This window comes from Musca vetustissima, unplaced genomic scaffold (genome assembly GCF_032173495.1).
Source record: "Musca vetustissima isolate MV318-11 ecotype Yass unplaced genomic scaffold, APGP_CSIRO_Mvet_v1 utg8222, whole genome shotgun sequence".
Lineage (NCBI taxonomy): Eukaryota > Metazoa > Arthropoda > Insecta > Diptera > Muscidae > Musca > Musca vetustissima.
In genome coordinates this window covers 433447-505535 of record NW_026887855.1, presented here as the reverse complement: position 1 = coordinate 505535, position 72089 = coordinate 433447, and the positions used below count along the sequence as shown (strand labels likewise).

Below are 72089 nucleotides of genomic sequence, written 5' to 3'. Positions count from 1 at the left end.
TATAATTTTATACCCTGCTGGGGCTTTGCAAGTTGTAACATAAAACTTAATTCCCTCCCAGCCAACAGTTGTTATTCTGCATTTGGCGCAAGCAATCTGGCAACCCGGCAATGCCGTTTCCACCGCAGGGTATGGGCACGCATTTTATGCGACGTGGTAGTTGTAATAGAACGAATAACCAACCATGCAGCTACATTTTAAACCCTTTCGTTGTTTATTCCCTCATGGAAATGCGTATTTACTTTAGCAACTGTCGCGTGTACCCCGGCTTTATTTAATAAATGCGTACGTGTGTATGTGTATGTATGTACATAACGACGTCTCTCCATGTATTGGCGGATATCAGTTCTAGTGCTCGTTAAGGGGAAATGTCGCCAATGTATACGATGTACATAAAAAGGGGTAAATGTGTAACTGTAATTAGATTTCTTGAAAATGTGTCCGAGAGACTACATTCCACGTTTCAATGGCGAATGTTCTTCAAATTTAACGTAGACGTCCAATATTGTAGTTATGAATGTTGTTTTTTTGAATCTCAAAAAATAATGTATTTAATGGTGTATTCTATTGTACTAAGAAAATTTCCATGTATTTCCTTCTGGAATGCAAAATAATATTGTAAAATATTTTTGTTATTTTTTTTATTTATTTATTTATTTTTTTTTTTTTTTTTTTGATAATTGCGAATAGTTTCTTTCATTTGTATATTATAACTTAAACATATCTATCACAAATAGTATAATTCCTTGTCTCTCATCTCTGCGACAAAGGCTAAGACCCAAGCTACACTGAGAACACCTTGTGTTAAATACCAATATTATTTAATCAATCTAAATTAAAAGACACCAACTGATACAAAAAGGACTAGAAAAGTGTAGAATTAAAGCCAAAGGTTATTTAAATGGAAATATAATAACTGCTAAAAAGAATACGTCCGACGTCCGATACAAATGTATTAAGGGGACCACCCCCATTCACGGGGTCAAAAAAATTTTTTTTTTATTTAATTCGAATCTACAATAATTCAAGAATGTCTCTACAAAATTTCAAGTGAAAATCTCAAGAACTCTTGGAGATATAGCCGATTTATTGTGTCAGCATCAAGTGACGGCTGAAGGGCTTCTCAAACTTTAAACGCGTTTTTCTCCTTTGCGAATGGCGGGCACGATAACTCAAAAACTAATAACCCAATCGATTCCAAATTTTTACACGTTTCTCTGTGAGTGTATAGCTATCGTATGAACTAGGATAAAGCCAATCGGTGAAGATCTTCCTTATTTTTTAACTTGGTTTTTTGGTAAAAAATCGGCGATTTTCCAAAAATATTTTTTCAAAGGTCCGCAATTTTGTTAATTTTAGAGCGAAGTCAATAATCCTAGTTCATACGAGAGCCAGATATGTACTCTTTCTAACACCGTTGGAATTTTCGGATTCCGATGTTCCAGTGAGGAGTTATTATTAAGGACTTTTCTTTAATTACAAAAAAACAACAACAAAGCAATAACAAAATTTTTTTGTAAATTATTTTTCTTCTTTTTTAAGTCTTCAATTATATATGTGCAAAGTTACAAACCTTAACAAGCATTGATATTGATTTACCAGCCCATTGAAAATCTTGAAAAGTTAAAATCGAGAATGGGTGGGATTCCCTTAAAGCATAAATAAACGATACATATCCGACTTCTGAGTTATGCCGCATACATTTTAAAAGATCTGTGAGGTCTGTGTGTCACAAACATAACTGTTAACCCTGAAGACAAATCATATGAGAAAAGCGTTGCTAGGAAGCACTGAAACACAAATGTTATGGATTATTTCAACTTTTAGTACTAATTTTTGATTTTTTAAAGAAAAGTACCCCCAGTCCAATTGAAAACAGTACTATAATAGAATTCGTATCTTTGAATATTCTATAACAATATCGGGCTGCTACCATTCTGTGTTTTGTCAAAAAAAGTAATCGAATTTATGGTCAAAAAAGGAGAACACGTTTTAAAATATACAATAATTTCAACATAAAAAAATATTATAAATTAAAAAAAAACTATGAAATGCAAATTTGCCTTATCATGCATTTTAGTATATAAATAATATTTGTTTTATTTGGTAGTAATAAACAATATTTTCCGTATTTTTTATATATAAATAAAAGTGTCCATAATATAATGTTTTTATTTTGAATGATAATTAACAACGATTTTTTCAAAGACGCTAATTAATTCCCCATTAAATTCAAGAAATTGAGAAATATCAACAACATCAGTTTATATAACATTTGCAGGTGGATGAGCTGGAGCTGCATATATATATATATATATATATATATTTTAATTGCTAGAAACATCTGCAAATTGCTTATTCTCAATATATTCTCTATGAATTAACAAAATTATTTCATATTGTATAAAACGTTTCTTTATGTTAGGATATAAGTACTGTATGGTGATGTAAAATTCAAGCATTTTCAAATAACATGATCAGTCGTCATATTAAAATTGTTCATCTCAAGAAAATCAATTATAATAAAAAATACAACAACGAATTCGTATGTTTATTGCACTTCCTACTAACAGCGAAATGTGAACTTCAACCTGGATTTACTGAAATAAATGTTTGCAGCTTTCTAAATCTATCCAATCTCTATGATATTTGAAACAAAAAAATTAGTGAGAATTGACAGAACAATTCAGATTTAGACCATTAAATCAACACTATCCCTTCTATATCATATATAGATTTTTTGGTCAGATAAAGATAATCCTTAGCCAAATTTATAAAATATTTATGGTAAAGAAATTTGGCACAGAATCAGTCTGTATTTATTAGTATATATTGTCGGCGTACCAATAGTTAAAAACTAAAAACGAATTGTAGATAATAGTAGATTTGTTGTCTAAATATATTTCAGGTCAAACATTATATATATTTAAAATGTATAAAAATAAAAATGTTATTGCATTCTATTTAAAAAATCTCAAAACTGCGAATAAAATAACTTGGCGGGCAATGTGGACCAGTATGTACGGGTAATGTGGACCAGTAAGTTACAAGGTCGGGTGTGGATTGGTTGTGTATGTATGCAAAGATGATATATGGGTTCATGTTTGGTAATAGCACCATTTAAGGGTACCGTCCCATTTCCGGTATCATCCCAGCCGAAGCAGCTGTAATTTCGCATATCGAATTTTCGTAGAAACGGTTTTAATATGGGTCCATGTTTCGAAATAGTCCCCATGAAAATGTTCTGTTTTTTTATAGTGGTCCACATTACCCGACTTAAATTTTTTTATTTAAAACTAATTTTTGGCTTTAAAATAAATAAAAAATAAAACTCACCGATTGTAATTACAGCTAAACGCGCATATTTATTGTGGAACATAAAGAACTATATAACTTCTTTATATTTAAGACAAACAAATTGTTTGACTCTTTTGCTAAAAAATTTTTCAAATTACTAATTTTAATAAGAGCTTAACTAATTTTTCAACATTGAAATTATAATATTTTCCTATCCAATTAGCAAACGGAGCCGGATTTCTGCCGGAGTACTGACAAAGCCGTTACTTTTAGTAATGACAAAATCCAGAAAAAGGGTTAAAGCAGCCGAAGAAATAAAGTTCCATGATCCAAGTTTCTGAAAGTGAGTCAATGTATAAATAAACAATTCATTACGCAAACACTTTCCCAATATTTCTGTTTCGCAACCATGTTACTATCAAAATTAAATTTAAAATAGATTTATCGTTTCACCCACTGCCAACCCTCGATAATTCATTTGTGTTATTTTCCTACTTCACGAACTATCCTAGACAAATCTAATAAAAAAGGGTTGTGTCTGAAGGGATGTTTTTATATGTTGTTCTAATCGCTATTTACTTTATACCACATGCCTAATAACAACTCTATGTACATGTATATATATATACATGTACATAGCAAGCACATACACATGTACACATACAAATTGTGCAACCATGAGGGGGTTTATCACATCGCCCACATTGTGGTAATGTTAATAGGGTTCATCGCAACTTCGTCCCGTTGTGTTTATTAGAATAGGAAAATATATGAATTGACTTTCAACCACTTTTCCCAAAATAAACGATAGACATCGAAATACGCCATTTTCCACACGCAGAAGAGTGAATCGAATTGCTTCCAATTCCTTTTTTGGAAAAAAACTCCCCATTTTTTCATTTTTTTTAAAGATTTGTAGCAATTGTCCTAAATAAACCATACGAAGTGAGATTCTGAAAGTACCCATACAAAATCACCACCATGTTCATGAATTTTGTATGTCTACTCTGGTTTCAGTAAATCTGAATCGAGTTGCATGCATCATGTTCATTGGCATAATATTCGACATCTCAGAGGTTTTTTATATCTCGAAGTTTTTTTTTTTAACTGTACCAACTCGAAAATATGACAATATATGCTAGATTACGAGCAAATGCACTATTATCTATTCTGATTACTACGCCAATTATAAAATCTATGTTGTCGCAATTGAAATATGTTGCTATACAATGGAAAACATAGGCAATGAAAATCCAAATGATATTTTATAATTCGTATTTGCACTAGGGGTCGCTGCTGAATGGAGTCAATTACTTCAGGTTCATTTTCATTCGAAAATACCAATAAATTTAAAATTGTACACTCAGGCTATGGTCACTGCAAAAGTTACCTCCAACCCCTATCAGATGGGAAGAATCAGCTTAACAAAATCATCCAATTGTGAAGAAAAACATAAATGGAAAAAACGGAACATGAATTGAATCAAAAAGAAACCCAATAAAAGTCACCCGAATTCAATCTAATGCTATCAGCTAAAAATTTACTTAAAAAAGCTTAAATCCTGTGGCAACCGAGTATGCCAGAAAACCAACCACCCTCCAGCCTCCTCCACAAACAAACGGCAGTTCATGTACATGTTTCACATTTTTGGCCGAATTCGTGAATGGTCTTTCGAGTGAAAAGCCTTAAAAATCATGAAATCGTAGATGGAAACAGCAGTCGTTAAAGCAGGACGCCATTGAACAATAATTCAAGTTATCACCGGCGGATATTAAAAATGTAAAGGACATCACATCCGTCCGTGGCAGTAAGGCCATAGATATATACACGGTATTGGATGTACGTCTGTTTGTATATTTATACATACAAATGTCGCCATGAGAAAACAAAAACGACAAACAGCATTTGGCCATCATTGCCAACGCCATCTCCCCCACTTCATCAGTATTTGAAACACGCGTAATTTCGCCTTTCAAAATCAATAAAAGCACATTTGAATGTCCTGTCAGATCTGGAATGCTGTTGTGCCAACCAACAAAACTCTTACCCACACACACACACACACACACGAACAAAAACAAATAATCTTAAAAGTAAACCAAACACGAAGAAAGTAAATAAGAAGTTCCGGAAAAATACGATGTACCCTACGACAGGCCGTATAATGTGCCCACAATTGTAACCAGGAACGTCAACTACTGCGAACGACTTCTTTCAGAAGTCTCGAAAATATTGACAACTGCATGCAAGAGTTATGGTTCTTTTATTGCATCCATGTCAGATAAAGCTACCAGATCCATAGCATTGATGATATTTCAAGTTTTTGAAGTCAAAAAAAAATAGTAACACTTCATTTACAAATAAACCGGAAAATGTCACCAAAGACTCTGATTAAAATTGAACGTTTTCCCAACGATGATTTGTATTTTTTTATTTCCATTTCAGGGGGACACTGAAGTCGGTCTACTCCTGTATTAATGTTTAAAGTCGTAGAAATAAAAACAACTATTTCGAGGAGACGCTTCCACTCACCTTTAACAAATCCCAAACACCCTTATCGGAAAATATTTACGAAATGTCCATCGCAGTTTATCTAACTTTCAACAATTTCTGCTTGATTTTTCCAGCATTTAAGTGTCCTTTCGGACACGTTTGCCAACGACTCTCGATGTGGAAATGCCCCGTCATTTGCATAGATGGTTGGCGGAAACATCTGTAACACTTAATGTTCCTCCGTTGAAAGGTGCGTGGCATAAAACATTAACGACAACACAATTTATGAAGACCATTGAAAACCCATTTTGAGTATTCAATTCAGGGAATTTCATTGTGTCAGCCATTTGAAAATGTTTAAATTTTATTTCCCTCAAGAAGTATGGATCTATTTACGTTTTGTTTAATGTAAAATGACGTGTAGTTAAAAATTGAGATCGCCACTGAAATTTATAGATTTACAATATATATTGCACAAATGAGCAATACTTCTAAAAATATTTATCTCTTTAAAAATTCGCGAATAATTCAATGTTTTGTTTTAATTAATCGGATGAAAGCTTTGCAGTAATCACCCTTTTGTTCCTATCTGATTCTTTTTTTTAGAAAAAAGATGGAAGCGGAAAATATCTCAACATTTAATCGTAATCCTGATCTAAAGTTCATGGACCAACATATATATCTGCACTAAATCGGTGGTTAATATAAATATTACTTCACTTCATTTGAGATTTACAAATTTTGAAAATGTGGACTCATTGTGGAGGAGATACCAAAAAAAGTAGACCGATAAGCACCACGGGCAATGGTATAAATCGTATCAGATTAAATATTAGGTTGTGAAAAGTTTGATGACATTTAAAAATTAATTATCAGCGACATTTTGACCATTTTTGGCGGAGGTACCAGAATTGATACTAATTGGAGACGCATAACCGTGGAGTTATGGCACACGACAACATGTTCGACCACAGTATTGAAATGTATGCATGGAAGAATATCCCTAGGAAAAAACCAAGAAAACTAATGAGCATATAGGGCAAAATGAGAAACTATTGTCTTATCTGGCTTTTCCGAAAGTAGTCAATATAAATGGTGGGCAACATGTCTCTTAAAAATTATTATGGGAAAATAAAAACAACTTTAGTTAATTTAACATTTTTAAAACAAAAATAACATCCCAAGAAGTTCAAAAAATAAATTCATTAAAATATTTTTTTCAAAATTTTTCATTTAGGTTTATTTTTGTTTTAACATCAAAAAGTGTTAAGAAAACGCATCAACGCTGGTGTGCAAGTCTTCCCAGCTATGGCCAAGATATTTCTAACCCACTTTAAAAATCTAGTTGACGTAAAAAAATTAAAATAGCAAAACCTAGAATTATTATGGTTAGCTTAACCAATCAGACGGTTTCAGGCCAGTTTTACCTACGAGTTTTAATTTCTATATTCTTTATTTACAATAAACTAACTAATTTTGAACCAAATAGAACAACAACATACAAGAAGCAATGAACAGATGTCTACTCTCATCAAATCGTTAAAAAGATATGAAAGTATCCTTTAAATAGGTAGATAGACCCCAGGAGTGGAGAGTGACGCGTATCAGCTGAAAGAAAAAAATTAACGGAAACATCATCCGAATTCAAATACAGGATATTGAAAATTACGTGGATATTTATTCACATATCTCACGGTGAAATCAACACAGCCGAAAGACGTTCCACAAAATAAAAATGAAAAGGGTTGCTAAAGGTGTGTCTGTTCATAAAAAATTAAAAAAAAAACACACACACATCTAAACAAATCGAAAATTACCAAACGAAAGAACAAAAATTATGCGTGTATGCAAATGATGTCTTTCGGTGCGTTACAAAAGCACCCAGACTTTTGATGGATAGATGGGTGGATGCTGCGTAAACAAAGGATAAATACTTTCTTCTATGGCACATTAATTAACGAACAAGGATATGCGACACACCGCACCATGGATGCCTGAAGGGTAGCTCATACCTACATTCGTTCGTTCATGTCAAATTTCGACAATTGATTTTCAAAACGAAACGAAATGTTTGTGAATAGATAACATGATTAAACAAAAAACTGGGTCATTCATTTTAAGAGTTAAGAGAGGCAGGCCGCTGCCTTTCCATTGATTAAAGTAATGTTCAGAATAAAGTTGGAAATAAAACTAGAAATTTGTTTATCCGTAAGAACGAACATTTTCAAGGGTAAATTCAAATGTTTTGTCAGATATGGATTTTCACACCATATACATTAAACCCGAACAAAGTAAATCTACTCTCTGACAAAAGTAATTCTGATAGAAATTGTGTTAACCTACGGCCACTTTCGAATTTCTTGCTTAATAAAATTTGTGTTCAAATGGGTTGAATTTTCAATGTGTTCTTTATTGATTTTACTAATTTTTATTGTGTAAACAGTTGCTACACTTTCAAAACAAACGCTTGTTATGATATGTGGAATCCATGGTCAATAGCCCAACCCTCATCTCATCACGCACTGCGACTAATATCGTCCAAAATGTGCGACGCTTTATTCGCCCTCAACCAAACTGGGGAGACCTTACACCTCAAAAACATAATGACCTCTACACTCTCACACACACAAACTAACGGATGTCCTTCGTCCGAATGAATTTAATTGACCAAGGGGTCAATTGTCAATTTATTTCCACTTCAACTCTTTATATGAGTTACCAACATGCAAAGTACACGCACACGAACTCACACTGAGGTGCTCACACATTATAGAGATTGGTAATGCCAAAGGCCATCCAAATACAAACCATCGAAATAGAAAGGTAATCGGCAAATTGAGAGTCCTTAATGTGACATTCCCTTCATGGCATTTGATTAATTTGCCCTGCGTGTGCGTGTGAATTTCGGAAACCTCATTCGTTGTTGGTGTTGTGAACGAAATGTCCCTTCGCTGGTGGTTGGTGGCAAGAGGGGGCAAGATGTTATCGTCGTTGATGAACATGGACGGTAGCTGGTAAATGATCTAATTTTAATTGTTCGACAGGGCAATCGAATTTATAGTTTTGTACCTCGCACATAAATATTGCGGCAGCGGACGGCGGGCTGGTGATAGACCATTAATTGAATTATTACGTGTTTAAATATAGCAATTGTGTGTCTTCGAAACTCCCATAAATTTATTAATTAAATTGATGAGTTAATTTTGAATTTGTTCCCAATAATAGAAATAAGATGATGTCGTGACCCCCAATGACAACATTTAATAACAACTAAATTTTTCACAGGTCAGCGGAGTGAACGTATTAGGGATCACCTGTAATACCCTCATTGATGGAAAATGTAGAACCAGGAACATCTGATACACGTCTAAGTACATGTGTATCTTAGCAAATATGTAATTATGTCCTGCTGAACAATAGGGCTATTTAAGCCACAAATCACATGAACAGAACATCCCACTATACCCATGTATCAGTATGTGTATGAAGATGATATTTCTATTCATATTTCCTTACTTATGCCTCAATTTTTTTATCCGTGTTTTGTGGTTGTTCTTCTTCCTTTGGAATTTTGTGGCGACGCCGTTGGAACCAAAAAATATAACATTTTCTATTGCACTTTATATTAATAACTTTACATTTGCCAAAGGATAGCAAACATTTTGCCATGGGTTCCAAGTGTATTCCTTTATTTGGTTTTGTTTTAGTGGTGCTTGATATCCTTTGAAATTTCTTTATTCGCGTTATTTTCAATTTGGGCTAAAGTTGAATAAAGATGCAGCCTTAGTTGTGGTCCAGGCAGTACTTTTTTATGTTACCCAAAAGAGTAGAACGGCTGCGCTTGGAAGTGCACTCCAAACTCATTGCCATCAATGTTCTGAAATGCATTCCCATCATCGTCGTTCTTCTGTTGGTGATTATCATCGTCACTGCGGCTTGGTTTTGTGGTGGCGTTGGACAAACTTTTCTCAGATAAATGAATGTGGCTATTAAGCTTTGCAAAGTCAAAGCCAACAAAAGTATCAAAAATAAGAAAAAAATGTGGCATCCACACAGACTGAAAACGTATGTTTGAGAGACTTATGAAAAAAGTCAAGTAGTTAAAGAGAAAAACTGAAGTGAATTTGTTCAACATGTCCGGTGTCTTTACTTATTCCTTAAAGTAATTCCTAAAAGATGGAGAAGGGGAGTTTAAGTTAAAACGATCATTTCAAGCAGTTCGATCGTTGAGAATCGGCGTATCCTACTGAATTTTCAATTTTTCGATTTAAAAATTCATTCCAAAAAATCATAACAAAATTCCATATCAAAAAATTAATAACAGAAACAGAATTTGAGCCAAAGCAGTCCAGCTTTTTTTAAATGATATTTTAATAGATATAGACTTGTACTCGTTGATCGTGATATAAATAGATAGGTTTAAAACATATCTTGTGAAAGAGACTTGTCCTCGTTGATCGTGATATAGATAGATAGGTTTAAAACATAGCATGTGAAAGAGAAGACAAATAGCTTCGATTTGTCGTGAGAGACTCCACATTACCTCTAAGAGCACACTCCATTATTTCATCCAGAAAAATCGCGATATCTAATCCCGAGATTTTACTGATTATTTTTGCCATTATTTTCGACATCCAGATCATTGGGAAATTATATATGTTCGCTAATGACATAAGACTTTTCTACCCGTACCTATATGGATAAGGAGATTCTGTCCTAATGACTTTGTTGCAGAACAATTTAGCGTGGGATATGCAGTAAACATAGAACTGCCTACTCTGAAACCGATTTGATTATTAGTTTTTGATTAATCGAGTCCCTCAATCAAATATTTTGATCGTTATGCCAACGCTGGATAATAATACGTCGTTCTATTTCATACTTACAGCAGTTACCGTCTAAGGAAGTGTATTTTGTGTACTCTTCCTATGCTGCCATTATCACATAATATTTATCCACAAGATATCAATAATTCACAAACAAATGTCGCCCCATCAAAGCCATCGCATGACTGTTCTAACAAGGACTCCGACACCAACGTCGTTGGTTCAGGCGCTTTATTTAACCTAAGCTGCAATCACACGTCGATTAAGATTAAAATGCCAATGGCAAGGAACATTACTGCTCATCCGCATACCCGCATGAAAATCCACAACGAGAATACAGTAGCAACAGCAACAACAACGATGTCAGTGCTCGCACTTAAAGCAACGCTTTCAGATAAATGTCATACAAAAAATAAACAAATTTTGCATAATTTGCTGTGAAAAAATGCAAACCAGGGATGCTTCAGCGCGTCCTGTTACTCTCCGTTCAAAGCAACGTTGCCACTGCCACTGCAGGATAATATCCAAGTGTTAGACAAACGACGTGATTTGTTTATTTTGGAAGAAATAAACATGAATTTTTCATGACCAGATTTGAAACTAACTAGATGTGGAAGAAACAACAAGCACTCCCGACCCTTTCAATGGCCTCGCTAGGATGCATTCAATACCAATGTCCTGTAGGATGAGCAGAAAGTCCAATAGATGAGCAAAAGTCCAATAGTCCAATAGAAACACTGAGAATATCATCTTTACACGCTGTCGACATTCGCTTCTTCTGACTGCGAACGATATAGCTCCGCAAGGACATCTACATAAGATAGGATACAACGGCAATTAACTTTACAAATCACATGTGTTGTCCGACTGTTTGCTGCATGATTAATTATGCACAAACCGGACACTTAACAAAAGTAGAACACAGAAAACACTGGACCGCAAACTTTTCAACTGAAGAAGGGCTAGCCATTGGTAGTAGAGGGAGTAGCGGAGGTCAGTTCTATGCGTGATATATCACACATTTGAAAACTTTCATCACTAACTTTTGAACCGTAACTAAGTTTTAAATGTTAACAACAAACCAACACACACACACCCATGTCCGAAGAAAAACATGACACTTCTTGACTGGCCAAGTGGTGGCTGGATGGACGGACGGACGGACCGAACGAACAACCACATACTCATTAGTCGAAAACATGTTTCTCAAATGGATTCACATTTTCTTTTATTCAAATTGTTGCCGTCCCATATCAGGATATGATTTATGTCCGATTCTGGTGTTACCACGTCTTTGCCTGCCCATGTGAGTGTGTGTGTGTGTGTTTAACAGGTTCTTATCATCATTATTCTTATAAATTATTCAAGGGTAAACATAAATCCTGACTTTGGTACTGTCGATGAAATTGGTCAACACTTCGTTTATCATTGTTGTAACAATAGTCGACCGGATCCTTTTAATTCTAACCCATAGAAGCCACAACAGCTGCAAATCATGTGTGTGTATGTGTGAAAAGGCCAACAACGACAACCTATATATTGTGGTCAGGTTTATAAGTGGGGTTTTTGGGGAGAAGGGGATTCTTTTTGAATAACCTCAAAATTTACTTTGAAAATTTATTTTGTTGTTTTTATTTTTTGTCGAATAATCAATATTATAATCCTGTACCACAGACATAGATACATGTATACATGTGCATACATACAAACATTGGCATATTTCTAATGGGTTTTCTTAGTTTTTAATTTGTGGAAATTCCTCAGAGTTTTCCCATCATGATGATGACATTATTCAAGTTGCCAACACAACACGTATTGCTGTCGGACATTGTATTATGCAAAGTTCGCATGTATGTCTCCAACTCCTTGACATTGACGCAATGGCATAGTTTCCTACAACTTTTTCGGTCGGAAATTGAAATCAATAAAAAATTTTAATTGAAAACAACAAAATGTAATTTATCATCAACTGATATACAAGGGCATCGATGACACAGGCCAGACACATTGCCAACCCCGTTGGCCATGTTATTGCAATTTCATTGACCTTGGAATAGCCTTGTTAGTTTACCCAAATAGAAATGATAAATTTATAATTTATATAAATTGATAAATTTTAGACACAATTCATCAAAGACTAACATTGAGGTTTGCGAGCATTTTTTTTTCATTCAGTTTAAATTATTTATGCCACATGTTGTGGACCTACCTGGCAATTATTCAGCATTCTTCTTGCTTCTAGATTTCCCAGTCCTATGGTACGAATGTTACTTCAGAAATGTCTCAGAAATATCTCAACTGAGTGTGGATATTATTAAACTTTTGTCCAAAACTATTGTGCACTTCTCAGCATTTTACTTATGACGTGACCACAAAGGAAATAACATAAATTCCGTTGTGTTCCGAGCAAAATATCCGGCATCATATGCTGCCATTGTGACGTACCAAGGAACCCATATCATCGTGAAGCCAACTCCTCCAATGTCAAGGAGAAATGTGATTATCTAAAATATCAAATCTTAAGACAACTTCTGAGGGAATATTTGCCATGACATATGCTCATGTTGTGGGCATGTATGTGTGTGTGGGTGTCTTATCATCCATTTGACAGACATTTATGAAGACGACGAAGACGATGATGAAGAAAATACCACAATATCCATAATAAAGGACTCAACAATACACGAAAGCCCAACTATTGTTTTGTTAAGAAACCGAACAACAACAACAACACTTCGAAAAAGGATTTATTTGTTGAGATGTTAAGTTTCTTAGTGGAAGACCTTTGGGAAATAAGTATGCATGTGTGTGTATGCCTCATGTGCCGGCCTGTGCATGTTTCTTTGGTTGCTTGCGTATATCGAAGGATTGCAAATACCTCTCTGGCCATATGAGTAACAATACGTTATGTAGTGGTCCATGGATTGTGGGCAAAGTGTGTCGGAAGTTAACAAGTTTCGGTCTCAATGACTAATTGCTTAATTAGCATATGTCACATTCAAGATAAGAATGCCTTGGCACAATACACTTGTACAAACAACAACAACAACGAACAGAACAACATTTTGTGTCAAGATTTTCCATACTTTTTCATTTGTATTGAAATCTGAGGGTTATGTCCCTTCTTTGTGATTGTGTTTAAAAATATTTATAATTTTTCATTATTTGTTATTAACCGGCAGACATGACGACTGACGCTAGATGCTTGAGATTTTGGATAAACAGTTTTCTAAAGGGCACAAAAGGTTCTAAAAAACATAGGGTGTAATTATTTGTATTGGGCCAACGGTCGCAGATTGGGAACAAAATTTGTACTAAGGCACTAAAAGATAAGTACTAAATAGATCAACGTCCGCAGATGGAGAACAACATTTGTACTAAAATACTGCAAGATATGTACCAAATGCATCTGATATTGTTCTCTGTCCAGAATTTTGCGACCGTTCATAAACATAAAACTTATTGTCGATAATATTAAAATAGTTGTTGAAAATTTCCTTTTAAAATTGAATAACAAAATTAAATTTTACTTTTACTAACAGAGCATGTTGATAATAGAACTGAAAGATTTTTTTCTAACCTTCATCCAAATTAATTTGTTATATTCTTAGCAAAAATTATCAATTTGGCTCCACTATTCAAGATTCAACATTAGGGGGGTACCGTTAATGGGGGCTATAACGGTACCCCCTAATGTTGGTAACCCAATTGGCTATAATTTGGTGTGTGAAATCTTCGTATCAAAAACTATCAATATTTACATTGGTTTCGCTGTATTTCCCACATAAACGGACCCCCATTATTTGGTAGCTTCGGGATTTTGACACGTTTTTCAACCAAATTGGCTATAAATAAAATTTAATTAAGGTATGCCATAATTTTAAGACCATAATACATAAAAATATTATTTAATGATATTCTTTCTGTAAATACTGCCACAAATGAAATATTTAGTTTTTCTTATATTTGATCCGCCATTCTGCATTCATTTCATTTGATTCCAAAAATGATTCGATTACTTCATCTTCTAAAAAAATGACCGCCGTTTTCGATCCAAACAATTAAATTTTTCCGTTTTTATTGCAGAATCGTGATCAGCTTTGAGGACGCTGATTATATTATATGTGATATTTATTCATTTCATAAACACACTGCTCTAATTATGGCCAAAAATGGGCCAATTCATGCTTGCGCTCAAATTGTAGTATAAGAAGAACTTTCGGATTCGTCTGAAATATAGATCACCAAGGGCTTCCAACTTTTTTTCGCTAACTAAGAAGCGTACAAATTCTAGTAAAATATATTACCTTGTATTTAATCTTCGGCGTTTGACCATTGCAAGCAAATGCGTTTGGCTTTGGAGTCCACTCGTCTGCACTCTTTGTTAGAAAACGACAAGTCATTCGCAAATCAGTGGTCTGCTTAGCTGATATTTAATGTCTGAGCCTAAACACATGTCAACCAAACACATAAACAAACCTTCATAAATTTAAGCACGAGCCTATGTCACAAACAATTAATTTTCATTGTCGGAGATAGAAGAATTAGCTCATCAGCGGGATGAGTATATAAACGTACGCATGTATCGCAGAAGCAGTTAGAGATTCCAAATTAAAGATAGTGTCAGTACATTACCTAACAATGTGGACAAGGTTAATTTATGTTCCAATGTTGCTTAAACAAAAAATAAAACTAATATCCTTATTAAGGTAACAGGATGCGGGCCAAAGGGTTCGACATAAGGTGTTTCTGTTTGTCTAGAAACGTTTTTATATGTTTCTGTGTAAATATTACCCAAAAACACCCCTTTTTCCAAACAAACAAATGCGACCCTCCACTAGCCTAATGACAGCAGGAAGACAAGAAGAAAGTGTTGTGTAACTAACATGATTTTCAACGCAAATGTTGAGGATACGCGACACTTTCCCTGCTTCGAAAGGGTGACCCGTACACACTCCCAGACGGAAAGTGAAAGGCAACATTAGTGTTTGTAAATTATTAATTCAAATATAATGTGTATCCTTGTACTGCTGTCAGTGTGGTCGGTCGAGCACCTAGGCTCGTCATAAATATGCCGAGTTTATTAGTTGCGGCTGAACATAGACGGGTGATCCTCATACATTGGTCGCATGTTTTTAATGTATCGCTCACAGACATTTGCATACGGTCCCCTCAGTTAGTCGGACGGTCGGTCATATCATTCATTCGAACTTATTAATAATGGTTTACGGTTATATCAGATGGAAATAATTTGTTCAATGATAGTTTCATGTAAATATTTGTAACAGTTAGAAATATTAAGGAGCCTCATGACATATTGTCACTAAATGGGGGTCGAAAGATATGATAGACGTTACTGTTGTTAATATATCGTTACGATACAAAACGTATAATTCGGTCGTAATATCAGTCATGAGGATTCACAGTCGATGGTTTCATTGACATCAGCGCCTCTTACTGCTGTCGGAAGATTCCGTTGTCGTATGCATCTGAATTTACCTTGTTGTCTATTTTCGACTACGGCTGGTCAGAACGAAATTTTTCCATTTGGCAGTTGGCAAATTGTTTAATATACTTAATCTTCATGCTTTACATGTTATAAGCAATATCAAACAAAAGGCTCCCTAATACCCAGCTGACCATTTAACAATGTCCGAATGTATCAATGGCAAAAGACTTCATGGGAATGACTAAAAACCTCGAAGTGTCGTCCACTTAGCATTTATGTCCGCGACAATTAACACGCACAATGGGTTGTATGTGAAATTCTCATAAATTTTAGGATGTTATTTTTGGCAGACATGAACATTTGTTAATATGACATGTAGTAATTGCCACTGAAGACAAATGACAAACCATAAAAAAAACTAAACAATTAAAGGAACATAAAACTTTATAGGATTTTGCCGAAATTAAAAATAAAAAAACATATGTACTTAAGACCACACTTTCTATACTATGTCAAAAAACATATGTACTTAAGACCACACTTTCTATACTATGTCAATCATAATTCTGAGAATATATGTTTTTGCTCCAAAATCGGATTATTAATTGAACATTAAGATATTTTATATATTTTCTTTCGTAAAAACCTGCCCGCTGCAATTACAAAAAGCAACCGAAGAAAAAAGTTGACTTAAATTCTCAATTGATGAGTTACAATACATTTTACACAATCATAAAACATCGAGGTGCGACATGTCCGTCAGTTATTTCATTTCTTCAAAACCTCGCAAAAACGCCAAATATGAAAAATCCGTGGCTTTGTTATTTAAATTGTTTAAATTTCCATATTTTGAGATTAAGAACACTCATTCAATCTCCCCTCGAACAAAACACTCCAAACAGCACAACATTCGTCTCATTCGACCCATTGAGATGCTTGTAAAATTACCGCGAAAAATAAAATTCAAGAGTCTCCTTAAACTGAAATAAAAGTTATTTGGCAAATCATTGCTGAAGAGCATCCTCCTTTAGTTTCCGCCAGCTTGCACCGGCAACAGTAGCACAAACGGATGAGTGCCAACAGGAGTGGGTTGTGTGAACTCGAATTCGTATTTTGTCCCCACCGCTTCGTTGGCTTAAAAAACCGACAAAATATTTAATGAAAGATTTCAATTTTAAGAAATATTTATTAATTACGAAACTTTGATGTGGCAAAACAAAAGTTAATAATTGTAACCTCGGGATATGTTGCCACAAGAAACCCCGACTCCATTTGTTAAATCATTACACGATGTTCCGATTAACCATTATTACGGCAGGCACTATGTGCAACATTGGGCATGGAACATTTGCATAAACATCTGTTGTGAGGGTGGAACGAACATACGTGCCGCTGTTTCGATGATGTTTTTGTTCTGATGTGTTGCCGTATGTCGGTGCTATTTTGCATCGATTTGGCATGTTAAACACTCGAAAGCACTTTGCTAAACGTTTGCATGTATCATTCATTCATTTAACACCATTTATGCACGAATCGACGCGATGCATACACGCTAGATGTTCCAGTGCCACATCTGAAACACAGGCACAGCACCAACCACCCACACCAGTCTTCTGCGTGAGAATCCTGATCGTTTGTTTCTCAGCAGATGTACAAAATTAAGACACACGTACGTTTAGGGATATGAAGGAGTTTTTACAATAAAAAAAAACGATGGCAACTGAATTTTGGGAATAAGACGGCAATGATGGAAACATTGATGTTAACTTAAAATTCAATTTGAAAATGAAAATTGTGTATTTCAATTTTACAATTTTTAGGTATTGTAGAAATGAACGATCATCCCAGTTCAGACAAGGAGTAGATAGAAAGATGTGATCTTCTTATGGGTCACAGCTGACACGTATTACTTGTTTACAAAAATTAGCCTAATATTTGGTGGTATATCGGTGATTTCACTAATATTCAAATCGTGGCTTACATTTAGTCTTTCGGTTATTTTTATGCCGTTTCAACATGGCCCCGTTCTATGACCCAACAAAGAAAGAAAGAAACACGACAAAAAGTAACAACTGAAGAAGAGCCCAACTCAATGCCAACAACAAAAATGTTGCCAAACAATTTATTGCTAAAATATAAACTCCCATAAACTTTTTGCCAAAAACCACTTCCATTGCCGGATGTGCGTGCAAGCGTATGTAACGCTAGATAGACGGAGCGAAGCACGGCGGCAACAGCAGCAGTTTTTCAATTTTCTGCATTGTTTTCCGTTTTTTTTTATTTTTCTGGTATTTAAAAGTTTACACCAAATCTGTTGAGAATATGTGCGAGACAATTTACGAGAAGTGTATTGCCATTGTGTCTGTTGTCATTATTGTTATTGTTGTTGCGAATGATACGGCGAGGGATGACGGTGTTAATAGAATCATTATGAGCTTGTCAAGAAGTTTCAACAACCTACCCAAGGCAGTGGCTTGCTATCGCTGGGAATAAAACAAAAAGAAAAAAAAAACAGCAGCAAAATATTGCCCTCGAAAACAACGAAAAAATAAAAAATAACAAAAACTTTAAGCAAACCAACTGCAATGATGCTTCCTATATGTATTGCCAACATATAATTGTAATTGGCAAAGTTCAATTATCAATTCGACGATTTGATTTGACGAACTTAGTAGTTCAATGTGGGAAATTACTATAGACCCGCTTTCAATAATGTGTGTGTGAAAAGCCCCCCGTTTCGTCATTGATTTTTTGTAGCATTTTACACATGAGTCATTACGTTAATGATACTCGTTTAAGAATTGCAGAGACTTGTCCATCGCTCGCTTCTTTGAAGAACACAAACGATATTTACGGAATAAAATACAAACAAATTTAGTACACACTTACGCAAAGTTCATTCAGATCCCACATTTTCCTCTTCATGTATTCCACTTAAAGTTTGCTTTGGTGTATGTGTGTGTGTTTGTGTTTACACATAACTTTTTTGCGAACTAAGAGAAACAATCCGTTTTTGATTCTACCCACTTCATTAACTGCCATAGAAAGTTGTTTTTCTTCGCTTTTTGCCGGCTCCTGTTAAGCGGCGCAACACATCTGGAAAGGACTCTTTAGTTTCATATTTAAATTGTATGTGGCGCAAAGGGGAAGGAGAAGGAAGCCACAACACACTGGCATTCTTGTTCGTTTTCTTGACGGTACGGCTACGGTTTCATCTGTGATGAGTGGTCTTGAGCTCGGTGCAGGTTTTTTGCAACCGAACAACAGACTTTTCATTCATTAACTTTGGCACCACTAAATCTTAGAGTCTTGTATAACAAATGATACCACAACAACAATAACAAAATGTGTATTCATAAATTTAGAAGCCAACAAAAAAGTTCTTCATTTTGGATGAATTCATGTTGGAAAATGTATTTTGAGATTTCCTTTGGCTGAGTTAACAGTGGCCCGACCAGTGAAATCTAATGAGACTATCACATCCTATTATGATGCACCCTATAGGAGAGGCATTTTTTGCATCCCTCCATGCAAATAAATGAATTACAGAATTACATTTCATTAATGAATGTGTACACTTTTTTCTTCTTCTCGAAAACGGTTTTATTTTGAAAGTTATGTTGGACAGAAGACATGGCGCTGAAGCAGTGCACCCCTCGTCGTCGTCTTATGCCGCCAATTCCTTTGCGTTCTGCACGTTCTCAATGAAAGGGCGAAACGGCTAAAGTTTGTAGCATCCACTTGGATGAGGTAAATGTGCTCTGAGCTGTGAAAGGCAAGGCATTCATTCGCATCCTTCTGCTGTGAATCCAGTCTACCTATATTTTTTATATTTTAATTCTCTGTCTATTTCAAAGGTAAAATGCTCATTGTTTTTTGTTTTTTTTTTTTTTTGCCTTTCCGCTAGTTTGTTTTGTTCTCTTTATGCAAACGTATATTTTACAATTTTGTTTTAATTTCTATGCATCCCCGGCGTTCTTACGTTTGAGTGGTTTCGTTTTAAGTTTTGTTTTTATTTCCTCAACTTTCTTCCATCCCCTCTTATTTTGTTTCTAAAATTTGATGTGACTAAACAAAAATATTTTTGTTTCTGTAGAGGTTGCACCCACTTTTAGAATGCAAAGAGCACAAACTACTAAGGACTTTTTTCCATTCAAGTGGCAAAGGAGAGGAGCAAGGATGTACAAGAGCCTAAACGTATAAAAGTGTTTATTAATAAACAGATGATAACATGCATGATATGATGCATATCAGTCAAGAGCTCCCTAAATTGACTTAGCGACGAAGGCTTAAGAAATCTTACATAGCCTTCCACACAGGATCAACTAAATCTCATTACCAACACATTGTTTTACTGTTTAACCACAACCTTCAAAAGGGTCCGATCAAACCAGTTTTGGATATAAAACATCGACTTGTTGCACGGACAAACAGAACACTAGCGTGAGCGATTACACACTCAATTAGCAGATTAATACCCTAATGTATGGAATTAATTGTTCTGCGCTGACCACCAATAGAGTCATGTTGCAGTCCTTTCATCACACCTCTTATGACCACTGACCACATATGATCGCCGTCCTTTGTGTTATTAATCCCCTTGACAGCAATGGTCCGGTTTGTCGCGTGGTAGTCCTATTCCAAACAAGAGTCAACTGCAAACAAAACAAACAGCAAATGACTCAATTGTCCACCATTAACACAACACTGACCTTAGGTCAATGTTGATACTATCCAAGAAAGGAAACCAGTTAACAACGACAACAAATGCTTGGAAGGGAAAACCGGTTCCCTAAAGAAACAACCCTCGTCAAACGACGATTTGAGGATGTTTACCTATGACACCCTACACGAATTTTTAATGCACGCTAATGTCAATAATTAAGATACATCCGATAAACGAGGGGTGACCTCCACACGGATCAGTTGTTGATGTATGCTGGGAAGTGTCTACAAAAGGGAGAACATTTATTGCATAAGTAGAAACCAAAGAGGCCGGACCATTTACATCATAGTGACTGAAAACACAATTCAAATTGTATTGGAAACTGAACTAAAAGATATTTAAAATATTACAGGAAACCTTTTTCTGTTCTTGTCAAGGCACATGTCAGAACTTAAAATAGACTTAAACAATAGCTTGTATGTTGGAGGTCCATTTGCGATAGGAACAGAAATTCGCACAACCTAGATGAGAGTTGCTTAAATGTGGATGAATGCGACAAATTAATGTGAAGCCGTTTGTTTGTTGACATTCGCTTGCAACAGAACTGTCTGCGGTTCTGATTTTTTCCATCGGTCTACCCTCTGTCTGCCGCAATATAAATCTGGCGAAACTCCTCACCCACAGTGAATGACAATAGACAACGTTAATATTTAATAAGGTGCGAAAACGGCTTCCACATGGAACCATCCATCCAATCGTTCATTCGTTCTGTTTATTTTTTGATGATTAAGGGAAGCATAAATACCAAATTCAGCCGAACTTGAAGAGGGTGCCATCCATCCGTCCATCTTTATTTGACGTCTATATTTTTGATGGTTTTTAATTTAAGGAAAAAATTATCCTGACACTCGAATACCATAAATTGTTGCAAATAAAACACGGCGACATAAGTGAAAGGCGACGAAATGTTAGACTGATAGATTGTAATAAAAATCGGAAATATACGACTAAAACCATCAGAAACCTATAACTCCATTCTCTGCAGCAAAATGACGGATTTGATAGTAACAAATTTTGATTTAAGTGTTACGACATTTGAATAACATTGATGTATTATTACACCTGAATTACAGCTCCCTCCTCTGTGACACACCCTTTGTGGAGTATCACGTTTTTTTTTTAATTTACCAAAAATGTATACATTTCCATTTAATTTCTTTTCTCTTTTTGTCATTCAACGATTCGGAGCGTGGTTATGGTTACCAAATATCCTCACTTTTAACATCATTCCTAGCTGTTCTCAATCACACATCCATGGAGCAGAAGTAGTGTTGTTTTGCGAAGGGTTTAGAATTGTTTGACTATGGTTTTCTTCCGTTTCCTTTCTCAAGTTTCGAGAACAAATATCTTACTGAACCATCAACAACAACTACAATGTTGTCGTTTTATACAGAAGGGGAATCCTAAGCGTACCAGACAGGAGGAGAACATCAACAATGGCTGGATATAAAAAAATAAAAAAACAAATCATTTCTTTTGTCAAAGTGTCTGGTACTTCAATTCTTTTGTGTGGGTGTGGTTGTGTTGTTCTTTCAGAAAGTTTCATTTCAATAATTTAAAAAAAAATTAATATTATAATTCTGAAAATAGTGTATACCACTGAACATATGAAGAAACAAATCAATTGTAATGCTGAATTAAATTAATTGAAACAAAAAAAAAAACAGAACAGAACAGAAACAGAAATAAAATCTGGACCCGTCAATGCGTGGAAGCACGAGAGCCTCGTCCGTAGTTAACTCCATGTTTTTGGGCACATTCAATAGCATTAATCATACCATTCCGGCATTGAGTTAACAAATACCGCTTCAGCCAATGTTATGATAAGATAAAAACCAAAAACTAAACCAGTGGAAGTTACATACCTCTCGGGTCCGAAAGAATAGTTAACGTTTAGTTCAAATAATAGTCAACAAATATTTGTAAGCCGGCACAGTGAAACTGACAATGAAATATTCTGTGTATTTAGAGAAAGGAAAAACAGTAAGCAGATCATTACAGTCGGGCGTGGCCGACCATATTATACACACGGCAACATTTTGCGCTATTGGTACTATCTCATGCAGATCCTTGTAAATATCCGAGTATGTACATACATAAAATTGATACCAGATTAAAGGTCAAGGGCTCGTCTCGGATGCATGTTATAAAATAGACGTCTAGGTCTATTTGATGTTGATCGTCACAACTGCCATAAATATATCCGCTTTTCCGTCTAAAATTTTGTGATGTTCAGGTTTATTTATGACCTATGGAGCGATCAGAAAAACATACAAAAAAGTTTAAATGTCTAGCATAATTTGTATTGCACTGTTACTATGGTATGTTTTGTTCTACAGTATGTTAGGCCTCGAGGGTTAAATAAATTGTCATTTTATTTCCCGAAACCCCATCTCTGTTAAACTGTGGCCACATTCGTTTCACATTATATTTTACGAATGTCGAACAAAGTAGTCGAATTATAGGTAAGGGGTCTTTATCTAATCTTATCAACAGGTATCGGCTCTCTCCACCAGTGGTGAGATTATTTCGTGATTATTTCGAAGAGCAGAGAGGCAAACACACATAGGCGCGGTTCAGTTGGCCTACATAGAAGTTAGTACGACATTTGAATCAGGTGAAGATAGAAGGTACAATTCAATTGCAAACTGTGTACAACAAAGAAAGAAAGAAAGAAAAAAGAACAGAGTGAACAATTAAAAAAGAACCATATACACACATCGATTCGATGAACATGTGAACAAATCATAAGTAGAATTAAAACCGCAAATGTAATTTTAAGTAATTCGAATACACTGTTGAAAAATCAAAGGAACCGATCGAAGAAGAAGCATTCAATTTGTAATCTTTGACAAAAAAGAAAACAAAATAACCGAATGAATGAATAATTAATGTGAAACCAAACTGTGCGAAAACATATGTGAAAGGACGTCTATAAAATGTCATTTAAACAAAAAAAAAATAAATCATATTTAAATTCTAATATTTTCCTTGCCTAAATGTGGTCATTTCAAATAGATTTTTATGTGTTATCGCAGACTTTAATACTGCTCCAGTTGATAACATATCAGTTAGTCTTAAAATCGCATTCAGTGTTTTGTGTTCTTAGTCATCGTCATAGAGGGCGACGGCAATGCCTGTGGAGTATTTTCAGTGAAACAAGTGTATATTGCTCGCTTTACCTTATCATCAACCTACAACCCACCCCTTCTTCGCCTGTGTTTATCGGCAAAACAGAAACATTACAACATAGTTATCTGCGTAAGTTTGTGAAAGACGCGATATCTGTTGCCCAATCTAAGCCATCTAAATTCCACTTGCTTTTTTTGTTTCGAAGCTATAGCTATATAGAAATGAATCACAAATAAATACTCAGGTTGTCTAATAAAATATTCAGTCGAATCTATCCATTTCCTAAATGCATCCTTCTTTTTATGCATCCTTTCATATACAAGCTGAAGCATATGGAGTCCACATCCACACTTTAAAGTTATACCAAACCATTTACGATTTTACCACGACAATTTTAACCTTTAATAGTTTTTATTGTACAATTATTTCGATGTGAATTTGTAAAGTTGACAAGAATCGTCGATGTGGTATCTCTATTGATGATGGTTCTACTATTGAGGTATATTAGTTATTTATTCATTTTGTGTTAATCATGCCAGATATGCAAATCCTACTTCTGCCTAATTTGTAACAACGCAATATGGAACAAAACGAAGAACTGAATTTCGCAAATGTCCTGGTATTAGCTAATCAAATTTGAGTACAAACATACAGAGACCAAACCATAAAAAACGAATGAACACTAAGTTTCCGCACAGATAACATTCTTGTAAATGAAAGAACACGGCGATCGATAGATAGCGGTGATATCATGCGAAGTAAATCGCCACTAAACTTATTCTTATCGAAATTGTCAACTGATAACATAATTCACTTGTGCTCGCACCAATGACTAATGCCGCCAGAAAGGGCTTAAAATACACGGCCAACGTATAGGGACCGAAATATTTATATCTATTAACCCTGAACTAAATTCAGAAGTTACCCAAACAAGTTAATTGTCCGGAGGAAGGGGGAATAGGTGTACGCTTTATTGACGAACTGAACAATCGTCAATACGGAAACCAATCTGTTTAGAAATAGTTCGACATTTCGTTTGTTTTTTGCCATTCAATTGTGTTTCTCATTTCAGAACAAGCGATCAATACATTCGAAAAAAATAACACACACACACAAAAGATATGGTCAGCCTTTCGGGAAGCAACAGCTTGGTGGCTGTAGCTTTGGTATATCTATGCTGCAGCATAGGTGTGACAGAAGCTCAGGAAAACGCCCAATTGCAGATTCCGCCATCACTTGTGGAATGCTACAACACCAGTTATTTTATGAATCGCGATAATCGCTTGCCCTCAAACCTGGAAACACTCATCACGCTGATAGAGAAGGTGGAGAATTCGTATGGCTTCGATCAGGATATAACACAATTGTCGATTGCCCTGTTGCATCGCTTCCGCCAGGATGGCATTCAACGAGCTCCTGGTGTGGTGGCCTCTCCCGGTGTTATACCTTACAGTCCAACGGGATTCCAGTTTCCCAAATTCCGGATTTTGTTGTCGCGGTTGATACCAGGAAACGCTTTGCGTTTCCCCAACAATACTCTGACCAGAGAAGAACGATGCTCTTTGCATTTTATGCTCTCCAGTTCGTTTGATACCCAAGTAAGAGGTGATGAAAACCAGGTCTGCAACAACCTGTCGCAATACAGAGCCCAGCGATTGTCGCGTTCATTGGCCGCCCCACAACAGAAACGCAACAATTTCATTGGAGATGTTGAAATTCTGGACGGTCTGCAGTCCAGAAAACCAGTTCCCGGAGCCAAACAACGCATGAACCCCATGAACTACGACTACGATTGGGATGACATGGGCTATGGGTATGGTGGCGATACGAATACCATTAGCCAGTGCCCAGTGGAAAATGGTGTTATTCGCACCAAGTGGGGAAATGTGGCAGCAGGCAATTTGATTGCCGGCATAGCGGCAGGTCTGCAACCCCAAACCGTACAGCTGAGATCATTGCTGGCCTTGTCTTCTCGACGCGGGAGCTACGTTCAAAATATGCCTCAAGTAGCTACAGTCGGCGTGGACAATCGTTGGGCTGCTACTATAGCTGGTGACTTGGCTGAGGTTGCTCTGGTCCAAGTCCCCGTATCCAGCACTGGCCAGGCAACGGTGGGAGCCAGCGGTGCATGGAATAGCACTGTGATGCCCAAATGGTATTTCCTCAGTCAACGTCAAAACATGGAAATGACTGATGCTGAAATTCGTGGGGGACTCGATGGCCTCATCATTGCCCTCAACATCCAGTCGTGGCGTCAACAAGTTTCCAACTTAAAGCTGTCCCAGTTGCTGAGAATGTACTATTCCCTCGACGGAGTCCTGAACAGTGGCATCATGGCCTGTAATCGGGCTGCTTACTTTACTCAGAACATCCAGATGACAACAATGAATGTCCAAGCCTCCGCCTTTGCCCAGGTTCTAGATCGGGAAATGCAGTTGCGAGTAACATTGTCTCCGGATGCCATAGCCACATTCGCCGCATCTGCAGCTACCGCCTTGGGTACCTACATACGTAAGTAGACCAGGTTTAAGTAACAATTGTTTTGAAAAATACTCTCAATGGTTCTCGAGCAATATGTCCTGCACGTCACATCGATAAACGAACTGCACAGTCCCCCCGCTCCGGTTTACAGGTCTCGATTAAAAGCGATTTGTTCTTTTTTCGTTTGTAGCCAACATGAACGATGTGTCCTGTTCAGTTAGTAGCGCTCTGCCCCAAGACGTCTCGCAGTCAATAAAGCCCATGACCAACATCTTTGTCTTCTTGGACACCACCTGGCCTTATTATCAAATCGTTGACTACGTAAAGTAAGTTGTTTCACATGCACTGCGACAGGCCATTCCACCTATTTTGGTTCGTTCTCGTTTCAGTTACGTATTGCAAAATCTCAATATCAATCCCTACGCCAGTTCGGTTACACTGCTGGCAGCCCAAGATGGTTCAGTCATTGTCAACACCACCAACTATATTTCCGATGTTTACGAAGCATGGAATGTGACCACCCACGCGACATGTAAGTTCATACCTCCCTATGCATAGCCGATTGAGGATCTCAGTGCTTATTGTGTTATTTGTGTTCGCCTTTCAGTTGCTCAGGGCTTCAACCTGCCAAATGTGCTGAGGACAGTGCAAAATCTCACTTACAATTACATGAATGTCCAGCAGACCAACTCTTCGGTGGGCGGACTGTCCTTGGTTGCGTTGATGATTCCCTACATGGCTACTATCAGTGCCACGGACTCTAGTTATGCCACTACTCAGCTGCAATACATCAACGAACAAATGCCCGACTTGCGTTTCATATACTACGCCGGCGGCACTGTTAGTCGTTTCTCGTCCTTTGTACAGGACCCCACCAAAGACCTGTTCCCTTTGACCGTTGGTACGAACCCAGCCACAGCAGGTGGCCCGGTCGTAATGCGCATCAAAAAGAGTAAGTTCCACACTGTGATGCCTTCAATGAAAAGAGTTAGATAATTACCGTTTCGTCTTAGTTCCCCGACAGATTGTGAATCCTCGTTGCGGAGCTATGTGGTACACATCCACGTGGGGCACGGATCAAATGGCCCAATACATTCGTCCTGGTTATATAAGTTTCTATCGCTTGTCGCCCAATTACTTCTATGGAGCTGGAACTGGGCGTTACTTGAACATCCAATCGCAATCTTCCTCTGTCCAATATACCATCTGTACCTCGCGCTCCATTGTTTTGCCTCAACAAAACTCGAGCAGTTCCAGTAGCGATCAAACCTGTGTCACATTGCAGGGTAACACGTTTTCCTACGATCTGTCCTCGGCCTGCAGTGGATATTACACCATCCATCAGTGCCCCCCGCTTTACGTCTCGGTACAGGCGCCAGCAAGTGGAACCACCCAAATGTACACTTGTACTGATCCCGCTTGTCAATCACCCGATCAGACACGTTACGTTGTGTCAGTCGTGAACCTTGGCTGCTTTAGTGGAGTAACTGGTTTGTCAGCCAGTTTGCTAACCATCCTGCTGACATTGGTGGCGCGCCAGCTCTTCTAATAGAACGAACAACAACGACAATTTCATTTTTCAGCCTAGCATCCTAAAATACGAGCATTTTCGATAAGTTCACCCAGAGAATTACCTTACTTCACATCACGAACAGAGCATGTCTTTTTATACCTTTGCAACCTAACCACACAAAATATTTTCTAGTTATACATTAAGCGTAAGCAAATAATTAAATATTACTACTAGTATCTATTCGGCTTGTTTCTTTTCAATAAAACGCCAATTCGATTGCAAAACCGAAACTGGGCCTTGCCCATCGACCAAAAAACACAGAAGGGCCCGAGAGTATTTATTCAAAACTATTTGTTAAGTTCGCTTTCGTTTCACTTGATCCAATAACCCATCACTTCATTTTTCAAAAGCTCTCATGAACAGCAGTCTGACTTCCGTGGTTGTGGCAGAGTCCGTTGACATTACAAATCGTACAGCCATAATGACCGATATATTCATGTTCCTGGACACATCGTGGCAGTACAAACGTGTAGTGGATTACGTCAAGTAAAGTGAGGCGCATACTCTCCAACAATGTCTACTAATCTATTGTGTTTCCCTTACAGCTATGTAGTAGAACGTCTAAATATAAACCCCCACGGTAGTTCCATAACCCTCCTGGCCGCACGAGATGGCAGTATAATGGTAAACAGAACATTTTACCTCTCCGAATTCTATTCGAATTGGAATATTACAACACACTCCAACTGTAAGTTTAATACATGTGCACTTAAGCTATCATTTGTAGCTGGATATGCATAGGAAATAAAAAAAATAAATAAATGTATTTCAAAGCAATCTTCCATTGATGGTGTTCGGAATCAATGACGGCCCGTCAACCTGAAACATTTCTACTAACCTAACCTCGATTCTCATTTTCCCTTTCTCAGTCCGAAACGGTTTCAGCTTACCTCTGATTCTAAGTAAAGCTAGGGATTTGGCTGAGAATGTAATAAACAACCAACGGACAGAGGAATCAATGGGAGGACGATCAATGATAGCTCTTCTAATACCCAGCCCTGTTGCCTTTGTACACGAATACGACTTTGACTATTGCCAACGGTATGTCCAAAGGTTGAATGTCACCATACCTGAACTGAAATTCATATACTACGCCGGTGGAGCTGTTATTCGTTTCATGGACTATGTTTCGAATCCCAAGGACGACTTATTTGTACTCGACTATGATGTGGGCGTTGACAAATGTGCTGAACCACTAATCCACCGAATACGATCAGGTAAGAAGCCTTTCCACTACTTTGCGTTAAATATTGCTATCTCTGCTTTTCAGTGCCAAGATATTTGACAAATCCCCGATGCAACTCGCATTGGACACTTGAAAGCCAAGGCCAGAACAAATTGGTAGAATACCAAGCTTTGGGAAGAATCAATTTCTACGCCATACCACCCAATTATTTCTACCATGATGCAAGTATGCGTTATTTGAAAATAAGACCCGCAAGACCCGTGGCATTTATTGTGTGCACTTCACGAACGCTAAAGCTTCCTTACCGCAATCCTTCAGCCCCATACACTGAAGGTCAGGATTGCAAGCAGATATCGTCCAATGATTACAGTTACGATTTGACAGCTATGTGCAATCACAATGACCAACTACTGGACTGCCTGCCACTGTATATCTCGGTGCAGTCGCAGGATTTTGCTGATTCTTCACAGGCATTATGCAATGACCAAAATTGTCCCACACCAATGAGTGCTCAATATTCGATAGTTGTAAATAATTTAGATTGCAGCAATAGGGGATTAACAATGCCAACAACCAACAAAATACCAATAATTCTGTCCTTACTTCTTCTTAGTTCGAATATATTTTAAGTTTCATGTCAAAAATAAAATAAAACAATGTGAAGTATTGAAATAATAATGTAACTAATACAATATTTGAAAATATATCGCTCATTTGCTGCAAGAGAGGTATAACTCAAAAAACGTGATTTTCGAGTTAATGATGCACGATTGTTCGCTTTAATAGATCTCATGTTGTGTAAAAAATGCATATGAATATCTCTTACACGCTCCAAATGAGAAGCTTTGGAAGTTCCTCTGTCCCATATAAAGTGTGAGTAAACTGAAAACTTAAAACACATTTTCTGCAAAATCGTGTTTTTTGGAGCTATGCCTGACTTGTAGCAAATGAGCGATATGTTCTCATGTAAGTTGTACTTAGAATATAAATAAACATACCATAAATAATACAAAATGTATTTGCCAATACAATAACAATTAAAAAATCTTTATAACAAAGTCAATAACACTATAAAACCAGTAAGGAAAATTCAAAAGTTGGGTGATACTGACTATATGATACCCTTCACCACTTTGGGTTCATACAGAGATGTTCCTACGTACAATATCCTGTCCATAGAAGAAACATAGCATCTTTGGGGGACTATTGTGATCTAAAAAATATATGAACCAATTTCAATCAACCCATACACATGTCATTCTGAAATATTTTCAAAATTGATCATGTGTACGAAATAGAGCAAAACTATGTACATATATATAGCACTCATACATAGTAAATCTTGAAACCTATGCTGTATCTCGAATGTAAGCTGTAGCAAAGCGTGTTGTCCAAGTACCATCTAAATCAAAAAAAAAAGTTGGTTATTCATATTGTGCACTATCATGAAATACCACGTATCTAAAGCCGAATTAAATGAAACTTAATACACCTTATTGAATTCTCTATTACCTATGCTGCCCAACATTTCATCGAAACCGAGCAATCTTTGGGTATTTGGTGCACCATATTCATAACATCGGACGAAAATATATATGGGAACTATATCTATATCGGATCTGATTTTAATAAAACTTCAGACTGTACAAATTGTGGTCTCAATTGGAAAAGATTGTGTCTTGGGTAAGCTATTGTGAATTTGAAATAAAAAACCTATATCTAAATCTGAACGGATTTTCATCAATTTCAATAGGTTTCGTCCTTGGGCCAAATTACATCTCATTCAGATCATAAATGCAACATGTACTGTACAATTTAACGTGTACAGACAGACGGACTATTCTAGGCATCCAATATTTCACATAAAAGATCCAGGGACCTCTTTCGAATGCAAAAACCATATTTGACGATTCAAAAATAGGTAAATATGCTTCCTTTATGGCTTTTTCGTAGAACAAAGGTCCAAATCAGGGATAACAAAGGCACGTTAAGAAAAAAAACGCCAATATGCGAAAATGTGTGTAAAAAATATAAATAAAATAAGAGATCTGCACTCAAAATATATGTTTTCATTTTATAAGCTTGCGTTAAGCACTTAAAACGTTTAACATTGTTCGCTCTGCTGCTATTATGTCTTTGCAATCGGATTCGACAGGTCTTCGTAATAAGGAATTTATACTGAACTTATTGAAAAACATACATAGGGTTTTAGTAACATGACACCAACAAAATTGTGAAAATACCATTAAATCGTTAAAATATAAATTTCACGTCTTTAAGGACGTCGCCTAAAATCTAATGAGCAACATTTTTTGAAAAATATTGCAACTATAGCACCTTCGGATAATAGGAATGCAGTTCAATAAACTAAGGACGAAATGGATACCCAAGGAATAGAGTTAGATGGACGGAATGTTAGACAAATATGTAATGTAATGTAATATGGCGATTTTTTTCCTTTTGGGTGTTTTCATATACTCACAAGGGCCCTTCAGTCGCAACAGAAATTTGCAATCCCCAGAACATGACCTCGATTTTGCCTCAAAGTGTAATTAAATAAAATAAATCTTATTTTAATCATTAATAGGCAAAGCTGATTTATTCTCAATATTTTAAATCGTTTTTGAAAAAAAAAAAACGAAAAGTCATAACCCTAATGCATAACGACATCATGTTTGGGTGTAGTGTATAAACAAAACATTAGTAAGAAGGCGCCTCTGCGGCCATCTGTACGTCACCGTGTGAACAAATGGGCGTTTGCCTAAAGGTCTTAGAGAACAAACCAGATGTGGATGTCTGCACTAGATGCAACGGCAGGGTTGCTTGTGAAGTACAGGCAATGATTTTTAAACTGTAATCAACAATCGGGCATTCAAACTCTTAATATTTCGAATGGCTGGAGTTCACAAACGACAATTTTAAGCCGACATTAGCAAGTATACAAACCAAACATTTCTAATTCTCTCAATTGGCCAGTGTCTGCGAAAATGGGTTTTGTCTGTACTATTGCCCACTCAAACAACAATTATGGTTGTTGTAAACCAGAAGTTAACTCAAACCAAAGCCATACAAACATAATGACGTATGCATGCATTCATTGGATTATATTTGTTCAGACAAAAACACTTGTCTTTTGTATTTAGAAAGAACGCATTAACAGAAACCAATTGCCGAATAAGGGCAGTTTATTGATGGAACATTAGCTAAATTCATGCATCCATATATATTGTCTGCTGCATATTGTTAGTATGAAAAATCCTTAAAACGATTGTTGAAACCTTTTCAAACACACGCATTGATTGTTTATTCTAGAATTCGATCCTGAATTGTATTCTAATCCATCGACATATATAACGAAATATTATCCTGAAATTTAACCCTCGTAGTCTTTATATATGGGGAAAATCAGGAACCTTGACATAAAATTAAAAAATAAATATTTTTAAAATATCATAAATTTAGTTTCTTCATGCCATTAATATTGGAACCAATTCTATTTGTGACCATTTCTATTCAATTGATTATTTAAATTTTCGATTAGAAGTTGGAAAGAGAGAGAGAGATAGTGTAAACGAGCACAAGGGTGAGAGAAGGCACAGAGAAAGAGAGTCAGCAAAAAAACTATTCATTATTGAAATGACATTTGATTTGCCTCCACCAAGTGTGGGATGTTTGGCGCTGCATTCGTTGCCTTCCATCGTTGGTGATGGCTTGCTGTGTGGCTGACTGGTTGGGCCGAGAGGAGTTTGAGTAATGTTTTTGTTATGACGCCAGCGCAAAGAGCATAATATTTACTAACAAATAAACACAATTCGAAACACTTGCGACAAGGATACTTTATAATTCTTAACGTTACGCAGAATTTATTAGTGGATTGGCAATTGGAATAGACGGACAGTCGAGTGAACACAATTGAACAACAAAATTCAACAGCAACGGGCAGTGATTTCTGTTGTTCTGCATAGAACAGTATTGCGGAACTCCGCACATAAAAAGCAAGAGGGGCAAGTCGCGGCGGTTGAATAAAACTAAGCTAATGTGAATAAAGCCAGACCAAAGTGCAACAAACTAAGGACAAATTTCAAGTGCACCGAGTGTATATTTCGAAACGGCATGAAATTCCACAACACCATTTTATTTTAAAATACCGTTTCATGCTACCGAAAAATATCAAAGCATTCTGCATATACATGCACAAATCTGCAATCAGAGAGCAGTTCTTCTAAGTCATCTAAATCCTCTGGAATAGAATATATCGAAAATGTATTTGAAAAAGGTAAGTCTATAAGATAATCGTCACTAACGTTTGCAATGTCCATCTCAGTGCCACAAAAAAATAGAGCCGAGTCTGAAATCTATTAAGGAACATTTTGAAAAATCTATTGATTTTTCACAATTACTTTTTCTATATTCAGTCAGGAGAGTGAGTATTACTCACACCATTGTTGCTGGAAAGGAAAGTGCATTTTTTTGCATATTGCATGCCCCCGCACCAAATCGCACCGTCCTCGCCCTTAGTTCGGGCACACAAAACTCATTCATGTTCGCTGCCACTCAGTACCACCTCCACCTATTTGTGTGTACAAGTATTTTTCAATATTTAGGAGCAGGCGCTTTGAACCACCTCCTCGTCTAGGCAGGAGCTGTTCCGTCCCCCATCCTCCAAATGTCTCTGAACTGTCTGTGTAAATTCTATTCAATTTCTATGTGAGTTCCCTAATGTGCCTCAGTCCGCACATCGAAATCTTTTTGGGGTGGGTTGTTGGTGGGTATTTTTTGTATTGTTGCCGCTGTTGTTGTTGTTGGCGTTGGTGGTGTAATATTTAAGCATACATTTATTTCGGTGTCTATAACAATTTACGATGAAATTTATGTAGAAGCAGACAATACAAAACCAAATAAACACAATAATTCCTATGCACAAAATTGTCCTAGAAGCATATAATATGGACATTACACACAACGACATCTACACACAACGACTACGCTCTTGCTTTCTCTCTCTCTCTATCTATGGCGCACATACCCTAGAGCAGGGATGGAACGTACTTTATTATTGTTATGGTACTCAATTAACGTCACGATTGTTTAGTACGCTAACTAACATTCGCTATTGGTCAATGGTGGTCAAAATTTCTCTTAAAAATTGTAAAGGAAAAATAAAAACAATGAATATTCTTTCTGGGGGAATTAAATTTATTTTATATTTTAAAACATAACAATTGCATTAAAAAAATTGCGGAAAACTATTCGGTATAATTTATTTTCTGTTGATTAACATATAGGTAGGGTAAAGTGCTCCCAATATCGGCATGTTCCAATAATCGGTATCTGTTGTATACAACATTAAATGGCTACAAATTCCTTTAACTAAATATGACAAAAAATAGCTTAAAAGATCTTCACCAATATCGTCAGCTATCTCCGTGTAAAATGTTATCGAGCTTCACTTATTACTTTATAAAATGTAAATTATAGATGAATTCCTTGTTTAACTTTTAAAATGGTTCAATACAATTCAGATGGAAACTTCCATTAACAATTTGCACAAATTAAACACAAACTAATGAAGAAATTGATTATTTTATCGAATGATTGAACTCTAAAGAGCAAACTGTTCATACACTTATCATATTTGAAGACTAATTGTCCAAGATCCATCCGGTTCCGAACATCACGAATAATTTACTATCACAAATCTTGTTCCATGAGGAATTAAAAAAATAAATTCAATGGAAGGGTACGAAAGTGTCCAAAACGTATGCTCTCATCACCGAGCGTATCAATTTGCATTGGAGTCTATCTATCTAAAGAGCAAACTGTTCATACACTTATCATATTTGAAGACTAATTGTCCAAGATCCATCCGGTTCCGAACATCACGAATAATTTACTATCACAAATCTTGTTCCATGAGGAATTAAAAAAATAAATTCAATGGAAGGGTACGAAAGTGTCCAAAACGTATGCTCTCATCACCGAGCGTATCAATTTGCATTGGAGTCTATCTCTCTCTCTCTCTCTCTCACTCTACATTTGTTTCCATCTCTCTTTGGCGCACTTTAAGTCCTTTTGTGTGAACTACTCTCACTTCGACCTATGTGTGCACGAATCTCATGTGGATGGGACTCTGTTGCATTTCCTTTCCACTCTATTCAGCGTTAAAACCAAATCTATTGTTGCCAACACTGTGTGTAGAAATACTTTTGCTTCCTTGGCTATTTGTTTTGGTGATAGCCAAAACACATTGGAGCTGGGGTGGCAAAATGACATTATCTGGTTCGAGAAATATGTTTGTTAACAAACTCTTTGATGAGTTTAAATATAAAAAATTAATTTGAAGGATAATTAGTATGCAATATTTCAACAAAGTATTTCCAAAACCAAGTAAGAAATCTAAAAATTTTATTGCAAATATTCGATGGACTAGCCGTTGCATTATTCGACATGAATTAGTGTGCATTCTGTATACACAATTTATAATATTTTAAGCGTTTATTTCATATTTTGAATATCTCTAGTCTCCATTGTATTCTTCAATTCAATATATAGCACACACATTCCTTCAACTAAGAAACATGCACTTGTTGCCATATTAATTCGCATATAACGTGATACAATACCCATACACCCCACATGTAACCTAACGCCGAAGCCTTAATAATGATGAAAGAGCCAACAACAACACTTCAGCACAAAAAAAAATACAAAAAATCCTTGAAACTTCCTCCAAGTTTCAGCATTGGATTTTTTGTAAAATGAAAGAAAAGACCATCGACCATACAAAAATGAGCAGACGCATCACACGCTCACCTTTATACTGGGAAAAAAAACTACGTTCCAAACTTGTTTGGTCATATTTTCGAAATTGACCTTCTTCTTCTCCTTTGAGTGCATTTTGCCGTCATGTCCCAAAATACCTTTAATCATTAAAGCACAAAAAATACTTCTCCGGCTGACCTATCGGTTTCATTACATGTAATTCGTTTAGTTGGTGTAAACAGTTGTAGTGTGAAAAATGGTGAGTACGATGTTGCAGTTTCCAGTACGCACAAACCAATCATATAGATATCCTGAAAACTCTATATAGTGGCTGCCTCTATTACTTGCAAAGCGAAGGGAGTCGCTTGACAGGTGCGAATTAGGACTCAAAGGATAAATCAGATAGATCGGATATTACATAAGATGGCCTTGTAACCTTGTATAAAGAATAAATATATATATATATATATATATATCAAACCACATGGTCCATGTTAGGGTCAATATTTTTTATTGAATGTTTTGAAGTGTGTTGGGCATAACTAAATTGAGATGCCCAACATAACTAAATTGAAATAAAGATTTCATTTTCCACATTCGATTTCAACGACTATTCCTAATGTTGGTGCATATTATTACACAACCAAGCCTACGTCCGCGTGTTTTGGAAATATAGCTTTTTACTGACTTATGACTGGTCGCATTTAACATTGAATTAAAACAGGTTTTGAGCTGCAGCAGAAATTAATGGGTGGTGGCGGTGGCGGTGGTGGTGGTAATAATGGAACAGAACAATTTGGTATGACTAAGCACCGAATGGTGCATCATTGGAAATGAATGAAATTAAATAACGGATGAAAGGGGAATTCTTTTTATCAGCTCCAGCATTGGGATCTGATCAACCTGTTTTTTGTTGCTGTCGCTAGTTTTTTGTGTCAGTAGAGCGTAATTATGCACATTATAACGATACATACATGCATATGCTGTATGCACCTATACCGATATGATGGTACGAAATGGGTGGGATTTGCAACGAAAAATGTTTACAACATTAACGAAATAGAAACAATTTCGACCAAAGTTGTCTTTAAATTGGAAATTATTTCTAAAATAAAAAGAGATTTAATGATCAAATATGTAGGGTATGAGCCCTCCCATTATTAGCATTTTCGTTGGAAGTGCTCTTCTCTAAGTAGTTTTTCCGAATATGTTTGTTGCTTGTGCATACGAAAGATGGGAGGGAGATGCCAAATCACTCAAATGGACAGTTGACTTCATAATCATCATCATAAAACCGCGTGGGATTCTCAGAAACAGAAACAACAAAGTAAATAAAACAACAGACAACAGGGCAAACAAAACATGTTTCAAATTCGCTTACGGGCCACCCCACGCTAGTCGTTGTTTTTTTTTTTTAAATAATGGACAGCATCAAAATATACCTAATGCTCTACCAATGAAGAGGATACAATAACTATATATATTTATATATTTTCTAATTTGTTTTAAAATAATTTGCCAGTTAAAGGCGAGGTGGGTAACAACTTGGCAAAAACTCCCAACTCCCAAAAACTAAGAATCCCTTCTGGAAGAGTTAATCTAATACTTCAATGGCTACTCAAAGCACAGTTCTCGGTATCTCAATACGCCCAAGCCCCGCACCTCATCCCAGCTAAATACTTGTTGTTCATGTTGTCCCTCTTCTTTGTCCTACCAAAACTGTAGACATTGCAATTTTCGGTACGGTTGTGTGTGACAGCAAACAAACATCACCATTGCCTGCTACTGCCGGTGCTTTGTTTTCGTTACTTTCGTATTCTCTTTTGTGATGATCATTCGTTCGGTTGAAGAGTAGTGGTGAGTGTAAGGTGGCTGCGTAAATAATCTGTGGGGGTTCCCAAAGCGGGGACGAACTTAGCCAGGCGCAAGAACTGAAGGCCTTTAAAAATTTATTTGATGTTAGCGAGGTATGTAAACTTTAGCCCTCTATAAGATTTGGACTAGTAAACATCGATACAATGGTGTTTGTTTTCAATGTCATTTGATTCGAGAGTAAAATAAGTTCAGACATAAACACAGAAATTTGTATTACAAATCGTACCATACTCACGCACTCATAAAAATAAACGAGAAAGTTCGGCAGGAATTACAAAATGCTGTGTAATATGAAGTGTGTGGTTGACGACCGAAGTCAAGGTTTCAGCTACGCTACGCGGGCCTTTATATGTTTATGCCTGAGGTACGGCCCCTCTCTGTGAATATTGATCTGGCCCAACATGGTGTTGGGTAGGTCGATCAGCCGGTCGGCATAATTGCGTGGTGTTCTTTTTTCTGTTTGTTGTTGTAGTTGATGTTTTAGCAGGCAGAAAAACTTTAACAGCGCTGCCGCCTCTTCAGTCGCCGACGCCACCACCACCACTCCAACAACAATAACACCCATTACCCATTTAACAGAAAACAACCACCGCACATCGAACCATGGCAAGCAACCTACTGCTCGCTCGGTTCAGTCTGTAGGAATTTTTCAATTTGAACGGTTGTAGTCGGAGTGCATGTGGCGGGTGTTGCAAATAAGAAGCAACATCACGAACTTCTAAAGAAAATAAAAAAGGCCAGAAAGGAACTGCATGCGGTTTCAGTTTTGTTTTATTTTCGCCAAAATCCAACAACAAGAAAAAGTGATAAGCAGTGAAATAGTGATGTCAGTGAAAAAACTCAAATCATTCCCATCAAATTAAAATATGATCATGCGTCTATGAGAGCTACAGAGCGAAGAAGAAGAACAACAATGCACTTCTTAAACATTGCATTAAAATGAAACAACGACTCATTTGTGAAACACAGTGAAACACATTTCATCATAGTGACGTGAAGAGAACACTACGAACTAACCCCTCAATCCACCTACAAGGCTGAGAGAAATCTATTCAAACGAAAGGTGGGTCCCTCTAACATATTTTTTTTTTTTTGTTGTTGACTTAGTTGCGAAAAATCCGTTACATTAAAGTGGTGTGGTACTCTAGGGCACATTGGCAACGGAATATCATGGCTGCATTATGGTTGGTTAAGCAGGCACCCACAAGCCTTTCTAAAAATCGTATCGTTAAATACAATTTCCAAAAACTCCCCTAAATTCGATTTCGATGTTTCAAGCGCGTACGTAATTAATGTCCCCATCACATTTGACGAACTAAACTCTTTCTGCTTAAAACTCCCCATTTGTTGTTTGCTTGATAAACAGCGTCTCCTTTTTGCAACCATAAGCATAAGCAAAATAAAAACAACCAAACACCAAGAAAACATCTTGTAAGAGTGTGTCATTGACTGCGGCGATTTTTGTTGCGGGTATGGCGGGAAGAGTCGTGTGTGGGCGTTTGGGGCACCATGGAATGATCACTCGCATATCAGTAATGACCAGTGGGACTGTGCAGGGTGGGCGTCTTCTCTGCTTCATGATTGTTTCTAAAGAGTGGGTGAACCTCAATGAGAGTTATTCACGACTATGATGATGAAAACCAAAAACAACAGCGACTGCGAGAGCTGGCAAAATGGTGGGGAGAGACTCTATGGAATTCTCAGAATTAATGAAAAACGGAACACAAAAGCAACCGTATGCAAAGACGAAATCTAAACATGAGGGTGTTGGGTTGTTCAGAAAAGGCATGACGAACACTGAACATGAGATCGAGCAAACCATAAAGGGGGGATACAGTCCACCACCATATTTGCACAAGGAACATTTGTAGTTTGGTTTATTTGTCCAAGTTATCGGCGACGAAACGACAATTTTTGCATTTAACAATCCTCATAATGACCTAACGAAAGCCCTGCTATACCATAGGGCCACATTTCATCATACTGTCAATTTCCGGTGTGCGAAATCACATAAACGCACATAGGCATTAGTTGCTCCAATTCAAACAGGTACATTTCCGTGAACCACTTGCGCAGATAAATCATCCACCACGATCAATTGTTTCTTTATTAGGGTTGGTCTGTGCTTTTCGCTATCCCTTGCATATCAGATCGAAGAGTTGTATACCGCAAGAACAATACTTCCAAATAATCTTTGCTTGTGACTATTTCCTGTGTTACATGGTAAGCAGTGATCTTCTTGGCAGCGATTGCGGTGGTGGTGGCGTCGTCGTTGTTACCACCACCAAAACTCTTGTACCTGCATTTTACCTGTATATCTCTGATAGATCTCTACCCGCAGCTGCTGGGTAGAAAATTTACCTGCGGAGTGTTCGCTAGATACCTCTATTCTTTGTTGTTCCACAAAAAGAAACAGACAAAAAAGACCCCTTCTTCTTCCCATAAGCAGCAAAGAACGGCAGAAAAACACCTACACTAAATCAACTGGTAGGTACGATTGTATGCGATTTAGTTCGATGGCTGGAATGAATCTGCTGTGGAGTGGTTACCTGCTGTAGACCTTATTTCTGTAGATGACTATTTAAGTGTGTGTGACCTCTTCTTTTGGTTTGGTGATGCGTCGATTCACCACCCCAAAAACTGAACAAGGATTTAAACATCATTATCGCCACATGAACAGAATAGCATAGGTCGGAGGGATGGCTGAATTAATACGACGGCATGGTCTCTTGTTTATTGTTGCATGGATATATGGGCAACCGAACTAACATGCCATCTCTACAGTCTCCACCGGAAAAGAGTGGGTTCGCATTTGCGTCTGCGCAGTATTTTAAAACACGTTTTCTTGGTCGTAATGGGGTTTAAGGTTGGGTAGCTTCATAATGTGTAGTCGACCACCTCCTCCTTCCACACACACGCACACTTGTGCACACCCTCTACAAATGCTCGTAGTCTTACGGAGTGTAGCGGCAACGGAGTTGGTGGCAATGATGGGCATTGTTCATAACGATCCCTCTTTGTGTGCTTGGGATTTTTAAATTTTCTGCGTTTTTTGTCTGTTTGTCTTTTATGAAATAAATAATTTCGTTGTTTTTAACGGCCTTTTTGGTTGAAGGTGGTGGTGTTGGCGGTATCACTGGTAGCTTGCCTCGCACAACTGAAGGTTGCTTTGGGTTGGGATGTGTTTCTTCTTATTTGACATGTTGTGTGTAGATACCATAGGAAGATCGGTAGGTAGGTGGTTGGTTTTCTTGGAATTACTGATGCTGGCTGCGTCGATTGGCACTTTTGTTTTTAATATTGGACATAAATAGGCACATTTGTAGTATGTACACATATGTACCTTTAGTGTCTCATGATCACATATAGAGTTAAAAGGTACGATTTCTCTAAATCACCTCAAGTAATATGGGTGTTATGACAATATATATGTATATATACGGATTCCTCGCGTTAAATGTATATAATCTGAACATGTTGTTTTCATTTGGGATACAGTTGAGCATTAGATATACTTTAGAGGTAGCCAGTTTTGTACTGATCAGCCAAAGCGATCGAACACACCAAAACTGTTCAAATACTTGGTCCAAAAAATACGCCGTCGACGCTCATGATGTCAAGCAAATAAAATCATACAATTTATGGCGAATGTGAGACTGATGCCGAATGCGAAAACTGAACACGAATTAGCTATCACAGCTTAAAGTTAATACAAAATCAACTATATGTATTTGTATTTACTCTCGAAGCGGTCGTGTGTGTATAGGGTGAACTAGTACAGCGAGGGGAGGTAGGGAGGGAATACACACTTAATTTAAGCCATGACAAGCCAAAATCAACAGATGGGTGGTTTGTGCGTGGGTTGTGGGTGTATCGGCTGCTCTACGTTTAATCGAATCTAGAAATCCACATTCAACATCAATTCGTGGCTATGAAATCAACATCGAGTCGTGCTGGTCATTTCGTAGCACTTTTCGTCGGTTAATTATGGAGCCCTTAACGTCACACACACATATTTATATACTGCAATAAAATATGGGCGGCAGGTGGTATTTTAGGGGATTTTTAGAAAACACAGCCACAAGTAAAGTAACGTCTGACCAATCTTCCCATAAAGGCAATAACAATAAAGCATGACTTAGTTTTTTCGTATGAAGCATACTAAAGAAGATACCTCTTGGCATCTCTTGGCTGTACGGTCGCCGATGTGCCATGTCGTCGTTGCTGATTATCGTCATCATAATAATGACGATTGTGTCTGGCGTTGTTTTTTTATTTTGGGTGGGTAGGGATGTTAGTTTTTGGCTGAAATTTATTTATTGTTTTTGGTCGGCAAGGTAAAACAATTTTGTGTTAAATATTAAAAAGTAGTTTTTCTACTTTGGGGTGATGGAGCATGAACAGAAGTAACAGGCAGGGGCATAGGTGCTTAGGTAAATCTAATAAAAATGTGGGCGGTTTTCAAACATCGGTTGATTTTTCAAGGTTAGTGTTTCAATAGAAACATAAGCTAAAATCAATATTCCCATCTGAATGCAGCAGCTTGACAAACAAAGATAAAGAAGATTCCTTAAATATGTGTCCAAGTGTTCGTTACAAGGAGGTCACCTTTGTTGGTGGCAGGTGCACCCCTATAATTTATTTTCTGTTGGTCTTTAATTTCCTCCATTAAAAGCATCTTGCAACAGAGTCGCCATACAGGTTGGTAGATGGGCTACCGTTCGGGTATACTAACAAACACCCCTTAGTTTCGTCCATTTTTTTGCCTCATCTTCAGGAGACAACAGTTGTTTTCGTGCAGACAATGAAAAACACAAAGCAACAAAAAGTAGACGAGCGAACTGCCACAACAACTGCAAACCTGAAATCTCATTATCCTGGCTTTGTTCGTTCCATTATCCTCCAATTACTTGAGAAAGCAACATGTGCTAAAATTCCCAGGCATTTCTAGATTTTTGTTTAGGGGTGGTTTTACGGACGGCTGTCATTGATCGTTAAAAACCTGTTGCTGTTGTTGTGATCATGGCGACCATAGCTAGAGTACTCAAATGCCCTCATTGGGGTAACAAGTGTATTGTTTGTCGCATACATACACACTTATATGTACTTTCAAATTGACAGGTCCTGCAGCGTGAGTTGAGGGTAGTTTGTGCTGCTGCTTCTTCTCAAATGACCGTTTTACATTTAAATGTGGATACACACACACGCACGCACCCTTGTATATGAAATAGGCGAACAGCTGCATAAGGGGCATAATTTCAGATATACATTGTGTTGGTATCTCCTCTCGACAAACTGTTATATGCCATGCCTTTTAACATAAAGTAAACTGTGAAAAAGTACATAGATTCCAACTTCAGCGGTGGGTGGATTTTCAAGCAACACAACACACCCGTAATCCATTCGCACACAGCCATACGCATATAATTTATTAATAACATTTTTGCTCTTATAGACGGTATTATTTGGTGATGATCATCAGCACTTCTTTACAAAACTGATCAGTCTTTGCCATTATTAAGGTAGGGGCATTAAGATGGTGGTTTCAACACAAGCGACATAACATTAATACACCAACGCTCGTCAATAGCAACAATGACAGTCTTACAAAAAAATATCCACCCATTATAGTCCCAGACACCCCCAAAAGTCGTGGTAGATTAAAAAAGACAACAACAGCACAAAAGCCAATGTGTTTAGACATCGTCGTTAAAGTCCCCCAATGCCCATCAACGAGCAGGCAAATTGCGTAGAGAGCAACAATACTGATAAACACAGCCGATGGGATCATAAACACCACTCCCCTCTCAACCGTGGCTACAATCTTCGTAATGATAATATTGTCGGCAGCGATGATGATGATGATCTCCAACACCCAACAACCGGTTCTTTTTGGGTTTTTTCTTAAACATTTTGTTTGTTGTGTGGAGTCACTGTGGAGTGCTTCAATCTTCATCTCCCCAGACTGACAATGGCTTTGTTGGTGTTCTGCATTAAAAAACAACAAATATTGCCGATCTTTGTTCATATTTTCTTTGGGTGTTTCGTATGCAGGCATCGAAGATTGCTAACGAAAATCGCATGCGTCTGTTTACCCCGCTAGCCAAAGCTTGTGGGACCACATGAAAAAACTCCATAAATTGGTGTGGGGAAGAGCGTCAAATGGTCGATGTCGACGTCGTCATTTAAATTTACGCGCCCATTTTCAACCCACACATACTCTATTTACTGTGTATGAATGTGCTCTTTGGGTTGTCAGTGCTGTTGCTGGTGTATTTTGTTTCATTTTGAGGCGGATGTTTACAACGACACAGCTCAAAGCGATCAAAAACATGAACAACCATGACACCATGTTGTCAATGATGGTACAATTCTTCTTTGTCGTTCACCCCACATTCCGAATTTCACCTAACTCCAAAAGTTTACTTGAGAGATATACACCCCTCATATCTCACAGCAAACACTTTCCGACCTTAAAACCGCTAATTGTAGTTATGAATCTAGTGGATGCAATTGCTCTGAATTAAAATTTGTGAGCCCGTTATGCGCATACAAACATTTATTTTTGCATTCGAATACGAACATTAATAAAGTTCTGGGATTTTTAATTTATTTGTTATTTCTCTTTGCAGAAACAAGGGATTGGCAGCAGCAACAACACTTGTGGGCAAAGTTATAAAGATTTTGGTAAAGCATCAACAGCGTTGACGCTATGGCAACAGTAATACCACCGACCTCAAATGTAGAGGCCGCCTATGAAGACATGTTTAAAGAAATCACAAGAAAATTATATGGAGAAGAGACCGGAAATGGCTTGCATACATTAGGCACCCCTGTAGCACAGGTGGCGACCACAGGACCCACAGCGGCACCAGAAGGTGAACAGAGATCATTTACAAATTTGGTAAGTGTGTGGTGGTGGGACCATATAGAGAAGCCGTTCCTCAATCGGTATTTATTTGCATTTTTCTCATTTGTTGTCTTTGGTTTTTAGCAAATTGATCGTTCTACTCAGCCAACTATTGAGTATGAACACAATGCGGGCAACGTGGTTGGCACCCCAACTGCAGGTTCGACAACATCAGCAGCTGCGGCAGCTGCCATTGCGGCCGCAACAACCCAGCAAAATGCCACAAATGTGGTGATTCAGCAACAACCCGAGGGCTCTGTCGTCGTTACCACAACGACAAGTGCAGGTGGCAATTTCAAATCGGAAGATCATCTGAGTACTGCATTCGGTTTGGCAGCATTAATGCAACAGAATGGATTCGCAACAACCACCGGAACAATTTTAAGCAGTCAAGCCATAAATAAGGTCATAACCACGGCTGCTGGTAGTCAGCAAACACAACAGCAGCAAATGTCAGCTGGCGATCAACAGCAACAGAATTGGAATGAGGGCGGCCAGGAACAACAGCAGCAGCAACAACAGTCCCAATCGGCGCCTACTACCCAAATCGTTCAATGGACAACAACTCCGAGCGGTAAACTTCAAAGTTATTCCACCACAACTGCACAGCCTCAAACTCAGCAGCAACCACAACAGCCGCAACAACAGGTCTCAACTCCTAAGTCCAAGTAAGCCAAGTGTCCCAAAAATGTGGACCGACAAGTAGAATTTTTCTTTGCAAAATGAACTCAAAACTAAGACGAAAAGGACAACTGCTCCTCAGATATTAAAACTATACCACCCATGGTTTAGTTGGCCAATTTGATAACTTATTGTCCCAACATAAAAATTGAGGGCCATTTTCATTGAAAAATCCTATTTAACATTTTCTAAAAAGTAATAAACACCAATCTGATAACAAAAAATTCACATTTCTTTCACAGAAATAAAAATCGAAATGACCCAAGTTCTTCGCCATCCAACAATACGGCCGAAGTCATATACACTAGTCCCACAGCGTCAGGCAATAACATAAGTCAACAGCAAACCCCTCAAAGCAGTGCAAACACGTCTAGTTCATCGACCACCTCCACAAGTTCTTCGGGGGGTAGTTCCGGAGGCAGCAGCAGCCGGAAAAAGTCCCATCATAATCAAAACAACCAGAACAGTAACAACAATGGGCAGCCACAGGTGCAAAAACGATACGCATGCACCCATTGTCCCTATTCGACGGACCGCCGAGATTTGTATACACGTCACGAAAACATCCACAAGGATGAGAAACCATTTCAATGCTACGCTTGCCTCAAGCAATTCAATCGTGCCGATCATGTCAAGAAACACTTCCTCCGAATGCATCGCGAAATGCAGTACGACATTAACAAGACTCGACGCCATGTGCCGTCGAGCAGTTCGAGCGGTGGTCATCACCACGGCGGCGGCCGAAGCAATGTCACCATCACAGCGGTAAATACTAGTCCTAGTAATTTACATAATGACGGCAATGCCATTGAACAAAAACCTATAATCTTCCAGACACAGGCGAATGTCAATTTGGAACAAGCCTTCTTGGAACAACAGCGTCAGCCCACGTCGTCAAGTCTCAGTATAGCAGAAACAATCGAGGCTGTGGCCACAGCTACCGATGTACCACTACCCCAGCTAAAGCAGGAGAAAAACGACGATGGAACATTAGTGGGCGGCCAAACAGCCAGTGTGAAGCCAAAGAGGGAGAAACGTTTCACATGCTGTTATTGCCCTTGGTCTGGTGCTGACAAATGGGGCTTAAAGAGGCATTTGAATACCCATACAAAACCATTTGTATGCCTTTTGTGCGACTACAAGGCCGCCAGATCGGAGCGTTTGGCAACACACGTACTGAAGGTGCACAACAAGAGGGCATGCAACAAATGCTCATTCCTAGGAGACTCTTTGGAGGAATACCAGCAACATTTGAATGAAGTGCAGTAAGTATTAACTCTCTGACGGAGGAGGACCATCTAACAATTCTCTATTGCTCTCCTTCTCATTATCTTTTTTCTTCCCATTGAAACTAAACACAAAGTCCGACAGCACCATCGTCTCGTAGCACAAGCTCTTCAAACAATACCAATAACACAACTACTAACAATAACTCCTCCAATAATCTGAATGTTCTGCGTACCATTGGTAACACCCTAGGAAACAATAACCAACTAAACCAATTTCAGAATAACAATTTTAGGTAAATACCGATACTAGTCCAAAAGTAGGGTGTTCCTGTATTTTTCCTTGTTTTTGTGACCTTGAAGAGTCCTCCGTTTAATGCTCTCTTTAAAATTTTCTCCAGTGTTAACAACGTCTCGACAACAGCAAATGGAAATTCGGTCACAATCTATACCACCACCACAACCGATAACCAGGGTGGTAACATAACGGCAGGAGGTCCCTTGCAAGAGATCATTGTAAATCCCACATCAATGGTGGGCTGGCGGCTGAGTGCTAACGGGTCTTTGATACCCCCTCATGATCTGTTAACAGGAGGTCTGCCAAATGCAGCAACGCAGAAACGGGGATCAGAGCGTTTATTTCAGTATCTTGAAGCGGATGGAAGTGATCCGGAGGACTATGCGCGGTAGACATCATTTTGTTTTCTGATAAATATATTTCGGTTTTGTTTTTTGTTGCTGTAACCCTACTGTTGCTCCAACATGGCCCATTTTCTTTTTTTTATATTTTCATTTGCTCTTAACTCCATCCCTTCGTTGCTTTGTTGATTCATTTGGTTTCTTCATTTTGTTTTTTTTCCGTTCCTTACTGTTTATTTGAATTCAGTTTTGTTACTATTCCTATCGCACCGAATTCATATTTATTGACCCTTTGTTTCTCTACTTGCAGTCTTTTGAAAATGGACGCTATTAGTCGCAACACTGCTTCTGTCGCTCAGGATTTTCATAAGGCGGGAGGCGTGCAAGAGTTGAAACTTCCAGCGAATCATCAACTCCTGTTTAATAATAAACTGCCCTCACAGTGGACGACTAAAGAAGCAGCTGCGTTGTTGCAAAGTCTAAGCAATGCCAACAACTTAAGCTATGTCTACCAGCAGAAACAGCGTTCCAAACATGCACATCATCAGAATGGATTCATGCGCCAACGGCAACAGTCCCATGGCGACGACAGCGAGAATACACCATCGTCGGATACGTCGACAATCAGCTTAAGCGATGACTTGTCACCATTGAAGGTGGAACGACCGAAAGCGTACGGCCAACTTACACCAGGCGAGCAGAGAAAACTTATCTCGTCGACATTCTTACAGGACTCATTTTCGAATTCTTCGGAACATCATGGTCTAGACAGCAGCAGTAGCAGCAGCAACAACAACAGCCATCATTATCATGATGATCAAGAGAATCAAGAGCAGCTTATTAGATCGTCTCCCGCATACAAAACCAATAATAATTATTATATGAACAACAACAATAATATTAATAATAACAACAACAATAATAATCTCAACAAAATCAAGTCGTCTAATAGAAATAATAACAACACTAACAATAACAACACCTTGAATAACAACAATATCCAACAGCAGCATCGTGTCGATCTGCACAACAAGGAAAACAACAACAACGTAACATTCCTTACACAGATGGAATTCCAAAATCTCAATAAAATTGGTACACAATTCCAAAATTATGTCAAAGACATTATAAGCAAATACTATGCAGCCGACACGCCAGTCATGTTCCCCAATATGCCCATACCAACGGCCACTGCTCAACAGAGTCAACAACGACAGGCCAGTCAAGTTTCGCCGAAACGTAAGCGTCTATTAAGCGAAACTGAGGAATACATAGAGTACTTGAAGAACAAGGAAGACATCACCTTAACCATAACACCCAAGCTAGTTGACAACAGCATTCAACAGCAACCACCACCACCACCTACACAGTACACAAAACCACCACTGTCGCCATTAAAGAGAGAACGTGATCTAGCTTCCGATTCCTATAGGAGGCATTCGCCCAAAAAGTCCATGATAGTCACATCCACTCCACAGGCTCCAAGTCAAAAGTCTTGCAAGAAATCGATATCCCAACTAGCCACCTTGTTGCCATTGTTGGCTGACGCTGCTTCACAGCAGCAATACTTAACGGCTCCCTTGGACTTTAGTAAGAAGTCGTCGGAACCTGTAACCACCCACGTCAAGCAAGAAGTAAATGCTAAGCCAGTCGTGCAGACTTTTTTACATTTGAACAACGACCCACCAGTTATTAAAGAGGAGCCCCAAGATCCAATAGAATCACTAACTCCACAGATAGCTAATGCTGTCGTCTCTACCCCTCCGCCTCCAGCAAATACACCCCCATTAAATTGTCCTTACTATGATAAACGTTCATCGCGCAAACAAGCACAGCCTAAGAAAATGCGTCTCTCACCAGATCTGGTTGTCGCTGCACTTCGAGATAAGTATCTAAATCGTATGGTCGATCGCATGAATAAAATGAGCTGTGCGGACTGCGTGAAAATGAGGAGAACTTCAATGTTGGTCTTCAACTACCACACAAAAGCCTCGTTATGCCTACATCGTCTCTGGAAACATGCAGAAAAGCCAACTAAGTGCAACAAATGTGGCGAGAAGTTTAGAAAAAAATTTAGTTTAATGTTGCACGTGATGCGGTCACATAAAAAGACCACAATCAAGGAAAATAAATGTGCAGTTATTTCTAATAGAAAGGATTTCGACCATTAAGTGGACAGCCCCTATTCACGCATTTCCTTGCCTAACATCCGAGTTCAAGTTTTTCACTTGCTGCTAAAGCTAAAGGATGTAATAGTCTCTGATTTTAGTTTCTCTACTCAAAGTTAAGCTCTGACACGTATTCGAAGACTCGATGCCGGAAACACAAAACTCCTAAATGTTGGGGATAAAGCCAATCGTAACGGAGTGTGAGCAATTTTAAAAATTTTCACATTGTTGAAATGTACTTTCAGTGAAACCCTATATCCTTCTTATGTTCATAAATTGGAGCTACATCAGAAATATATGTATAAGTAGACCCACATAAAATGTAGACGGCAGCGGGAACATTCCCATCCCAGAAGTTACCACAAATACGTATTGTATGTCCACATTTTTTAACACTAATCAGAACTTATTCCTATGTGAATTCGATGCATTTCCTGTATATACATACATTAATATATTTTACTATTTTTTGTTACATGGAAAATTGTATTATTTTATAGTATTTTTGCCTAGTTTGTACTTCAAATCCAATGAAATATGAATTGAAATTTGAATTTATTTTCAAAAGCCACAAATAAAAGTATTTATTGAACTTCGTTATTAATAAATATCCCCTTTCTTTGCTTCGGCATACTTGCCTCACTGACAACTACGTTTTAGTGTAAATGCCACAAATATCTACACACACACGCACACACATATAAATAGCATTAAAATATGCAAACGTGTGATTGCAGTATTGTGGCATTTAAGCAGAACTATACAGCACCCCTGTAATAGAAATTAGGCCAACGGGATAATTACATATATTCCGTGACATGTCTACATGGAAAACGATATGTTGTGTAAAAAAACGGGGATTTCAAAAGCATTTAAGTTAAATTTTAAGTTGTGATGTACCTGAAATATGATTTCGTCTAAAATTAAAAAAATACACCCTCTTTAATAAATATAAAACATTTTACTAGATATAAACAAATTAATAATTTAATAATTTAAGCCTTAATTTGCCATGTCCATGTTGTAGTCTAAGGTATTATATCGGTCTTGTTTCATTTCGTATTTTTGATAATTTAAAGCTTTAATTTTTTTATATTTATATTTATAAGTTACGAATAATTTTATACAGCTTAAGGCGTTCGAAACAACCCACACATAGATTAAGTCCAATCGTGGCTCTGGCACTACCCAATGGTCACAATCAAAAAGTAGCATCGTCATTCCCTCCTACCGAGAATATCGTTTGTAGCTGCTGTCAATCAATCTGCGCACGAGAGCTACGCCACAAAAAAAAAACACACACAAATGACATTATTCACAAATTACAAAGACATTTTTGATAAACTACGGAACAAAAAGTTTTAATGACTGAATGGAAATTAAAAAATATATAAACTTTAAGAAGAACAAAATCACGAAATATTTTTTATTTTTTAGTATAAAGAAAATTATATTTATGTATGAAGGTTTGAAGTGTTAAAAGTAATAAATTATTAATGAAAAAAGACAAAACCAAAACAAATTTTCGTATACAAAATTTCTACAAAAAAAAAACTTAAATATATTGACTTTTAGGCAAAGTAAAGAAAACAAATAGAAAATAATAATTTATGTTTCGTCTTTGGCAAATTAATTAAAATGGAAAGAAAATAGTTTATAAATAATTATTATAATTTGTTTAATTTTAGAAAATGATTATCGTCGATTCTTGCGTATGCATATATACATACAAACATATTTGTACTTGAATGTGTTTCCTTTGATTTTATTTTAAAATACTCATATACAACAACAAACAAACAAACGTATATTTCACAAAAAGTAAGAAAACTTCAATAAAAATAGTTAAAAAAAAACAAACATTGCATTTCATTTTGAATACGAGGGGTTTGAAATATGAAAATAGCAGACTATTGAATAAATTTTTAATGAACAATAGTAGGTTTTATCATCATTATTTTTTATATTGTGATTTCACCCACAAGTTGAAAACAAAATATCCCTGAAAATATCCTATACTTGCGGTTCTGATGGCTTATGACATTATCAGTCGGAATTCCCGTACCGGTCATTCCCAGAATTTTTCTATTTTTTTTTGACACAGGAATTTATCACAAAAAAAAGACTGGAAATGCCAAAATTATGTGTCGCAATATAATGTTAAATATAAATGAAGAATTACAATTTTCAACTCATTTCGGAATAAAAATACCAATTTCAGCCATTGAATAACAGCGATTCATAAAAGTGTTCACATAAAATGCCCCTTTACTAAAGTATGCTGAGGAATTCCACACGGAAGTTCATCTGGTTATTGATGTTAAGACAAGATATACAGCCTTATTCTGGATATTTGCTAGGGAGATATCTCGCTTGTAAAAAATTTTCGCTTTCACATTCTCGCCTTATTCTGAATGAATGGGGAGATGCAAAAAATGCGAGATGCAGATTCGAGTTTTCGAAAATGGTGGTTGAAAAAAAGATTCGTGTTGCCATATTGTAATTTAAGTTGCAATGTGTGTTGCCCCATTGTAATTTAATTGTGTAACATTTTTCAATATATTATTTATTGATTTTTGTTATTAAAAATTGTTACTTTTTATTGTTATTTACACTATATAGCAATACAAATGTGAAATATCAAGAATCCGCTGTATAAATGCTTTGTAATTAAAAGAAAATAAATTAAAGTTTGAAAATATGGCAACCTACAATATGGCATGTGAAACAGCTGTTCATTGTTTTGATGCAATTTGGTGCAACAACTACAACAAGATTATAAATAAAAGAACATTTTTAAGATGACAAAAACACAACGAATAATGGAAAGAAATCTGCTATTGAATTAATTAATTCAGTTTATTATTTCACTACATAATTGTGTGCCTTTTTATTTAATTTCGATATTTATTTCCCCAGATTCTTAAAGTGGCATGTTATGTTATGATTACGATAATTTAAAAAAAAATATTTTTTGTTCTTTCATAATTTTTATTTAAGTTTTTCACTGTTAAGCGGTTTTGGTTTTTCCATAATTTTTAAATTTTTTTTTTTTGAGAGACAGACCCTCACCCAAAATGTCTCTATTTCGCCTCCAAACTGCATCAAACTCGACTTAAATATTCCGTATTACCTTCATATATTCCTTGGCAATACTTGGTTCAGCAGGCATCGTTATCAATAGGATTTTCAATGGCATTTTATTGGTTGTTTTCCAGTTAAAAGTGTGCTTACTACCATTTATAATATTTTAAATCGTCATACAATAAGTATTGTGTAAATATTTTTCATAAAAATAGTAATTACTTATGTGTAGTCAACTCCCCTTAAATTTATTAGCGAAAAATTTCGCACAAAATTTCCTACTCCCTGTAATCCAGAATACCTAATTTTTCCCCAAAGCGGATTTTTTCGCTTTCGAACTTCATTCAGAATAAGGCGAAAGCGAGAATGCGAAAAAATTCACACAAAAATGTTGTTCAGAATAAGACGAAGGAAAAGAGCGAGTAAATTCACGTGGAATTGACATCCAGAATAAGGCTGATAATAAATAACCTGATAGCAGTGCTTTTAAAAGCAAAGATCCCCAACATGAAAATAGTATTTGGTCTGTTCCCGTACTGCAAGAATCAACTATTTTTGTCGATATCATAAAGGAAAATTTCGTTATTGTAGTAAAAAGTAATCGATTCTTGCAGTACGGGAACAGACCAATTATCTAATGCCATGTTCTGACGGGCATTCGTACAACGTAGTTCGCTCTCAAAATTAGGTACATGAATTAACCCGTTCATACATTATTCTTAATTCATGTCATTAGAGTTTTTTTTATTTCAAACTTTTTGTTTCTTGTTTTACATAAAAATGTTAACATACTTGCGTGAATCACATATGGATCTAAATAGAAAAAATAATTCTCTTTCTCCTGACTATAGTATGAACCTATATCTATTTACTTTTAATTCATGTTTTCCATTTTTTCCGAAATATTGTTGCCATGAATAAATTTTTATATTTTCTCAATTCAAATGTGACATTTAAAAAATTGGAGAATTTTTTTTGGGTTTCCCCACATTTGTTTCTCGTTTTGTACGCTAATTAGAACAAAAGGGAATGAAATGCATATAGCATTATGTAGATTACAAAATTTACTTCCTTCTGCATATATAAAAACTAGACGATTTGTTACTTTTCATTCATCATTTTCAATTTTACTGAAAAAGTTTGAAAATTTCATAAATATTTTCAAACTGTCAAAATTAATTTATTTTCGATAAATACTCTCAAATGTTAGGGATGGGACAAAATTCTTGGTTATTCAGAGAGTGATTCGAATTGAACAAGGTATAAAAGTCGGTGTTCGCTCAGAAAATTTTGTATGGGGAACTAAGTAATTACTTCATAATTAGGGGTCGAACAAGAGAATGAGAGAGCATAACATTGATTCAGCACATTTATCGAATAATAAAGATGAGTCTATTATTGAGAAAATTGTGAATATTTGATATCAAATTAAACAAGTGAAAAAAACGTTAAGTTTGGCCGGGCCAAACTTTGGATACCCTCCACCATAGGTATACTGATCGTTACTCGAAATGAAAATATAGGGAACATACCATATAACTATACCAACAATAGCACATCATGCTAAATGTTAGGCTAGGCCTAAATGCAGGCCGATTACAAAGATGGCCGAAGGTAGAATGATTACAACATATGGCTAAATCGTCTTAGAATTCCATACTTTCGAGACAAAATTAAAACGCGGAACAAATCAGATAACTGTTTTAATATAAAAGGTTGGTTATATGGGGACTACTAAAAAGGGGAGAATATTAATAATTTTTGGTAGGGAGATTTGTTACCATATACGACTACAAACTACAGCGAATTTGGGCTAACCGAAAATTTGGCCTATATTTATAATTTTGTGGAGAGATTTTCTATACAATAAGAACTCAAAGTATTCCATCGATTATTAAATTTGCACAGATATTACTAGAAACACTATTAGCTGAAATCAGGGACCGACGACGTGACGCAAAAACTTTGTTAAAAAGGAATATGCGTTATATAGAGTAAATAAAAGTGGATCTATAAAAATTGTTTAAATATAATGTGTGTTTATTATCCATATCCCGGAAAGTCGCAGAAATTCAACATCTAGTTTGAAGTACTCTAACAGCAGAGTTTTTGTGAGTGCTCTTAATGCCTGCTCATTTTTGTAGTCGATGTGCACTTTTCCGCACAATTCCTTGGATAATCAAACGTCTTGTTTTGAGTAGAAGCCGTTTAAGTTTTTTTGAACTTACCAATTTGCAGACGCGTCGAAAATCTGGATACTTATTTGCCAGTTCGGTGAAGTCTGGAGGTGTTTTGAATATATTTCGGGGATGCATTGCCCTTCGGATGTTGCTCGTAATTTCTGGCGTTTGTTAGTTTTGAATATTCACTTCATTTCACTTTTCTATGGCAAAAACTATTTTAAAATTTAACTCTTTTATTTTGTATTTCATGTATTTCACTATTATTTTTCCAAACCCCGCGCACGAGAATATGAATTGGCGGACTTTATTTTTTTTTTATTCCAATTGGATCGTACCGTCCCTTTTAATTACAATACCGCTTCTTAAATTTTTGACGGCGTTGCGGAATTGGACGAAATAGCTGTAAGACGTAACTAATAAAACAAGAATCAAAACAAATTAGTGTTATTGTATCTTAGGTCGAAAATCGGACGAAACGAGGAATCAAAACAAATGAAGCGACAAGGCTGTTTATTTACAGACTAAAAAAAAAATTAAAAACGTTCCACCAGCTAACGAATGTGAGGAGAAGACAAAATGGCCGATATAGTCCCCTTTTCCTCAGGCAAACTTTTATTGCCGGACTTTAATCTTTTTCCAATTGGAGCGTTGAATTGGCTGCAGAAACATTGAAAAACGTTCCACTTGTTACGAATGGGATGGGATAAGAAAAATGCCCGATAAAGAAGAAATGGAGGATTGAAAGTTACGAATGAGGTGGGATGGAGACTAAAAGAGAACCGCAGTCAGATAACCGAGCCATACTGATTGCAAATTGAAGTTTGTATCGCATTTAATCACGAATTCTCTTATGGTCTGTTCCCGCACCATAATCTCTGGTTTTATTTTTTAGGGCCTTGGAATATATTTTTAATTTTTTACTGCTATAACGAATTTTCCTTTATGATATCGAAGAAAATAGTAAAATCGAGTAGACTCTTGCAGTACGGGAACAGACCAAAAATTTACACTGTCTCACGAATTCTCTTATGGTCTGTTCCCGCACCACAATCTCTGGTTTATAATGCCATGCTCTCCATGTTCTGACGGGCATTCGAACCCGTTCATTGTTTTTGTATTTTCTAAATTCAAATTTCACATATAAAAATTTGGAGAATTTTTTGTTTGAGTTTCCCCAAATTTGTTTCTTGTTTTGCGCGCTAATTGGAACCATGGGGAAAGCATTATGTAGATAACAAAATTTACATCCTGCTGCATATATAAAAACTAGACAATTTTTTTTACTTTTCATTAATCATTTTCAATTTTACTGAAAAAGTTTTAAAATTTTATATTATTTTTTACTACAATAACGAATTTTCCTTTATGATATCGAAGAAAAAAGTAAGATCTAATAGATTCTTGCAGTAAGGGAACAGACCAATTGTTTAACTTCATATACTAAAAGTAGAGAAATCACATGATATAAAATTGCTTTAACATTAGAATTAAATTAACTAATTAATCTATATGCATCGAGCGACTTTAATTGAATATTTAATGAAAACAGTTGCAACTTTTTTATGGCACAAAAACAGAATCGGTATAGCATAGGTGTTTTGTGGAATTGTGATTTATATTTGTATGGTAAATGACGCAACAGCCTAAATCCAGATTTTTTTATTGCATGTAAGTGTGATTTTGTTGGAATGTAAGTCTGCTTTTCCACAGGCAGATTTTTATTTGGCAAATTTTTTGTTTTCTCTTTTGAAATTTTCGCTTTCTTTTCCATTAGCAAATTTTTCTTTGCCAAATTTGCGAATCAAAATACAAAAGAAAGAAAATAAAAGTCAAAAGTGTTTGCATTTTAAAGATTTTTTGATATTTTATTTATTTTTTATATATGTTATTATATAAATTGCAAAAATTAAAAATTAAATTTCACTTGCACAAATTAAAGCAACAGGTTTGTAAACAAAAGCCGGCTATGTGTCAATAAAGCGAATAGGTTCAAAAGGAAATGTCAACAAAATTGTTTTCAACGAACCAAGGTATATTTAATAAGGTAGCCGCATCGGCCCAGCTGTTGGACAAATAAATGTCAAAAATGTTGTTGTAATGTTGAACCAAAAAATTAAAAAACAAAATTATGAATAAAAATCTCCGAATTTCGAAGAGCTTTTTTGGCAATACTTTTATTAACATTTTCTACAAGAATTTGTGTAAAAAAATCTTGTCAATCTGTTTGTTTTGGCAAAATATTTTTGACATATCAAAATACAATAACCGATGTTTGTTGTAGAAATTCGCCGATGCGGCTACCTTGTATATCTACCTTGGGCAAATTTTTGTTTTTCTTCCTCGCAGACTAATTGATGACAATTGGTCTGTTCCCGTACTGCAAGAATCTACTACTTTTTACTACGATAACTAATTTTCCTTTATGTTATCGAAGAAAATAGTAAAGTCTAGTAGATTCTTGCAGTACGGGAACAGACCAAATATAAATTGCATTAGTAGGTAAAAGTCGAAAATCGATTTTGAGCAGGTTTGATAAAATCGAAAGATCGAACAGTTAACTTTTTAATCGGATTCAAAAACCGAAATAACGACTTTTTGGTCAGAGGCAAAAATCGAAAAGTCGTCTTTTACTCTCGACTACGTACACTAATCGTGCATTCTTTTGATATTGCAAAATTAATTGGTCTGTTCCCGTACTGCGAGAATCTACTAATTTTACTACGATAACGAATTTTCCTTTACGGTATCGAAGAAAATTGTGAAATCTAGTATATTCTTGCAGTAGTGGGGCAGACCATGGCCTATAAATAAGGTCACCAAGGGAGACCAGCTGATTATCGATACCTCTCAAGTTTGCTGTCAAAATGCATTATTGTGAATTGACTTCCATTATGAAAACGTAAACAAAGTCGAAATTTTTGACATTAGGCTTGAGAAAAAACAGCTGTTTTCCGATTTCGATTGCTATCTTGGTGACCTTGGGACAGACCAAGATCTATTAATGGAAGTCAATTCACAATAATGCATTTGGACAGCAAACTTGAGAGGTTTCGATAATCAGCTGGTCTCCCTTGGTGACCTTATTTATAGGCCATGGGACAGACCAAATGTATCAAGTTATCGATAGTCGTTAGAGTTTATTTTATCGATAGACATGTTATAGGAGTACTATCGAATGTTTTGTCATCTCTAGCCAAACATCGTGGGCAAGCGTTTGGATTTGTTCGTCATTTGTATTAAAACAATAAATAATACAACATAATGTCAGAAAACAGCTCAAAGGACACCGTACTTAAAACTGCCATGACGTATATATGTGGAGGTAAGTGAGATGGCTCATTCTGGCTCGTCGACATGGTGCAAAATATCTTCTGTCTAGTAGTTGTGAAATTTTATAATTTCGATTTTTTAATTTTTTTCATTTACTTAATTTACAGAATGCCACCATGAGAATGAAATGCGCCCCCGTGACCCCATCCGTTGTCGTGAATGTGGCTATCGTATCATGTACAAGAAACGCACCAAGAGATGTAAGTTTGATTTTTCTAATTACAAACTGTCGCTAATTGTTTATTATTGTTATTTACAGTGGTTGTGTTTGATGCCCGTTAATCTTCAGAAATCCAATATTTTAGAATAGTATGTAAGAAGTTATTCTATTGAATTAATTTGTATGAATATTTTGTGTACAATGTGATTCAGATTAAAAAGCAAATTAATTCGTATGTCAATTTTGTTTCTTTGTAATTGCTGCTATATTTTTTCTGTAGCTAGGACATGGAATTGAAATGTGTAAACATAATTAAGTTCACAATATGTTTGGATGCAGTGCATCCGAAGTCAATTAATTGTTTGGTTAGATGTGTTTTCAGTCTGAAACTCACATATATAGTAAAAATATTTATGAAATAGGACGAAAAATAAGTTGAAGCTATATATTTTAAAAAATTGACTAGACGTTTGTAAAAGGATAGTATCGAATTCATCCCGTTCGTGTAAGAAATGCGTTCTTCACTTTAATTACAAAATACATTGACAAACATTCCTAAATGCATTCAGATTACATTTTAAGTATGCCTTCAAAGTTAAATCAATTATAAAATTAATATTGTGTGTGTGTGTTGAAACGAATGCATACTTACCAGGGTTTAAAAGGCTAACGCGAAAACTAGCAAAAAACACCTACATTCACTGCTTTGCTTGCTAACTTTATTTTCAAAATAACCAGCACATCCACCGTACCAAGGATGGATAGGTTCACTACGATAATGTACCGCATCGGTACACAAATCATATCATTTTAGCGTTACTGTGTTGCACATGCTAGTGCCCGATGGTACACTATTTGTTTGTATTGCTCCGAGTGGTACATTATCCACTGATAAATTGACATAACAAAATTGATTGGACATAACAAAATTAATATAATTTAGTCAATATGTCAATGCTTTTTAGCGGTTGCTGAGAAAAGCCTGATACGTACAGTTACGTTGCAGTCTGCAAGATTCCATTACATTACCACTCTCATAGTTTAACTATTACTATAATCTTACCTCTTTCATGTCACATTCAAATGCACCATTGTTAATATAATTGTAGGGTGTAGCAAGTAAAACACAAATAAATTAATTGTTTAGGTTTCGCTAATTAATCTTTATTTCAATTTGGATTTTTTGTTTGTTCAAAAGTTGTAGTACTTTTTTGAGATTGACAATATGTATGTATTATGTTTTAATGCTTCGGATTGCAAATTGTTTTTGTTTTTCATAAATTTTAATTGTTTTTTTAAGAATCGTTTGCAATTGAATTAGTTCTCGAACCAGTAACCGTGTTAAATCGAACTATTTGTCATTTAGTGTGTTGTCAGCCAATGGATTAGATTAGTATGGGTGTAGTGTGTACACATTATAAATTAATAAATCGGCATGTACCTGGTTTAGTCATATACATGGTAATATTTCAATTGTAATTAGTATGGCTCTGAAACTTCTGTAAACTAAGAACAGTGTGCTTTTATTAGGATTCATTTGAATCAAACAATATATGAATATAGGACAGACACATGTGAGGGGGATCTGAAATCATACCTAAATTTTCTTCATAAATCGAGTTCTTTAAAATAAATTAAAAAATATAATTATGACTTCTAGAAGATTTCGTTCTTGTAATAAGTACGTAGTTTGTAGGTTCCCATCTAAGATTTTGTGACCCTACCAAAACTTGGTATGCTAGTGTGTTTACGGTTCGATTCAATCAGTTTCTGGGGTTTTTGTTTATTAGTAAAAAGTGCATCGTAATTGATTTAGGCAATTTTGTGAGGAAATCATTACAAAAATTCTATAACGTTAAAGCAAAATGAAGTACAACTCTCGTTTTACTTTTCCTCTTTTGGCATGTTGTCTTCTATTAACGCTAATAATAATTTCCTTCATTTAAATATCGTATATTTTTATATGTTGTTGTTTGTTTGTTTGTTTTTACTTCACTTCAATCAAAGCTCGTATATTATGTTTTAATATGAATTCAGTAAATTATATTTAATTGTTTTTTGTTTTGTTTGGTTTTGTTTTATTTTTTATTTATTTAAAGCTGTTAACGTTAATCCTAATAAGGAGTGGGCTGAACTTATGTAAGCCACAAAACAATTTGCAAAGTCAACAGATTTTCTACGGTAGAAATAGTCAAAACTAAACAAAAAAATGAGTGCGCCGAATTGCCCTTCCCCCATGTCTTAAATTAACATTTCTAAATCGAAATCGATTTTTTTTCTTGCCTTTCAATATTTCTTAATCTAAAATGTAAATTTATGTCTGCTTCCATGGTGCTACAAAAGGTGGTTCATTATGCAGATACAGCCGGAAGTAGTCCAACTAACAATGTCTGTGACGTCACATATTGGAATGACAACTTATTCGGCGATCCTTTTCTCATAGTTTAACAATATGCACCTGCTTTGAGTTCGCTCTGGACACTGTGCACGAACAAATGTACTTTTCTTCAAAATTGTGCTGCACTGTATCGAGAAAAGGAATTACAGTCTAGAATTGTTGGTGTAGCACCGATTTGCTGATATTTGGGTGCAATTTTACGTGGAAGGATACTAGTTGGGACATCATACAATATCATTCAAAACAAATGGATACACAAGGCGATTATAGATGAGGAAATTATTAGTGAGGGTTTGTCGGTCTGTTGCTTGCATTACAAATTCAATAGAAATGAAAACCAACAACGCGTTCAAAATGTTTCTTCTTATTCAACGGGCTGGGCTTCTTTGCGGGTTTTATGTCCACGGAACGAGGCTTGGATTTTGGTAGCCGCCTTATTCAATTCAGGATCACTGAGGTCAATATCCAACTCTTCAGCTACCTTCTTGGTGATCTCTTGAATGTCCACATCTTCGGGCGTATCTTTGGCAACCAGTTTACGTGTCAAATGACCGCGGAAGGTGGCCTGGATTTTCAAAGCGGCCGAGCAAAGTTCTAAAATGACGCAAAAGATATGCAAATTAGAATATAAGTTATGTGTGTAAATTTGTGTATAAGGCAAACGTATGTTAGTAGTTGATAAAAATCTCATAAATCATAATTTAGCATTTTGGTCCAAGGATGTAAAAATTAGAAATTTAGTTTATCTAATATAAAACAATTTTTTAGGAATATCACAAACATGCGAAAGTTTAAATTATTTTAAAGTTTTAATTGTTGTATGATGTTAAGATCATAAAACGGCAGACATAATCGGTATCCACAAACGTTCGCATCATGAAATTTATGTTATCATAAACATTATTAAAAACAAATACACATTTCTCAAAACGAAGATTATTATTATTTATTAAAGACGCAAATTTCAATAAAATAAATAGGATAAATAATAAAATTATCAAATTTAAATTCTTATATTTTATACAGCTGTTTATTACTAAATATTGAATATGTGATATTAATACACTTACTTGGTTTGCCACTTGCCAAATATTGAAATATATTTTAGAATAATACCTTCATTTTTATTTCATGAAATCGTTGTCAAATTGCATTTTTGGAATAAATAAATAAATAATAAAATTATCAAAACAGAGGCTGTTTGCGAATTTCATGGCAAATTTGATATATCTTTTATACATTTTTTGCTCCAACAGTGGCAATTGGCAATGTTGATTAATTATGGTACGCATTCGTGCGTGCAATGTGCGGCAGTTATTCTACAGTATTCTTCGTGGAATATTTTCAGCATTTATTCGCTTGTCATATAAGCTCCATTATCGATTTCAAATTTCGAGGATTTCAACCACCTGACAAATGGTCATACATTGTGCTGAAGGCTTGTAACTAAACATATACATATATCTATTTGAAGACTTAAAGGGGAAGAAAATGCACTGACAAAATGTTACTGTTGTAATAAAAAATAGTCCTTCGTTCGATTCCCAAAATTTCAACGGTAGTCGAAAGAGTATATACATGTGGTATGAACTGGGATTATCAACATTGTGTTAAAATTGGAACCAATTAAGGGAACCCCACCCATTCTCGATTTTAATTTTCCAAGATTTTCAATGGGCTGGTAAATCAATACCAATGCTTATTAAGGTTTGTAACTTTGCACATATATATTTGAAGATTTAAAAGAGAGGAAAAATTGTTTACAAAAAAATTTTGTAATTGTTTTGTTGTTGTTTTTTGTAATTAAATAGAAGCCCTTATTTTTGAAGGGGGGCATGATAACTCCTCACTGGAACATCGGAATCCGAAAATTCCAACGGTGTTAGAAAGAGTACATGTCTGGCTCTCGTATGAACTAGGATTATTGACTTCGCTCTAAAATTAACAAAATGGCGGACATTTGAAAAAATATTTTTGGAAAATCGCTGATTTTTGACCAAAAATCAAGTTAAAAAATAGGGAAGATCTTCACCGATTGGCTTTATCCTAGTTCATACGATAGCTATACACTCACATAGAAACGTGTACAAATTTGGAATCGATTGGGTTATTAGTTTTTGAGTTATCGTGCCCGCCATTCACAAAAGAGAAAAACGCGTTTAAAGTTTTTAGCCGTCACTTGATGCTGACACAATAAATCGGCTATATCTTCAAGAGTTCTTGAGATTTTCACTTGAAATTTTGTAGGGACATTCTTGAATTAGTGTAGATTCGAATTAAATCAAAAAATTTTTGACCCCGAGAATGGGGGGGGGGTCCCCTTAAATTAATAGATTTTGACTTATCGTGCCCGCCATTTGCAAACACACTGTTTTTAGAAAAACACTTTTAACTGTTGAGAGACGCTCTCACTGTCACTAGTCTCTTACAACATGAACCGATTATATCTTCAAGAGTTTTGAAATGTTCACTTTAAACTTTTATATGCCATTCTTGTGTAGTTATAGTTTCAAATAAAATAGAAAAAATTAAAAGGGGGTCCCCTTACATCAAAGATGCGTCCCTTTAATTTCACTGGACTTGTAATGTTAACATTATTGTTGCTCCCGTACTTATATAACATATCAATGCGTATACGTGTGCAATTGAACACAATACGAGAATACATACATACGTCATACGCCCCAGCAACCTTCAACGATCTACTTGCTGGAATGTTAGACTGATTTCGACTTAAATTTCATTGAAGGCTATGTATTGGCTTCCGGCATTTCCTGCTTTTCACTTTTGTTTACAAAACATTTTTGACGTATGTCAAAATTTAGGAAAACAATACATGTTGGTGTATTGTTAACATGCAAGGGTATGTGTGTATGAGTGCGGCGTGTTTTAGTTGATTCTTTCGTGAATCGGACAAATTTTGTTTTCAATCTGTGAATGTTACCAATGTTTTACTTGGTAACAAATGACACATGGTCAAAGATTAGAATGACCATTCTTTTAAATTTTCTTTTTAAATAAAGATATTGGTTGTATATACATATATATGCGTGTATATACATACATATATAATATTTAAAAATGTGTCACAAATCTGGAATATTTTGCACACACGCTGAATTAGTAGTACATTCGCATTATATAATTTACTTGCCCTGTCATAAGTATCAATTAATTGCAATTAACATATACATATTAAGAATATGAAGAACATTTACCATGGAACAAAATCAATATTGTCTAATGGAAATGGAATGTATATACATATGTATGTATGCCAGCTACATTATACTACTACTACTACTCTACAACGCATTCATCAGTTCGTCACCCATCGAAATGTTAAAATGAAGCAAATAAGTAATGGCGAATGCCACCTACATCTAATGCTTATCCATGTGGAAATTGAACGAAAAGTTGTTATCAAATAATTAATGGCGAATGCCACCTACATCTAATGCTTATCCATGTGGAAATTTTATAACATCGGACACCTGCGTCAAATTATACGAACGAAACAAAACTCTATCCTTACTCTCAGAATCAGAGACTAGAAATTATGATGCAATATAGATAATTTCGGATAATTGGTTCAATACCGACTTACTTGATAGAATCAAGTCGGCTCTTAGTCTTTGTCCCTAGTCGCTTTCCAAAATTGCCATCTTAGCCATGCCTTTTATTAAATTATTTTAAAAAGGGAGTGAATGCATCGTTTTCCTTTTTTGTCGTTGACAGTGTATGTATAATCAAGCACCACGACACAAAAAAGTGCATATTCATGCACAAAGTGAAGGACCATCATTCAACGTTAGATAGGGCACAGCAGTTCAGTGTGATAGATTGGAGATAGGTGAACAGTTTTTTGTACCGATAAGCGCCGAATTACGAGTACAAAAACTATTTAAGCAAATATGCTGAATACATATGCGAACATATACGTTTAACGTTTAATTTTCTGATTTCAAAAACTGGAACATCGTTGATGTGCAATGGTTGCGTGCCTTCGAATTCCATATTTTACATATTGTTGTGGAAATCTTTTAGTGTCACTTTTAGCCTAAAGTTAGCTCAACTAAGCGTTTGTTTTGCTTTGCTCAGCTCAGCGAAACAAATTTCTTAAACCCATTTCCTCCGCTCGATGGCTTTTCACAAGTGCAGCATAAGCGAAATAAAATGGAAAATCATGCAAATTTGCACACACGACTACACAGACACATGCGAGTGTGTGTTTTAATGTATGTAGGTGGCTGTAATTGTAATAATGGCTCAAGATATTTTATGCCATGTCGGAATATGACCTCGAAAAATTATTCTTCATTTATTGTGACTGTTCAATCAGGCAGTGTGCCGTAGGCTCTGTTGCAATGGCAATTTCTCTAGCAATGACCGCCTAGACCCGTTTTGTAATTACAACAAGTCTTTCAAGACATTTTCAATTATTTTGAATAATTGTTTGGATGCCGGATTATGGATATAAACTTGTTCGTATTTTTCGGTATTTAATTTAAAGCCTTGAAGTTTACGTAAAGTTTTGCTCTCTTGCCGTTGGAATGTTCATCGGATTGTGGGTGAACGAAAATTAAACTGTCACAGTACGTACATATGTATTTAAGTGTATACTAACGCTTAGCATATGTACCAAGCATAATCATAATAACAATTTTTAGCTTGTAGCATGTTCTTGACCCACAAGGCCTAACAGCAAAAACAACACCACTTCAAACAGTAATACAGGCAATACCAACAACAACAACAACCACCGAGAAATGGCAATTTAAATTAGTCATGTTTAGGTTAGGAAGCTTGAATAACAAGGGAGATGGCCAGGGCAGGGGTCAGCGGAATTTATTTCGAGCAACTTGGTTTTCTTCGGCGAGGAAAATGTTAATAGCCATTTTTGCTTTTGTTCGAACCGGGCCTAGAGAGCAGCTCCATATGACGGATGACAGGATGTAAGGGCGATTGTGTGTGGTGTATTTTTGTGGAGGCCAAATGTTATTTTCATGTTGGCTTTGACGCACACATACATAGACACCAATACATACATATATCACACGCATACAAATAAATAAACTTGTTCGGGGCAAATGATAAATGTTTTCCACTGATGTTGGAGGGCTCGCTGTGGAATGTTGAAAATGTGGTATATTTGCCTTTGTCATGTCGTTTGTTGGGTACATGTGAGTGTATGGCACAGAACCATGACGAACTCAGCCTTGTAGCCATGTTCATTCTTATACACCAACATACACCTAACCAACGAACAAAATAAAAAATGCAGTGTTCCGGCTCCTAAAACGCTGGCTCTTTTCATCTTGAAAATGAAATTACCCGAGAAAGTATTGTCATGGCGTGTTAACAGTCGAATTGATTGCAATTATTTGGTAAATTAAATTATTCACTGCTCCAGGAATAGTAAGTTTGATTTGTTTTTCACATTCAAAATATATATATATATATGTAAGTTTAATCGGTTGATAAGAACTACTATAGGAAAGGAAGCTGTTATCTGAAAATCCGATTGAACTTTAACAATCCCTTATAAGCACTCTGAACAATTCCTTAACATCAAAAACAGTTTTTTTATGTCAAACAGTAGGTTCCATTCTTCAACTGAAATGCCTCTATATTAAAACTATCTTAAACTTATCCCTTAATCAAAACTGAAATAATGGGGAGAAAAAGTACAATGAAAGTCCATTTAAATGAATGAATATTATACAAAAAGCCGACGATGGCTCCTGCCAATCGACAATGAATACTTTAGTCAATAGGAAATTACATTCAGAATAAAAAACAGGGTTCGACAACAACAAATATTAAAAATACTAGTTTAGCATATTTTTACACAGTTTTTATACGCAGTGAGTGATGTTCCAAATTTATTAATCGAAATTTTTCATTTAATTTTACGTTAGCAAAGACACACACCTATATACAGTATTGTTCGAAACCTAAGCAACTTTTTCTTAGTAAGTAATCATGGTCTTTTATTATCTTGTTAAATTGAATTATGAAAATTACTTATTTTATTACCTATTACATTATACAGTCGACACTATACGGTCGACTCCGCTTTACTGAAACGGAAAAAATGGATTTTTGAACTGAAAATAATTTCAGTTATCCGAACTCATCATAAGCGAAACATGTTTTACTTTTACAAATTTCAATAATCTCTATATCATAGCGAATATGTATGTTTTGATTTTTTTAAGAAAATAGACGATAGAAATTAAAACTGGTTAACATGTTCACTGCTTATGGGAATTTTATTATGAACTGTAAAACTTATGAACTTGTAACGAAATCCATCGTCTGCCTGTTGCAATCGTAAGACCTGTCTTAAATACAACGATTGATTTTAAGAACCTAAAATATCGGCCGATTTTAAGTCTTTTTAACAGCTGGCTAAGCTGTAATACCCAATATGAGGTTGTAAATGAGTATAATACTTCCTTGCAAAACTTGTCACCAGACCTCAATCCCATTGAGAACCTTTTCAACATTTTAAAACGAAGGATTGGAACACGTCGCTTTAAAAACAGACAGGAACTAATGAACTGCTTAAAATCAGAGTGAGAAGCTGTACCAACAACAATTCTAACAAATCTTGTAGAGTCAATGCCAAAAAGATGTGCGGCAGTGATAAAAAATAAAGGGTATCATACGAAATATTGAAAGTTGCTTAGGTTTCGAACAGCTGCTTTGTGAGTTAATTTTGTTTTTATTTCTTTATTTTTTTCCAAGGAAATATAATTTAAATTTGTTGTTATTTTCAGATTATAGACACATAGTATAATAGTAAATAAAATATATATTTTTTATAAATCAATTTAACGATATCATATAAGACCATGACTACGTACTAAGAAAAAGTTGCTTAGGTTTCGAACAATACTGTATATATATATATATATATATGATGCCGAACCAATACATCATGGTCCTTATATTCATGAAGTACAACTTTTTCATTCCATCGAAGTCCATTAAGGACATTTTATACTAGATATAAAAAGTTGCTGACATTATATTATTGTTACATGTCTTTCTGAAGTTTTCTTACACCTTGACCAAAACATTCCAAAAAGAATCCATTTTTTTAGTTACAATTAACTTCCCAATTCGCCCTTACCAAAGTACCGTGAACATTTTACACAAACTATCAATATATGTAAATGTTAGATATAGTCAAGTAATGTGTAGACAGATTATTTTCGTTTTTCATCTAAACCATTTCCATAGAGGCGATTCGAAGTTATTACACCTCAGATGACAAAACTTTGTCCTGTAGCCAATATATATTCAGTTAACCATTCCTTTGTCCAATCAAGTCTTAAAAGGGTGCGATTTATGGATGGCAAACACGCAAACGAGAAATGAAATACAAACATGCTAAGTTATGAATGAACTTGATTGCGGTGCTTTGTTCAAAAATTGTACCACTGAATTTCACAGAAACAAACAGATAAATCTAAACTTATTGGTCATTGTGGTCAATGCTCCTTAGCGCATGTGATACATCATATGTTGTAAATACGAATATACGATATACTATGTATATACAGCTATAGACAAAGATATATGTATGTACATATGCATGTAAATACACATGTTTGTTTGGTAGATTGATTTTGTTTTAAAGATTCATTTAAGCCGTGAGAAAGTCGATCACATGCTATTAACAATCCGCCTGTCTTGTAAACCGCTTTCAGTTTCATCCAAAATCTCATTTTCTTATCATTTTTCTCATGAGATACGCAACGGCCGAGAACAAAAAGAAGAAACTGCAGGAAGTCTTCTCCAGACACGACAGCCAAAACTAGGAAATATTCAATTACTAAACCCAATGTTGACTCTGTTGTCCTTCTTAGTGGAGTATTTTATGCAATTATGCCCCCCAACGCAGCATGTCTACTTTTTACAATCTGTTAACATGACGCGGACAAACGTTTTTCTTCATCACACATATGTATACATATACATTCGTCTGTATGTATTGCATGTCACAGGGTTTATTTAACTTTAAGGGACAAGAAGTAAATGAACCATGAAACTCATTGAAAAATCGACGGTAGTAAGAATCAGACGCCTTTACAAAAATATTTTTTTAAGTCTGGGTTTACCTTTTTAAGAAACTCTGCTGCTGCTCTCCACGATTCTCTTTTGAATTTCTTCTTGTCAATTTTTATACCTCTCTCTTCTAAAAACTCAGCAACTCTGCTTACAAAAGTTGCATGTGTAGGCCCCGAGGAAACGGCACTATTTTCATAAATATTTGTGTCTATGTTTTAAATGAATTTTCAGTTAACCGGGATTTCTTTCAATCGAAGTAACGTGTTTCGAAATTCATCCGAAATATCGGTTTATATTTATTAATTTCAATTAACGGGTTTTTATTTAACCGCGTTCACTTATCCGATATAAATCGACTGCTTACATACTGTTTGAACTTTGTTGATATTGCGTATATAGCATTAACAACGAATTTGGTATCTATGCCAAATCGAAACCCATATGTCCGGGCATTTTAATACAAACATACTTGCACATGTATGTGTACGTGTATATTTGTCCCGTTGCCCCCTTCTTCACGTGCTTGTCAGATTTTAACATATCCTTATTGGTCCTAGTTTCCCTTCTTCTCTCTGGTCTACACTGCTGTCATTGGTATTGTTGTTGGATTTGAGCCCTGTTACCACAAACCAGTTGTAATTTTGCTCTTAGAAACATTTAATAGTCGTTTGTGGTGTTTTTCTTTCAACTTTTTTAGCAGTTTTGAATTGCTACAACTTTTTGTGCTCTGGCTTTGCTAATTGTGGGAGTATTGTCGAACAAGAAAATTGAACGAAAAACAGCCGTTGGTTTTTAAAGCTCCTTTGACATACTTTTTATTCCAAAATAAACGTAACTTCTGTCAAAGGGGAAGGGAACTTTTTCCTGTTCGTTGGTGGTGGATGGTTGTGAATGTGTACTTCTTATGGCACGTATTGCAAGTTCGTCCACAAGAATTCCTTAACGAAGCGCCTTCAACAATATATCCTTGCTTACATACATATAAATTAGTACGATGTATTTGATTTGCGTGTGTGTGTGTGTTTTTGTTGTTCTCCTTCGAAACCTTAAAAAATGTACAATTTCCTCTTTTGTTTGTAAAAGAAATTATCAATCTGTGGTTTTTATTGAATTTATTGAGCAACGTGTACGCACACACATAGTAGCGAGTTATAAAGCCACCGCAAGAATTTCTATGTTAAACATTTTTACGTCGAAAATAGTTATTTTGAAAAATATTTAATAGCAGTATAGACGTACTATGGGCGGTCATATAAATATATAGATTTTACAGTGCAATATTGCAATGCATTCCGGTAATAACATAAATATGGAAAGATACATCCTTAGAAAGTAGAAAGTCTGTGAATGTGCCATGTAAATAGTAAAATAACAATCAAATCCTTTAACGCATTTGTGTTTCAAGCGATAATTGGCCAGTATGGAGAGCTGGGAGGTTGAGAGCATACGCGTAGTATTTCAATTATAATTATCGGTTTGATGGGCGTCGCGTGATTCGTGCGAACTCGCCACCTGGATGCGTAAAATGTATACATGGCCACAAGCATTTGGTCTTGCCATGAAACATACTGTCACACATATATCCTCCATAGTGTCATCATCATCATGACGACAATCAATGATAGTCGTACATTTTGTGTTGATATAGCCGGACACAGGCTAAGTTTAGCACTGACTACACGTTCCTGACTATACACACTAACAACATAAACAGCTATCCACGCTTAATGGCACAGAAACCCGTGCAAATGTTTTTTTTTTTCAAATTCACTTGGCATATTTCGATACATCCATTCCGCTTTTAAGCTCTTCAAGTTTGGACCACATGATATGTCGGAGAAAGATTCCTTTTTCGAAACGGAAACGAGAATAAAATCTTCTATTTACCCAAATATGCATAACTATTATGTATATTAATGCCTTACACTAAGGACACTGATGAATAACTTCCTTAGTTCTTAAATGAATTGAATTTTTAATTTTTTTTAATAAAAACAAATTGCAAACACCTAAGAAATGTTTGTATAAATTGCAGTATAGAGGGCGTTGACTGTGCTTAAAAGTGTGGACTTTGTATATATGCACGGATTGTGCATAGACGCTAAATCAAAATTAACGAGGTACTAAATGATTACATGTCTGAGATAGGTAGGTACTAGATGTGCAGATATTATTTTCAATTCGAAAGTTGTTGTACGCTGCCTTTCATGCGATTTTCTATTATTGCAATTATCTACGTCGATTTCTAAACTTTGCTCCTTAGGCCTGGTAGTTTGGAGATTCCATTGTGTTTCGTGGCTGCAATTCGGTATACTAGTTGTGCGAACACAAAATGGAACGTGACCACATTCATATTTACCAAAGAAACCATAGTTGTTATTGTTGTTGTTATTTACTTGTTTGTATAATTTAGCCTCATTTAAGGGAACAATTCATTCGCTGGCAAAACGAGTCAAACTCAAGCTCAATTCACACTGACACTTTGCGAACATTTTGACAGCCATCAAAATGAGGCAACCGCACCACTAAATATAAGTGCAGCAGTTATTCGCTCATTATTATTATTATTTTTTTTTACTTGACAATATTTGGGCTTTTGTATTCAAGCTCTACAAAAACAAAGGCATTTCGGTAAACAGCAACAACGGAGGTGATAATGAATGTCCTTGACAGCTACTAAACAACTAAGATAAAAACAGCAAACGCTGAACTGCCATAACTTATCATAGACCAACACTTTTGACGAACTTGAGGCTTGGGTGTTGGGATATTGTAGAGGGTATGGACTTACCTTTGTCATTGGGATCGAATTCAGCCTCCAATTCCTCTTTAGTTGGTTCGTTCTCTGTAGCAGCTGCTGCAGTGTTATTTGAAGAGGTGGCTGCACTATTGGTTTCCGACTTCTTCATGGTGGCTCGAACTTGGTGTCCCCTAAAAACGGCTTGAATTTTAGTGGCGGCCTTAGCTGCGGAATACAGAAAAATAATCAAATAAACATGTAGCAGTAGTAGTATCAGGTAAATACATATTGAATAGCAACTCATTCTGAAATCTATTACCAACTATGGATTTGTTTTGAAATTGTAATTGAAATCAATAGAATTTTGCCGCAAACGCAAACAATTCCACTTATTCATATATTTTTATTGCCAAAGAAACACAGAAAGTAAACCATCAAATCAAGTCCACGAGCCAAATTACATCAGCAACATCGTCACACCAGTTCACTTCCTCAGCCATACACGCAATAATGTTTGTTATTCGAATCACAACAAACAATTGTTTTGTTTTTTGTTTTTATTGTCATTAATCATTTATAGGGATTTGCATGCTTTAGCACCTGATAAAATATTTATTCGGTATTGCTGAAGTTGCGCAGCCCAAGTACACACGGCCACACGCTCTCTAAACCGTGTTCCATTATGCGA

At 36.1% G+C, this 72089-nt stretch overlaps 4 protein-coding genes across 4 annotated transcripts; 3 read left to right on the top strand and 1 right to left on the bottom strand.

The window, feature by feature from the left end:
- The first annotated feature begins 25030 nt into the window (after positions 1 to 25030).
- Positions 25031 to 27953, top strand: LOC133335641 (uncharacterized). Its single transcript, XM_061543951.1, has 5 exons — positions 25031 to 26434; positions 26595 to 26730; positions 26794 to 26936; positions 27012 to 27356; positions 27418 to 27953. The coding sequence occupies exons 1-5, from the start codon at positions 25045 to 25047 to the stop codon at positions 27951 to 27953; spliced, it is 2550 nt and encodes an 849-aa protein (XP_061399935.1). The 5' UTR covers positions 25031 to 25044.
- Positions 27954 to 44443: 16490 nt separating this feature from the next.
- Positions 44444 to 49427, top strand: LOC133335640 (protein charlatan). Its single transcript, XM_061543950.1, has 8 exons — positions 44444 to 44704; positions 44795 to 45378; positions 45634 to 46656; positions 46755 to 46913; positions 47019 to 47303; positions 47567 to 48103; positions 48209 to 48856; positions 49070 to 49427. Exons 1-8 carry the CDS (start codon positions 44513 to 44515, stop codon positions 49425 to 49427), a joined length of 3786 nt encoding a protein of 1261 aa, XP_061399934.1. The 5' UTR covers positions 44444 to 44512.
- An 8509-nt stretch (positions 49428 to 57936) lies between these two features.
- On the top strand, positions 57937 to 58331 carry LOC133335639 (uncharacterized). The gene is made up of 2 exons (XM_061543949.1): positions 57937 to 58013; positions 58129 to 58331. The coding sequence occupies exons 1-2, from the start codon at positions 57953 to 57955 to the stop codon at positions 58329 to 58331; spliced, it is 264 nt and encodes an 87-aa protein (XP_061399933.1). The 5' UTR covers positions 57937 to 57952.
- Positions 58332 to 60913: 2582 nt separating this feature from the next.
- LOC133335638 (uncharacterized) lies at positions 60914 to 71705 on the bottom strand. Its single transcript, XM_061543948.1, has 2 exons — positions 71453 to 71705; positions 60914 to 61173 (listed from the first exon to the last, which is right to left on the bottom strand). Exons 1-2 carry the CDS (start codon positions 71703 to 71705, stop codon positions 60944 to 60946), a joined length of 483 nt encoding a protein of 160 aa, XP_061399932.1. The 3' UTR covers positions 60914 to 60943.
- Positions 71706 to 72089: the final 384 nt, after the last annotated feature.

Bases quoted from the DNA above. Each gene is read 5' to 3' on its own strand.
- LOC133335640 (XM_061543950.1), top strand. From the start codon at position 44,513: ATGGCAACAGTAATACCACCGACCTCAAATGTAGAGGCCGCCTATGAA. The intron at 44,705-44,794 runs GTAAGTGTGTGG...TTTGGTTTTTAG, and splicing joins AGAGATCATTTACAAATTTG to CAAATTGATCGTTCTACTCA. The intron at 46,657-46,754 runs GTAAGTATTAAC...CTAAACACAAAG, and splicing joins CAACATTTGAATGAAGTGCA to TCCGACAGCACCATCGTCTC.
- LOC133335638 (XM_061543948.1), bottom strand. From the start codon at position 71,705: ATGAGTTGCTATTCAATATGTATTTACCTGATACTACTACTGCTACAT. The intron at 61,174-71,452 runs GTAAGTCCATAC...GCGTCATTTTAG, and splicing joins ATTCGATCCCAATGACAAAG to AACTTTGCTCGGCCGCTTTG.
- LOC133335641 (XM_061543951.1), top strand. From the start codon at position 25,045: ATGGTCAGCCTTTCGGGAAGCAACAGCTTGGTGGCTGTAGCTTTGGTA. The intron at 26,435-26,594 runs GTAAGTAGACCA...TTTCGTTTGTAG, and splicing joins CGCCTTGGGTACCTACATAC to CCAACATGAACGATGTGTCC. The intron at 26,937-27,011 runs GTAAGTTCATAC...TTCGCCTTTCAG, and splicing joins TGTGACCACCCACGCGACAT to TTGCTCAGGGCTTCAACCTG.
- LOC133335639 (XM_061543949.1), top strand. From the start codon at position 57,953: ATGTCAGAAAACAGCTCAAAGGACACCGTACTTAAAACTGCCATGACG. The intron at 58,014-58,128 runs GTAAGTGAGATG...CTTAATTTACAG, and splicing joins CATGACGTATATATGTGGAG to AATGCCACCATGAGAATGAA.